Below are 52,305 nucleotides of genomic sequence, written 5' to 3'. Positions count from 1 at the left end.
ATCACTATTTTAAATGATAATAATAATTGCTATGCATAGATCTAAAAATGAGATCGGGAAAAAATTTTGTGATTACAAATATATGAAATCATAGAGTGGACTTATGGGCTGTTTCTTCCCAATTTTCTTTGATTTTTAAAAAATATGTTTTAAAAAAAAATGGGGACCTTTTGTATATAGGTCCATAGGAACCTTACAGTGAAAGCAAATTTTCCTTTGAGAAATAAGAAAGTTCCTCACCAACTTGTTTCCTCTTCTCTTTGGGCACCAGCGTCCTTCACAATTTGCTCTATGGGACTAATGGAACACCAGTCACTGCCACATCTGGGCCATAAAAACGTCCCACATGTGACTCTGTGTGTCTCTGTGGCCCCACGAGCTCGACAGAGACAGACAGGGACAGGCACCTGGGAAAGCCGTATGTGATACATGGAACAGTGAGCTAGGGGGAGCCCGGGTCCCCGAGTCACTGCTGGCTGCGAGTAGCACACCAATCCATTTTTGGCTTGACAGTAAACTGCGGACACTTTGAATATATTGGTTAGAGTAGCCGCCTTTACTACCTCCTGACTTTCAGTGTGAGGATTTCTCATTAGTTTTAGCAAAGAATTCGCCGGGAAGTTGGAGCTCGGTCAGGCCAAAATTCCAAGGTAGAACTTTGTAGGTCCCCTGCAGATAATCCTGATGCTAGTCTCTCTCCTTCAATGAAAACTGTTCCGTTTTCTCATCTGTCATCACTCTTCTTCCTGTTTAGGTTTTTTTCCCCCCCTCATCAAAAACTCATAATTTTGGTGTCAAATTAACATGTCAACATTTGAAAATATCCTACCCAATATCCTAAGGAAGAAGGAGCATCAGTGGTTGACCACTCTGTGGCTAATGAGAGCAGGTGGGTGCTCAGCAGACATAGGGGAGTTTTCTAGCACGAAGCTCAAGCCAAGGAAGGGGATGTCTGAGAGCTTAAGGCCATGGGATGCATTCACATGCCAAATTTAGAAACTGTACCTCTTATGGTTCAAAGAGTCAATGTGATTACCATCAATCAGTTAGTAGGTCAGATGAGAGATTACTGTCCCTGCTCCAAAGTTCGGGAATTTCTTTAGGGACCTTGTAATGGTAGTTCAAGGCTGCTTGCCCTCAGACAGTGGGAGGGCCTTACAGAGCAGGCAAGATGATTTAAGGGCCTTCATGGGGCTCCTGGGTGGCTCAGTCCATTAAGCGACTGACTCTTGATTTTGGCTCAGGTCATGGTCTCAGGGTCGGGAGATCAAGCCCCACATCTGGCTCTGTGCCGCATGGAGGGTCTTCTTGGGATGCTCCCTCTCCCTCCACCCCTCCCCTGACTCACACACACACTCTTTCTCTCTAAAATAAAAAAAAAAATTAAAAAGATGCCTTAAGTGTCTTTACACAGGAGTAAAAAATAAAAAATATAAACTCAAGCAGGAAAAAAATGTTTTTTAATTTTAAAATTCACAAATTGTACCATGATACTTTACCTGATACAAATAAAACAGAGGTTATAACTTCCCATCTATGATTAACTTTTCAATTCAATTAATCTAATCCCAGTTGGTGTGTGATTAGAGCCCAAATCTTGTTTATTCTTAAACTTAACCTACAATACTTGAGAGCTTTTTTGAAAAAAAAAATGTTATTAATCAGCACCGGAATTAAAAGTAAACTTCCATATGGCAACATATCAGCACTGACCAGCCCTCTCCTCCCTACAAATGCCCATTCTATCACGATGCGCCCCTATGGGAGTGACCAGCAAACATCTGTTCTCGGTCTCTTTCCTAACCCCGGCTCCCCTGTATCTCCATCCTCATCTTTCATCACCTCTCAGAAGATGGCTTGTGTAGGAGCCATGCAGAACTCCTCCAAGTCTCCTACCCCAAACTCCTCCAGAACTGCCTGCCTTTGCCACTGAAGTGAAGTCTATACCATCCTTCAAGACTCAGAGCCAACCTGGCCTCCTCTGTGGGTTCTCCCCTGGATTAGTTGTTACTCTTCTGTGCTCTGCTCACAAAGCACTCAGCACACGCATTTGTTTTTTTAAGATTTTATTTTTAAGTAATCTCTACAACCAACGTGGGGCTTGAACCCACAACCCCGAGATCAAGAGTCACTCGCACCACGGACTGAGCCAGCCAGGCGCCCCTTGGGACACCCATTTTTAATTGCAGTTTTACTTGTCTTTTTTTTTTTTTTTTTTTAACAGATGGTAAGCCCCTTAAGGGCAGAAACAACTTTTCATCTTTCCGTGCCTTGAGCACAGTGCTGGCATATAGATCGTTGTTTGATAAATTTGTCATATGATTGAGTGAATTCTGTAGCTTAGAACCGTTTTAAAAAAATAATGCCAAGGGGCGCCTGGGTGGCTCAGTCGGTTAAGCGTCTGCCTTCAGCTCAGGTCATGATCCTGGGGTCCTGGGATCCAGCTCCATGTCAGGCTCCCTGCTCAGTGGGGAGCCTGCTTCTCCTTCTCCCTCTGCCCCTCCCCCCTGCTCATGCTCTCTCTCTCTAATAAATAAATAAAATTTTTAAAAAATGATGCCAAGATCACTTGTTAACTTAACCCCCCACCACAAAGTTTTTTAGTTTGTTAGCCTGCTGTCCAGTGGCATGGTTACTAAGGTGTTGTAGTGATGAGGATTTTTTTGCCAGTTATAACTTAGAAACAGTTTACCAGGTCTTCCTAACAAGCTGCTCCTCTCTACACATCAGATGCTATGTTGTAGCTAAGTGCCGATAAAAGGAGCGCCAAGTATGCACTTATGGAATCCAGTCTTATGAACTGAACTCATTCATGCACTCCTTCAATAAATATTTCAGTGCCTACTCTGCCCCACGCTGTTCTAGGTGTTGGAAATGCAGCAATGAAAGAAAGCAAAAAGACTAATAAGTCTTCCCTCCTCGAGTTTGCATTCTATAGAGACACGAACTATCTAGATATGTATTTTGCTAAGTGTTATGAAAAATTAAGTTGGAGTATAGTGGATATAGAGTGCAGTGGAGGGAGGAGGGTTGCTATTTCACAGGGGAGTCGGGGAAGGCTTCTCTGATAAAGTGACATTATGAGCAAACCCTGAAGGGAATGGAAGGGTTCATGGCAAGCGCAAAGGCCCTGAGGCAGGAGCATGGATGGCATTCTCCATCATGGTGTCAAGTGTGGCTGGAGCCGAGTAGCAAAAAAATGAGGTAGAAGGTGATTGTGGCTGTTGGGGGAGAGGTAACAGATTATGCAGAGCTTCTAGGCTGGAGTTCGAACTTTGGCTTTTACTCTGAGCAAAGTGGGGAATTACTGGAAGGTTTTGAGAAGCAGAATGACAGGATTTTACTTTCGGTGTTTTTTTTTTTTTCTCAAATTTTTTATTTAAATTCTAGTTAGTTAACATATATAGTAATATTGGTTTCAGGTGTAGAATTTGATTTTACTTTTGTTTTAGAAAGAACTCTGCCTGCCATGTTAAGAACAGCCTGAAGAGAACCAGACACAATGATGCCGGCACAAAGAACATGGTGACAAGACCCAGAATGGTACCCTCAGCGGAGATACGAAATGTTTGTATTCTGGATCTATTTTGAAGGTCAAGCCAACAAATTGTGAATTATGAGAGGAAGCGATCCATCAGCGATGACTGCAAGGTGAGAGGAACAGTAGAATAGACTGGTGATATGTAGGATTCCATTAACATGTATCTTTGGTGGAAATCTAGACCGTGTCTTCTGTATTTTCTTTTTCTGTTTGATGATAAGGTCGTATTTATAACATATATGCTTCCCAATTCTGAGGATTATTTGAGATGCACCTTTTCCTCCTCCACTGTCCCCCCCAGTCAGCAACTCTAAAGCTTCCTTTTCAACAACATCTCAGATGTCTCGTCCGCCTTTACTCTTTCCCTCCTGTTCTTTCAGTTTTGGCTCTCAGGACTCATTGCTTGCTAGAAGGCAGCCACTTCCTAATTGGTTTCCAGCCTTCGATACTCCACTCTTGCAGTCTCTCCCATTATGAAGAAAGCACAGATGGAATCATCCCCACCACGTTAAAAAAAAATCTCTGATGGCCTCTGCCTGCTTAATACAGACAGGCCTGTCCTCTGAGCAAGAATCCACATGATATGCTTTTCCAGCCTGGCATCATCCTGCATGGCCCAGGATGTGCCCCTTGTTTCTGTTGTAAGGCTCCTGGTCTTAGTCACATCAGTTTGTGCTAACTTCTAACTGTGTGCGTTGGAATGTTTCCAACCCTTTTAATATCCATTATTCCAACAGCTTCAAGCTGCAACCAGTAAGAACTAATCTTTTCCTCTCCTACATATTCACACCCCTTTGGGCCCCTGCTTAGCACTCTGTATTGGTGATTTATGTGTGTTTCTCTATCTCCTTTTGGATAGTGGCCAACCATATGAGAATGCAGAGTTCATTTTATGAACCACATCGTTCCAGTTCTCTGCAAAGTACTGCTCAAAATAGATCCACCATAAATATTCGTAGTAGGTTTAAATAGCAAATTGCTACGGCAGTGAGAACAGTCCTAATATTAAAAAAATATTTGCAGAATTTTTGGTTGGTCCCCACCCACACATAAGCGCTACACACAATTATTCTACAAATGCATTTTCTTTTATAGTATATTATTTATTATCATAGTGTGTTTAGAACGAAACCCCCAACACAATATAAGTATTTAAAAGGTCATATTCAGGAGTCTCAATAAATATAATCCTCTCTGGAGTAATATTTAGAAAACACTGTAAAATAAATGAGATGTTCTGGTCCTCGGAGGCCAAGTAGGTTTTCATTTTTGTATGCCAATAAAAAAAATTGATTTTTATTTTTCTTTGCTGAAAAAAAAGTCTTTAAAACACACTAGGCGAACTGCTTATGTGTTGCAGAAAGCCAGATGTCTGAGGGCACTGCAATACAGAATTAGCACGGTGTGTCTCATAACTTAAGGATATCTTAAAGGAAAAGTGATGAACACTGTGATTCGGCAACTTGAGGCTAGAGGGTTCTGTTCTGCGCCCTATCCAGAGCACCTCTGGAGGCCGCCTCACCACTGCGCATTAACATTATTGCCATAAATGCTTTTTCTACGAGTTCGCCGCCCCAGAGCTGCACTTCACTCCCCGGTATTAAGCTATTAGTATAAACATATGTTTCTTCACTAGATTATAAATTCCTTGAAGGTTATTTTATCTAAAGTTATTGCTGTTTATGAATGTGTTTTCTCCACCAGACTTGAAGTTCCTGGAGGGCAGGAACTGTCCCTCTATTTAGATTCCACCTGCTCTCACCATAGAACTTTGCACCTAGCATTCACTCAACTGATGTTAAATTCACCTTATCCCTTGACTACCATTCTGTTTGACTTCTTCTCTTTGCTAAAGGACACTACAACCTATCCCTAATTGAGAAGCTTGTATTACTCATAATAAAGGTTCAGAGGCTGTAACAGAAAGGCAGACTGTTAAAACAGTCCAGGTGGAAGCTTCCCAAGACTTACCTACTCCTCCCATCTAGCGGACTCTGGGCTACTGGCTACTGTGTGTGGTTGCACAGGATATACACTGCACCACTCTGGGGGCCGATTTACACTGCCATCCCTGGGAATGGTGCCTGCTGGGCTAGTGCACCGTACGACTGCATGGCTGTATTCAGCAGCCCTGTGGCTGCTACATGGTGGTAGAGATCAATGTTCCTTTTTCGTATTGCTCCACTGTTCCTGGGAGTTCTAAGATCCATCACGTTCCCAGATCCACCACCACAGCTGCATTCCAGTAACAGCGTGCTTACTGGAAGATGCACCTGTCACTTCTTCTACTCACATTCCATGCTAGAACACAGTCATGCAGCCATGCTTAGCTGCAAGGGAGCCTGCAAACTACCTTTACACTCAGTGCAAAGTTGTAACTCAAGGGTTCAATTACTATAAATGTGGAGAGCAGATCTGGGGGGACAACCATAAGTCTCTACTACAAACCAAAATGCTACCTTTCATTTTGTCCCTCGCATTTCTATTTCTGTAATATTTGTTATGGCTATCGCTTCTCCTTTATTCCTGAGAACCAGGAATAGTTTCTATGTTGCCTAAATTTCTGCAATGTTATCTGTGACTAATGACATTTTTTTCTTTCTTCCTCACCCTTATACTCTCCTCACCTCCCCCTTATTCTGTTAATCAGGACTTCTAGAACAAGGCTGAACCGAAAATGGAATAATAAACACACTTGTCTTGTTATAAGAAGGGAAAAGAATGCACTAGATCATCCTTTAGGTATGATGTCTGGTGTAGGCTCTTTGTAGATACTAGTTACTGGATTAAGGAAATCCCTTTTATTCTCAGTTGGAAGGACAGGGCATCTACAAGCAAGAACTTTTGAGAGAATACCTTTGAGACCTCCAGCACTGCCTTCCTATCCCCCCTGAGGCTTCTTCAGATGCTTGGAGATTCACTATACCCCTGCTTGGACCCCTCTATTCAGCAAACTCTACTTTCCATCACCACAGTGTAACGATGTTCTATCTTCCCCAGCCATAACAATGCTCATGTTGTTTCATTCAGTCATATAGTCTGTTTTATTTTACAAAAAAAAAAAAAATTTTAGAAGATATATAAGCAGCAAACACTAAACTGACAAAGTAGAAATAGATGGCAATGAACTTCATGGAAAATACAGCAAGTGTAAAAAAATCCTCATGAAAGCATAGTTCACATGTAAATTTATGCAACTCATATCCTATAGTATTTCTAAATTTGACCTGCAAATTTTTCTGATATTCTTTATAAGTTTTGCACTGAGTATAAAAAACAATCATATCAATTCCTCACAGGAACTAAAGATTTCCTAACACTAGGATTTGAAAAAAAAATTTAATACTCTTCGCATATGTAGAGGATATTATGCACAAACACTGAAAGAAATGCAGGAGCAGACTGCCTGCAACTGTTGTAGTTTCCCTCAAGGTGAGCAGAGGGCATTATTCCAAAGCAAAACTCACTAAACACAATTTTTCAAGCACCCAAACATTCTGCTCTAAGTAACCTGTGACTACTGCTCTTTCCTGATCCTCGAGGGGTGGAGCATTCACATTTGTTTGGAGTTAGGATCTTCTGTCAAGTCATTCGGTAATTCTCCCAGCTAGGACTTTTTTTTTTTTTAATATGAGTTGTGCAGTGGGCTTTTTAGTTATAATTAATTTGGGGCAAAAGCTTATTCCTGTGACTGATGGAAGATGAACAGACATGGTTTATCCCTCTCCCCGTCGAAAGGTGACTTTATTCCCCCTCCCTGTGAGTCTTGGCTGGCTCTGGGTCTGCCTGAACAACAGAATGTGTTGTAAGTGGTGCTGGGCTGGTTTGGGGGTCTCACTTTATAGGGACAGCCTCCCTCCCCTTCCTTCCCCTGGGGACACAGGCTCTCAGAATCCCCCTACCCTGGAGAAGCCACACCATATAGAAAGTCGGTGCAGAGGAAAGCTAAGAAAGAGCCATAGCTCAGCTCCCAGGAGGCAACGTCAAAGCTCAGTCACATGTGGGAGCCCTTGGGGATGTTCTAGCCTAGTTGAGTCCCCAGCTGACTATAGCCTTAACTGGTATCACCTGGAGCAAAAAAAAAGGCTGCCCAGCTGAACCCAGGCAACCAAGAGGATGTGAGAGAGTCACAGGACTGTTGTATGAGCCATTACAATTTGGTGTGGTTTTTTAACTCAGTCATATGTATCATGAAAATACTTGTCACTCACATTTCACTTCACACACACAGCCCCACGTCCGCCACGGCCACTCTGAAGAATCTGTTCTGGTAAAGTTTCCTAATTTAACAAATCACTGGGAAACGTAACAGGCAGCTTCCCATTCTCACCTCTCTGAAATTCCTGCTGCATCTGAGTAAAAGAGGTTTCCTTAAAAGGATATGCGGTTAGAGGAGAAGATGGCAGAAGAGCAGGAGACGTGGAATTCGTCTGGTCCCAGGAATTCAGCTGGATAGGGATCAAACCATTCTGAACACCTACGAACTCAACAGGAGATCGAAGAAAAGAATAGCAGCAACTCTCCCAACAGAAAAGCGACAACTTTCTGGAAGGTAGGATGTGTGGAGAAGTGGCCCCTTCTGGCAAGTGCTAGAGCCGTGGAGCACAAAATCAGAACTTTTAGAAGCCGGCTCCGCTGAGGGACGTCGCTCCAGTGGCGAAGCGGGGGGTGGAACCCTCGCGGGACAGTGTGGTCTCAGGACCCTCGGGGTCACAGAAAGACCGGGGGTGCCTGAGGGCAGCAGAGCTCCCAGGTATTGGAGCGGGGAAGCCGGCTGCAGAGACGGAGCCGAGGAGTGGGCTCTCAGCTCGGGGTGGCCATAAACTGTGATCCGCAGCCCAGTCGGGCCACTGCTCCTCCAGCAGGGACCCAACAAGTGGCAGATCCGGGGACACTCCCCTTCCTCCCCCGGGAGGAGCGGCGCAGGAGCGCACCGTGGGGATCTGCTGGGTTTGGAGACTCCACACCGAGTCGGGTGCCAGAGAAAGAAATGTTCGGTCACAGGCCAGGTGAGCACGGAGTGCGGCCGGAGACCGGGGAGACGGGAGTGACTCACTGCTTTTCCCCGGGGGCTCACTGAGGAGCGGGGCCCCGAGTTCTCGGCTCCTCCGGGGTGGAGATTGGGAGGCCGCCATTTTCACTGTCATCCTCCAAACCTGCACAGAAAGCTTGCAGGGAACAAAAGCTCCCGAGAGCAAACCCAAGCAGATTACTTAGCCCGGACCGGCAAGGGCGGGGCAATTCTGCCTCCAGCAAAGACATCTGAGAACTACAGCAACAGGCCCCGCCCCCAGAAGATCAGCAAGAACAGCCAGCCAAGACCAAGTTTACCGATCAAGGAGAATGGGAGAACTCCAGCGCTAGGGGAATACTGCATATAGAATCCATGGCTTTTTTACCATGATTCTTATTCTTTCAAAGTTAATTTTCTGTTTAACTGTCTCTTTTTTTGTTGTTAATTTTTCTTTTTCCCTTTTTCAACCAACATCTTATCAATCCCTTTTTAAAAAAATCTTTTTTATTTTTCATTTTTAGACTCATATTCTATCCCTTCATAGTAGTTAACCATATTTTTGGTATATATAAGTATATGAGTTGTTCTCTCTTTAAAATTTTGGGATACAGTTTCTTCTAAAAGATCAAAATATACCCTAAACCTCTAGTGTATGGTTTTGTTCTAGTCTCCTGCCAGATCACATTCTCTCCCTTTTTTTTTTTTTTGTAATCCTCTTCTTTCTTTTTTCAACCAACTTCTTATCTTATCAATTCCTTTTATAAAATCTTTTATAATTTTCATCTTTACAGTCATATTCCATCCCTTCATCGTAGTAACCCTTATTTTTGTACATATATAAGTTTTTCTTTCTTTAAAATTTGGGAGGCACTTTCTTCTAACAGACCAAAATCCGCCCAAAATCTAGTGTGTGGCACTGATCTATGCACTAGCCTGATCATATTTGATCATATTCTGGTTTTTTTGTTTTGTTTTGGTTGTTTGTTTTTATCTTTTTCTTTTCCCTTTTCTTTTTTCTTTCCTTCCCTTTCTATTCCCTGGTTTCAGGTCTTTTCTGATTTGTTAAGTGTATATTTTCTGGGGACCTTTTTACCCTGTTAGCATTTTGTTCTCTCATTCATCTATTCTCCTCTGGACAAAATGACAAGATGGAAAAAATCACCTCAACAAAAAGAAAAAGAGGCAGTACTGACTACCAGGGACCTAATCAATACGGACATTAGTAAGATGTCAGAAGTAAAGTTCAGAATGATGATTTTAAAGATACTAGCTGGGCTTGAAAAAAGCATGGAAGTTATTAGGGAAACCCTTTCTGGAGAAATAAAAGAACTAAAATCTAACCAAGTTGAAATCAAAAAGGCTATTAATGAGGTGCAATCAAAAATGGAGCCTCTAACTGCTAGGATAAATGAGGCAGAAGGGGGAATTAGTGATGTAGAAGACCAGATGATGGAAAACAGAGAAACTGAGAAAAAGAGAGATAAACAACTACTGGATCATGAGGGCAGAATTCGAGAGATAAGTGATACCATAAGAAGAAACAACATTAGAATAATTGGGATCCCAGAAGAAGAAGAAAAAGAGAGAGGGGCAGAAGGTATATTGGAGCAAATTATAACAGAGAACTTCCCTAATGTGGGGAAGGAAACAGGCATCAAAATCCAGGAGGCACAGAGAACCCCTCTCAAAATCAATAAAAATAGGTCAACACCCTGACATCTAATAGTAAAACTTACGAGTCTCAGAGACAAAGAGAAAATCCTGAAAGCAGTACGGGAGAAGAGATCTGTAACCTATAATGGCAGAAATATTAGATTGACAACAGACTTATCCACAGAGACCTAGCAGGCCAGAAAGGACTGGCATGATATATTCAGACACTAAATGAGAAAAAAATGCAGCCAAGAACACTATATCCAGCTAGGCTGTCATTGAAAATGGAAGGAGAGATAAAAAGCTTCCAGGACAAACAAAAACTAAAGGAATTTGCAAACACGAAACCAGCCATACAAGAAATAATCAAAGGGGTCCTATAAGCAAAGAGAGAACCTAAAAATAACACAGACCAGAAAGGAACACAGACAATAGACAGTAACAGTCACCTTACAGGCAATACAAAGGCACTAAATTCATATCTTTCAATAGTTACCCTGAATATAAATGGGCTAAATGCCCCAATCAAAAGACACAGGCTATTAGATTGGATTAAAAAAACAAGACCCATAGATATGCTGTCTGCAAGAGACTCATTTTAGAACCAAAGACACCCCCAGATTGAAAGTGAGGGGGTGGAAAACCATTTACCATGCTGATGGACACCAAAAGAAAGCTGGGGTGGCAATCCTTATATCAGACAAATTAGATTTTAAACCAAAGACAATAATAAGAGATGAGGAAGGACACTATATCCTACTTAAAGGGTCTATCCAACAAGAAGATCTAACAATTGTAAATATCTATGCCCCTCACATGGGAGCAGCCAATTATATAAGCCAATTAATAACAAAAGCGAAGAAACACATTGACAACAATACAATAATAGTGGGGGACTTTAACACCCCCCTCACTGAAATGGACAGATCATCTAAACAAAACATCAACAAGGAAATAAAGACTTTAAATGACACACTGGACCAAATGGACTTCACAGATATATTCAGAACATTCCATCCCAAAGCAACAAAATACACATTCTTCTCTAGTGCCCATGGAACATTCTCCAGAACAGATCACATCCTCGGTCACAAATCAAGTCTCAACCGGTACCAAAAGATTGGGATCATTCCTTGCATATTTTCAGACCACAGGGCTTTGAAACTAGAACTCAATCACAAGAGGAAAGTCGGAAAGAACTCAAATACATGGAGGCTAAAGAGCATCCTACTAAAGAACGAATGGGTCAACCAGGAAATTAAAGAAGAATTTAAAAAATTCATGGAAACAAGTGAAAATGAAAACACAACTGTTCAAAATCTTTGGGATGCAGCAAAGGCAGTCCTAAGAGGAAAGTATATAGCAATACAAGCCTTTCTCAAGAAACAAGAAAGGTCTCAAATACACAACCTAAAGGAGCTAAAGAAAGAACAGCAAATAAAGCCTAAACCCAGCAGGAGAAGAGAAATAATAAAGATCAGAGCAGAAGTCAATGAAATAGAAACTAAAAGAACAGTAGAACAGATCAACGAAACTAGTAGCTCATTCTTTGAAAGAATTAACAAGATTGATAAACCCCTGGCCAGACTTATCAAAAAGAGATATGACCCAAATCAACAAAATCATGAATGAAAGCGGAGAGATCACAACCAACACCAAAGAAATACAAACAATTATAAGAACATATCATGAGCAACTCTATGCCAGCAAATTAGATAACCTGGAAGAAATGGATGCATTCCTAGAGAAGTATCAACTACCAAAACTGAATCAGGAAGAAATAGAAAACCTGAACAGACCTATAACCACTAAGGAAATTGAAGCAGTCATCAAAAATCTCCCAACAAACAAAAGCCCAGGGCCAGAGGGCTTCCCAGGGGAATTCTACCAAACATTTAAAGAAGAATTAATACCTATTCTCCTGAAACTGTTCCAAAATATAGAAATGGAAGGGAAACTTCCAAACTCGTTTTCTGAGGCCACCATTACCTTGATCCCAAAACCACACAAAGATCCCATCAAAAAGGAGAATTACAGACCAATATCCTTGATGAATATGGATGCAAAAATTCTCATCAAAATACTAGCCAATAGGATCCAACAAGACATTAAAAGGATTATTCACCACGACCAAGTGAGATTTATCCCTGGGCTGCAAAGTTGGTTCAACATCCACAAATCAGTCAATGTGATACAATACATTAATAAAAGAAAGAACAAGAACCATAGGATCCTCTCAATAGATGCAGAAAAAGCATTTGACAAAGTACAGCATCCTTTCTTGATCAAAATTCTTCAGAGTATAGGGAGAGAGGGTCCATACCTCAATATCATAAAAACCATCTATGAAAAACCTACAGCGAATATCATTCTCAATGGGGAAAAGCTGAGAGCTTTTCCCCTAAGGTCAGGAACGCGGCAGGGATGTCCACTATCACCACTGCTCTTCAACACAGTATTAGAAGTCCTAGCCACAGCAATCAGACAACAAAAAGAAATAAAAGGCATCCAAATCGGCAAAGAAGAGGTCAAACCCTCACTGTTTGCAGATGATATGATACTTTATGTGGAAAACCCAAAAGACTCCACCCCAAAACTGCTAGAACTCATACAGGAATTCAGTAAAGTGGCAGGATATAAAATCAATGCACAGAAATCAGTGGCATTCCTATACACCAACAACAAGACAGAGGAGAGAGAAATTCAGGAGTCAATCCCATTTACAATTGCACCCAAAACCATAAGATACCCAGGAATAAATCTAACCAAAGAGGCAAGGGATCTGTATTCAGAAAACTATAGAATACTCATGAAAGAAATTGAGGAAGACACAAAGAAATGGAAAAACGTTCCATGCTCATGGATTGGAAGAACAAACATTGTGAAGATGTCAATGCTACCTAGAGCAATCTACACATTCAAAGCAATCCCTATCAAAATACCATCCACTTTTTTCAAAGAAATGGAACAAATAATCCTAAAATTTGTATGGAACCAGAAGAGACCCCGCATAGCCAGAGGAATGTTGAAAAAGAAAAGCAAAGCTGGCGGCATCACCATTCCGGACTTCCAGCTCTATTACAAAGCTGTCATCATCAAGACAGTATGGTACTGGCCCAAAAACAGACACATAGATCAATGCAACAGAATCGAGAGCCCAGAAATGGACCCTCAACTCTATGGTCAACTAATCTTTGACAAAGCAGGAAAGAATGTCCAATGGAAAAAAGACAGTCTCTTCAACTAATGGTGTTGGGAAAATTGGACAGCCACATGCAGAAGAATGAAACTGGACCATTTCCTTATACCACACACAAAAATTGACTCCAAATGGTTGAAAGACCTCAATGTGAGACAGGAGTCCATCAACATCCTAAAGGAGGACACAGGCAGCAACCTCTTCGACCTCAGCCACAGCAACATCTTCTTAGAAACATGGCCAAAGGCTAAGGAAGCAAGGGCAAAACTGAACTATTGGGACTTCATCAAAATAAAAAGCTTTTGCACAGCAAAAGGAACAGTCCACAAAACCAAAAGACAACCGACAGAATGGGAGAAGATATTTGCAAATGACATATCAGATAAAGGGCTAGTATCCAAAATCTATGAAGAACTTCTTAAACTCAACACACAAAGAACAAATGATCCAATCAAGAAATGGGCAGAAGACATGGACACTTTTCCAAAGAAGACATCCAAACGGCCAACAGACACATGAAAAAGTGCTCAACATCGCTCGGCCTCAGGGAAACCCAAGACAAAACCTCAATGAGATACCACCTCACACCAGTCAGAATGGCTAAATTTAACAAGTCAGGAAATGACAGATGTTGGCGTGGATGTGGAGAAAGGGGAACCCTCTTACACTGTTGGTGGGAATGCAAGCTGGTGCAACCCCTCTGGAAAACAGTATGGAGGTTCCTCAAACAGTTGAAAATAGAGCTACCCTACGACCCAGCAACTGCACTACTGGGTATTTACCCCAAAGATACAAATGGAGTGATCCGAAGGGGTACATGCACCCTGATGTTTATAGCAGCAATGTCCACAATAGCGAAACTATGGAAAGAGCCAAGATGTGCATCGACAGATGAATGGATAAAGGAGATGTGGTATATATATACAATGGAATATTATGCAGCCATCACAAGGAATGAAATCTTGCCATTTGCAACGACGTGGATGGAACTGGAGGGTGTTATGCTGAGTGAAATAAGTCAATCAGAGAAAGACATGTATCATATGACCTCACTGATATGAGGAATTCTTAATCTCAGGAAACATACTGAGGGTTGCTGGAGTGGTGGGGGGTGGGAGGGATGGGGTGGCTGGGTGATAGACATTGGGGAGGATATGTGCTATGGTGAGCGCTGTGAATTGTGTAGGACTGTTGAATCACAGATCTGTACCTCTGAAACAAACAGTACATTATATTTTTTAAAAAAAGAAGAAGATAGCACGAAGGGAAGAATGAAGGGGGGGAAATAGGAGGGGGAGACGAACCATGAGAGACGATGGACTCTGAAAAACAAACTGAGGGTTCTAAAGGGGAAGGGGGTGGGGGGATGGGTTAGCCTGGTGATGGGTATTAAAGAGGGCACATTCTGCGTGGAGCACTGGGTGTTATGCACAATGAATCATGGAACACTACATCAAAAACTAATGATGTAATGTATGGTGATTAACATAACAATAATAATAATAATAAAGAATATGCGGATAATACTTGCACATGGTTCAAAGATGAGAAAGTTTAAAATTGTCACCACTAGGTGACAGTTCTATTGTCTTCTATTTGTTCCCACACCTGGCCACTTCCGCTGCGACCTCTGCCCCCAAGGGGTAAAAACTATCCTTATTTTCCATTTCCATATAGACACACAAATATATGTTTCTCCTCTTCCCACTTATTTTTTTTGAACTTTTTTTTTAATTTAAATTCAATTAGTTAACATATAGCATATTATTAGTTTCAGAGGTATAGTTCAGTGACTCCTCAGTTGTATGTAACACCCAGTGCTCATTCCACCACGTGCCCCCCTTAATGCCCATCACCCACCTTTTAAACATGCATCTTTTTTTTTAAACATGCATCTTATATACACTATTCCACTCCTTGTTTTTTCTCCCATTAACAATTTACCTTGGAGATTTTTATATGTAGAGAATTCAATTTTATTTTTTTTAAGATTTATTTATTTATTTGACAGAGAGAGACACAGCGAGAGAGGGAACACACGCAGGGGGAGTGGGAGAGGGAGAAGCAGGCTTCCCGCCGAGCAGGGAGCCCGATGTGGGGCTCAATCCCAGGACCCTGGGATCACGACCTGAGCCGAAGGCAGAAGCTTAACGACTCAGCCACCCAGGCGCCCCTGTAAGAGAATTCAATTTTAAAATCAGATTCCTTAAAAAAAAAACTTCAACCATATTGCTGGCTCTAGATTAAAGTGCTGTTTGTTCCACTGAAGGATTTCTACACAGCCTGCAGAAAGGTAAGACATTCTACATTAGCGGTTCTCCTTCCCTCTAGATTCATAAATGGCCAAACATACCATTTCTAATTGAGGCCTGCCCCTACAAGAAGAAAAAAGTAATCAACAAGTAGGTCATAAATGGATTTTTCCTATTTTGCCTTGTAATGTAAGTGCTTGGCAATTATTTTTTATTGTAATGTAAGTGCCTGATGTTCACCTTTTGATGGTGGAGGGCTCCATTTCAAAGATCCATCTTGAATAAACATATGGCCAGCCACAGCACTAGCCAAGGAACCGGGCTACCCAACCATGGAGATCCTCTGTTAGAAAGCCCTGGGTAGCCTAGATAACCGACCACTTGAGTAACACTGCTTCTCCCTTCCTGCCCTTTAAATCCCACACTTAAGTGTTTTCAGTTCACCAATAAAGAGTGAGTCCTCAAAACCCTAGGCCCCCCACCCTTGGACCCAATGAAGGCAGAACCCCATGGTCTCTCTCTCCCTGACCTCAGTGTGTGGCCCTTGGATGTGCCGTATACCCTCCAGGACCTGTGAGTAATGAACCCTGTTTTTTCAAAGTTCCCTGATGGTTGTTGCTGAAGTGATATCTGCATTTTGACAAGAACCACAAGGCCTGGGGCACCTGGGTGGCTCAGATGGTTAAGGTCATGATCTCCAGGTCCTGGGATGGAGCCCCACATCAGCCTCCCAGCTCAGTGGGGAGCTGCTTCTTCTCCCTCTCCCTCTGCCTCTCCCCCTGCTTGTACTCTCTCTCAAATGAATAAATAAAATCTTAAACACACACACACACACACACACACACACACACACACACACACACACACACACACACACCCCCAAAGGCCTGGGTCAGCCACAATATGGGCTCTGATTGGGGAAATGTATACGTGGGGGGGGGCACCACAAGCATTCAGGGCCCAGGTGAGTGTCCCAGGCATTTCCAGCCAAAGCCATCAGGATGAATAGGCTGAGACACAAAACACACCCCCACCAAATATTTCAATTTTAGAATGAAAGTAGATTCATGCTTGTATTTGAAGAGACACGGAGACAAAAGCAGAGTGAAGAATGGGAACTTAAATTTGCAACTCCCCTAAGTGTGTGACAGGTGCAAGACTCTTCCCTTGTCCCCTAATAGTACTGTATATTCAAGCAACCTTGAAATGAAAAGTCCTCCTGACATATGCCACCGGCAGCATTCCACTCTGGTGAGAGAAACACAGGTCTTACCCGGTGAATGCTGTTAGAATAATGTGAAATTTCAGGCAGGTAAGAATAAAATTAGATTCCTACCCTGCACCACAACACTCAACATTTCAAATGAATAACAAAGTTAACACAAGCCATGAAAGAATAAGGAAGATGTACTTAAGAGTTTGAGGGGTCTAGGTCTTTCCGAGCAAAATATAAAATCGGGGGAAAGTCTGGCAGGTTTTGTGCATAAAAATTTAAATCTCCTGTAAGCCAAAAGCCATCATAAACAAAGTTAAAATAGAAACAAAGGAAAGAAACATGTATGTTAAAGGATGCACATCAATGACGCACGCATCCCTGACACATCAGGAGAAATGACTAATGATTCAACAGAACGGGGGCAAACAATATGGAAGTGCAATTTACAGGAAAAATACAAATAACCACTAAACATACGAAAATATGCACAATTTTAATACTCAGGTGCACATAAATGGGCAAAAATTAAGATTCACACTATTTCATGGAAGGATATGAGGTTACAGGTGCTCTTATACCTTGCTGTTGGGACTGAATTGATTAACAGCTTTTTGGGAACACAATTTATCAGCATCTACCAGAATTTAAAATGTGTGTTCCCCCTAACCTAACAATTTTACACCTGAGAGTCTCTTACAGGTATGTAATGTGCACAAAGGTACAATGTTCTTGGCCCTGTTGCTTAATCTCTCTGAGACTAATCCTTTATTGGTAAAATGTTTATTATAATGGTGTGTACGCCATTTGGTTATTTTTAAATGAGGTAAATTAGCCCATGGCCTGGTACAAAATAAATTTCAACAAATGTTATATACTGATACTATTACCATCATTACCATTTAATTATCATAGTTATGTTTGTGTACTTATAAATTATAAACAAGATGTACATCAATGGAGAAATACAGGATGAAAGAGCATGCACATATATGTACATACAACTCTCTAAAAGGTGCAAGCAAAATTATATAAAATATGTACAGGTTATTTGCTTTTATTTAACAGTCTGTGTGTGTGCATGTGTGTGTGCAAAGGGGAAGAGTGAATGTGTTTTATAAAGGTCTAAAAAGACACCAAGCTGTTATTAATGCCTGAAGTATTGAAACAAAGGGAAAAAGTGAAGATAAACTTATACTTTACCCTGCGTCATTCTGTAGTGATTGAAATTTGACATTTCTGAACAGCCAATATAAACTGGCGTGGTCTCTCCAAGACTAGTGAACTCGACTCATCTAAAACCATAACAACCGGACTATAGGACTTCAATTGTAACCAATTTGATCATCTAGCTTCTCAGATTAGAAATGACAGAAGATAACCTATAATCTAGATTTTGCACACCATTTAGGATGGTGAAGATTTACATCTAATTTTTCTAAATGGGTTCTTAAGATGAGCTTAAGTTTTTTTGGAAAATCATCTTATTGCTAACAACGGCAGATTAATGAGGCATTTCAGAATAAAATTATTTCATCATATTCTGATTAAGGAATTCATTTGAGAAACCTATAAAACTCTTATATTCTTAAGTTAATACCATACATACAAATTATTAATAATATGCTGACATAATGGAATTCTCTAAAAGGATCTCCTGTTGTAAAGATAGTGGTCCCATGCCCTCACCCCGGGGACTCCTGTCAGTGGATCAAAGTCTCCCTGCTCCTTCCCAGGAGGCACTGTCAGGGTGATCACACCAGAGCTTCTGCCTTATTTTAAATACTCACCATCAAAAGACATGCCCATCAGGATACCACATATATCCTAAAAGAGATCAATTTTTAGGTAGCTCCTTTCCACCATTCTATTAAAAATGAAACTATGCCCTTCTGTTTCCAACTCAAGAAAATTCGTTAAACATAAGTCATCTTTCGAATCGGTAAAAAAAGAAAAATATATAGGAAAAGAAAAAAATTTTTAAGATTTTATTTATTTATTTGAGAGAGTGAGTGAGAAAGAGAGAGAGAGAGCACAAGCCAGGTAGGGGCAGAGGGAGAGAGAGAAGCAGACTCCCCACTGAGCAGGGAGCCCCACACAGGGCTCGGTCCCAGGACCCCAGGATCATGACCTGAGCCAAAGGCAGACGCTTAACCTACTGAGCCACCCAGGTGCCCCTGGAAAAGAAAATTTTACCAAAACAATTCTCTGTGATATTAAATTCTACCCAAGAAACAAGCGGGTTTGGTACGACTGCAACTTCACCTGACACAATACCATTGTCACAAAACCATTAAAAGGAAAACTGTCATTCGCACCAACATTATTTAAATTTGCCAGACTCTGCTACAGTTCAGATGCTCTCTCATTTGCAACTCAGAGTACCTCTTACCCTCTTTACAGGGGAGCACTCTGAAGCTTAAGAAAATGAGGTACTTTCCCCCAAATTTAGCAGAGGTCTTCCTCCCATCCCCCGTTCCTCGCCTTTCCACACGTCACCATTCCACCACTGACTGGGGCTGATGAGAGAGGAGGTTAAAATACCTGTCATCAGAATCTAATAACAATATCCTAAGGTACTGTCATAATTTTTTATTTTGTATGTGTCAAGAAATAAATCCATGTACTCTTTTTACCCCTGCAGACATATTTACAGCGTTAAGTTAATCCACTTCGTTCACTACCAGAGCGGTATTGCTGCTAAAACAACTCAGCCTTCATTCCACAAAACTTGAAAATAAATGTGGTAGTGATTTCTTTCCTTCTTTTAGTGTTTACTCAACAAAAAATCTATTTCAAAGGAAGGAAACACAATGAGTGTTTACAGTGCATATATGCCTCTAAGGTTAATTCACAGAAAATATTTTTAACATACTTTTTCAAAAACTACGTGAATGAATTTACATAAAACAGATAACTCCACAGCATAACAAATTAGGAATTTTCCAGAACCAAATATGCTTCATGACTATGAACACAGGCCACCTGTAAAATAACCAACATTCTCACAAAATAATTTTTAAGTCTTTTGCGATCTACGATCATACCTAACTTTTGATACCTATCACATTGTTAGTTCCTACTACTGACTACAGACAGTAGCACATCTTCTCCCAAAAAAAAATCCCGAAATTCTGAACTTTCTGAAATTTTAATTATCATTAAAAGATGTAATACACTTTTAATGCTACAAAGTCTGTTTCTATATAAATCATGTTGCTTTCGGAATTGAAACAAAAAAGTAACACCAGATTTTGGTGAAAATGTTTATGCACCCAAGTTACAAACAAAGTTATGTCTTTGAAAAAGAATATCTGATGCTCAAAAATCTACATTCTCCCAGCTGAAAACCATTCAAAAGTCATTTTTTTTCTTTTTGAGTACACTTACTGTAAATTAATCTTTCCACTTCCTCAGTTCTTAAGATTAATTTCTGTTGCAAGGGTTCTAATGAAGTTCAGTTAAAGTTTAACTCATTAAAAACCAGGTTCTGAACATTTTAATTTAGACACAAACCTATTTTAGTCAACTGATTGAATTACAAATCATTCAGGCAAATTATGATTACTTTCTGTCATGCATATTTCTCAAAAATAGGAAATATACATTTTCCACAATCTTGAATATATTCCCTTGTGTGTACGTGAGACTAGTTCTCTCCAATTAACAATACCACTAAACTGAAATCTTTTAACCTAGTTTCTAACTATAATGGTGTCCATATATCTCCTGTCATTAAATTCATCACAACAAAAACACCTGCTACTCTGGATGTTACCACCATTACCCGTCATGTTCTATACGTACTACGTCAGTGCATAGACAGGGCAATTGTATGGTGATAAAATAATATATGCTTAAAAAAACACGGAATAATATATGCTTATAAAAACACTTGTTCAGACTATGTGAGTTCAAGTTTTTCATTTGTATAAACTTCCAACTATGGTGTTCATTTTGATTAGAGACAATACAGAATGACACAGGAATGTTGTTTTCAGTGATATGAAGTACACTGATAGGGCATTTGTAAGAAGTCCTCTCCCTCCACCCGCTGATACCTACTGTACTGTTCCTCCAAGGTGATTCAATAACTAAATTGTCTGCACCAGACTTGCCTCACATCTTGCTAAAAATGCAGACTTCTCGGCCCCACGGCTGCTGATGTGCCCTCTTGGGGGCAGGGGGGAGTCTGGGATCTCAGCTGACTCTTCTAAAAGCTATGCTCTGAAAACCATTTTTCTGCTATCCCTATCCTCAAAGTAAAACCACAAAGCATTAAGTGGATTTAAGGATAATTTTTAATTTTCAAACTGTACAAACTGCATTTTAGAATATAGGGATAAGGCACTACCATAAATCAAGAAATAAAACTGAATTTTACAGCAATCTCAATCTTGTGTTATTTAGCATTTTAGTATAGCAGAATAACATGGTAAGAGTGTAGAACAGAATGCTGTGTTTAAGAAATTTTAAGCAAAACCAAAGTACATTAATTACAGAGATTTATAGTCTAGGGGCATAAAAGTCAATATAAAGGTGATTTAGTAATACACCTGGAAATTGCATGTGTAAAAAGAGTTTAGTACTTTTTAAGCACTTAAAAAGATACCAATCTTCATGTATCAGAGGACAAGCATATTAATCAGGTAAAAAAAAAATCCCAGTGCCTGATTTCAAAGACCAACTCCAAAGAACTAGACCAACAGGCCTTCTATTACTAAAATGCCTGCGTGTTACCCTGTCACCAAAATATTAAAAAAAAAACAGAAACCCTAACACATCCAAGTTAATATCACCAGTAAATGGAACAAATCAAAAATCCTGCTGGAGAGTGCCTAAATGAAATCTAATCATGAGGAAACATCAAACAAATCTACATTGAGAGACTTTCTATAAAGGAACTCCCCTATACTGTTGGAAATGTCGAAGTCATGAAGCATGAAGGAAAATCAGGGAGCCACTCTAGACTGGAACTGTAACATCTGAACCAGGACTGCGTCTGGTCTGGGAACATGGATGTGGTTTGTTCCCAACACCCTGCTGAGGAGGTTTGTGTGAGGTCCAGAGTCTAGAGAAAGGTACTGTATCAACATGAGTTTCCTGATTTGAGTCATTGTACTGTGGCTGTGTACGAGGATGTCCTTGTTCTTGTTCTTAGGAAATATATAGTGGAGCCATCACAAGTGAATGGTTTCAACTTACTCTCAAATGGTTCACAAAATACAGAGAGAGAGAGAGGGAGCGACAGAGAGGGAGCGACAGAGAAGGAATACTACATCAAATGGGGCAAAGTGTTAGGAATGGGGAATTCAAGGGAAGACTAGCATTCTTGCAACTTTCCTATTAAGTTCAAAATTATTTCAAAACAAAAAATGCTAAAAATATTTTTTAAAGCTGTCAATAGGAACACTAAAAAAAAATCTAAAAATTTTAGAGTATGTTTTTAAGCTTCATATCTAGAGGAACTACTTAAGTCTACTTAAGTTGTTTTGTAAATCTAGACTAAAAACATGAACAAACTGAATTTTCAATTCCATTCAATGCCTTCATACTAGAAATTACAAAACTGTTATTTTTTTCTTCTATCGGCTACATGCCTATTCCAGATCACTATATAAGTTAATGGAAAATACTTCTACGTTTTACACATTCATTTGAAAAACATTTCAAATGCTGGTTTCTATAGCTATTTTTTCTTACAGTTATTTCCTTCTTTCCTTGTGCCTTAATGATTTATTTTATCAGTTTCACATCTGTAATTGATTTTGAGTCTATCTGAAAAGTTTTAAACCAGAATGTTATTTAGTGGCACTGATACACTTGTATACACATGGGTAACAAAAAAAATCCTGCCACATCGGATTACCAGTCCATGACATTTTATAATTATTTTGCAATGTGAGTTCCTAGCCAATGCAACCTAACAATTGTGTCAGTGGTCTTGCTGTGTAGGGTGGAGAGAGGTATGATAAGAAAAAGATGCCAATTCCCTTCAACGGTCCTCGGCACACAGTTGGCACAAAATAAATACTTGGGGGGGGCAGGTTATTGTAAGATTCCATATCACTTGCCATTTCTCATCAGGAACCACAAGACAGGGGCATACCCAATAGATGCCTACAAATCCAAAGATGAGACAATAATGCTCCTGAGAATCTAGAGGTCAAGCAATAAAAGCTTTTGGTGAAAATGACTTTATTTTGGCATACTTCTAAAAAATTAAGTTATAAACCATTCCTTGCTGCTGTGGACTCTAGGCCGCCGGGGTCAGTGAATTGATCTCAAGATGGCTACACAAAATCTTGCTCTAAAAACCATTGACTGGGTAGCTTTTGGGGAGATCATACCCCGAAACCAGAAGACCATTGCTAACTCCCTGAAATCCTGGAATGAGACACTTACCTCCAGGTTGGCTACTCTCCCTGAGAAACCACCTGCTATCGACTGGGCTTACTACAAGGCCAATGTGGCGAAGTCTGGTTTGGTAGATGACTTTGAGAAATTTAATGCCCTGAAGGTTCCTGTGCCAGAGGATAAATGTACTGTTCAGGTGGATGCTGAAGAAAAAGAAGATGTGAAAAGTTGTGCTGAGTTTTTGTCTCTCTCAAAGGCCAGGATTGAGGAATATGAAAAAGAGCTGGAGAAGATGAGGAACATAATTCCATTTGATCAGATGACCATTGAGGACCTGAATGAAGTCTTCTCAGAAACCAGATTAGACAAGAAGAAGTATCCCTATTGGCCTCACAAGCCAATTGACAATTTATAAACTTGAGTTGGGGAGAAAGCTCTGGCCCTCGTATTGTAAATGCTGGACATTAAAAATAATGATACGGAAAAAAAATTAAGTTATAACAGGGTTGTTGTTGTATTAGTATCAAGTTAAGGCTATGAAAAATAAAAGAAAAAAAAAAGACTTGCACTCACTGTACTTATTGTATATCAATCTTTTTAAAGCTACAAAAAACAACCAGAATTTTGTGGAATGTCACCAAATATAATTGAAAGTTGCTAGTATCACAATTTCTTGATATATGTTTTTCAAATGCCAAGGTCTACAGGATTGAATGGAAGTTCTCTTTGATTCATGTCCTGGTTTGCCTACTGAAAAAGGAGAGTTAGGGTGACTTCAGGAGAATTCCAAAAGATGCAGGCACAGAAAACAAGTGCAAAGGAATTTCAAATACTTTCTCTTTCAAATCAAACTCTCATTTAAGCACTTTGTTTTTTACCCAAGGGACAGTTTAGAATTAGTTGAATATCAAAGATAACTGAAGATAAACTAAATCTAAAGTTTAGGGATACTATGCTAACAAAGGTCACTAAATAATAGTTTGATGCATTTTCATTTTTATTAAAGTTAATCACAATTCCTACTTCAGGATATTCCACAACTAAAGGAGAAAAAGAGTTATTACAGGTACTTGAAGGGAGTACAGGCTAAATGAACACAAGTTTTAGGAACAGCATTTAAAATATTTTTCATAAGACAGGCATCTGACAGGATCAAGATGTACGTGAACTTCTTATGCTATGGCACCAAAGGGAAAAACTCCCCGGAAATTTCTTCCATATAAAAATTCAAGATAAAAACGGATCAAGCAGTGTAAAAGCAGAATGAACATTTGCATTTTGAGAATTAGTAACCTCATACATAAGAGTACACAGTGCTCGTTAAAACATTCAGCTGCAGAGAAATATTAAAATGCAATAAAGGAAATAGCACCTTTTTAAAAATCATGTTATCTAAAATGAAAGTTTGCAAAACTATTCTGAACTGCAAATCTCCACATGGAGAAAACTGAGAAGGTGGTACCACAAAACAAAAGTTTGGAAAAGTGTAATGTTACATGTTGATTGCAAGCCCAAAGAGTACAGAACACTGAAAGCCAAAATTCCACCTCCATATCTGTAGTAGGCAAAAAAAAAAAAAAAAAAATCCTTTTCTTTTAAAGTCACACATCTAATATTCTCTCTAAACTGGGTCAGTACGCAGCATACCTTAATGTAAGGGGAAAAATAATTAGAGGGCCTACTTAAGAATTAAAGCAGTATTGAAGGATCGTCAGTCTATCTACTAAACACATGGACAGGAGGTTTATTGTAAGACTTCTTGCTTGAAATTCAATGGAATTCAGAATAAAATGAGTCTGTTAGGTCATACGCCAAAACTTTTCATTACCTAAGTCCCACAAGGGGATTATCAAAACATGATTTTTATTAGATGATTCCAGGTATAGAGAAGCCTTTCTCAGCCAGAGTTCTGACTATAACATTATGATCAGACCCAAAGTTATTCTTTTTTTCACAAGGGAGGCAAAGTATACACTTACATTCTTTCTAATCCCTTAAAATCCTTACAGTTGAAAAGGTTGTCCTTGAAGGTTAATTCAAAAAGAAACAAATTTGCTTAGTGGTACATGTAATTTTAACAGCCTAATCATATATGCAAAGAATATCTTCCAATTGTGATACCTACTTGAATATTTTTGTTACATAGCTACTTTATCAAAAGTCCTATCAAAGCAAATTATGTCTATGCTTTCCAAAATGATTATTAATCAAAAATGCTGCCTTATAACTTTTAAGAAATAGATCTTGGGTTCAGGAAATACCAATACATTATTAACATGTTATTATAATTCTGCATTTACTTTCATTTATAAATACCACATAAATACCACTGGCAAGTATCATAATGTTAAATCATTAAACTAATTTGTAAATATTGATTTAAAAAACCTGGAGCATACACTGCAAAAAAAAATTAGTAAATTTTTTTTAAAAAAAGGTTCCCCCCCCATTATTTTCTTAATGATCATCACCCACCCAGGAGTTGGTAATAAATACGTGCAGAGTTCTTATAGAAAATGTGAAGACAAATACTGGCAAATACCGCATGTCACTTTATATTCTAAGAAATCATACAATCTGTAGTATTTCATAAAGTTGTTTATTCTTGTTATTAAAACTTGGACTCAAGTAATCCTGGTTATTCTGGAAAAAGCACCTTGTTAGCGGGCATGATTTAATCATCCTTTTCCACAATCACCTCTCCGTGAAGCACCTTTCTTCTTTGGCGTAACATATGAAAATAGAGTTGTGGGAACACTAATGGAAAAAAGAAAACAAAGGAGGATGCTGTTGACATTATTTATACTTGAAACCTCTCACATGTAGAAACTCTGAGGGCAAGCACAGCATCCACCACCGCTGCCCACCCCCCCCCCACCACCCCTACTTCCCCCTCCTCCTCCAACAGAACTCAGGCCGAGGCCCACGCACCATAGGCCTCCACAGTTTCCAGGCTCGCCTCCTTTTATGGCAGTTTTCACAAATTGAAGGTTTGTGGTAACTCTGCCTTGAGCAAGTCTCCTGGCACCGTTTTTCCAACAGCAGGTGCTCACTTAGTGTCTCTGTGTCACATTTTGGGAATTCTCACAATATTACAACCTTTTTCATTATTATTATCGTACTTGTCATGGTGATCTGTGATCAGTGGTAATGACTCGCCGAAAACTCTGATGATGGTGAGCATTTATTAGCAATGAAGTATTTTTTAATTAAGGTGTGCACACACTGATGCTATTGCACACTTAACAGACTACAGTATAATGTAAACATAGCTTTTATATACACTGGGAGACCAAAAAAATTTGTTGGACTCACTTTATTGCAATTTTAGCTTTAGTGGTCCGAATTGAACCTGCAATATCTCCGAGGTATGCCTGTAATGTTGGGGATTCTTTAGCAAAGTTAAGTATCTTGATAAATATACCTTCATAATGCTCTGCCAGAATGTTCCAGCACAAGGAAGACTGCCCCGCCTGGCCCCCTTTTCTTGGGTACATCAGCTGTCCTGTACCATGAGGGGTCTCATGAACATATGTGGGTATCTAAGCCCACACAACCCAGCTTCATCCATACCCTTCACAAAGAGCTGCCCCTTGGCTACCCCTTGATCTCAGGGATGTGTATACTGGTGACACGGTTTACCCCTCAGGAGAACAGAACGGGGAAGATATCTATCTGTGCAGTCCCTAGAGGCACACTCCCTGCCTTGTGGGCAGCAAATTCCAGGGTTTCAGGTTTCTAGAATGTGGTCTAGAAGGGAAGGGAGGGCCTGTATGGAGAAGTGATCAGGATCAGTGGAGGGCCAGAATAGGGCCCTCTAAAACAGAGCCCAGAGCAGGAGCCCCTCTCAAATTTGCTCAAATTATAGTGCTTTATAGCGCCAGTGCTAGAGGATGAACAAATTAACATCAGCTATAAACAACACAAATGTAAAAATATTCCTGAGACTGATGGACAGAACGATTAAAACCAAGTCACCTAATGACAAAAAAAAAAAAAAAAAAAGAACTTAACCCAAATGGAGCAAAAATACACAACAGAGTTTATTTTTTTTTTTCAATTTAGGTACTGCCCATCCTGATAAATGTAATTATCATACCATATCCAGGGGTCTAAATATACTCAGGTAAAATACACTTAACGCTAACCAACTGATTATTGAAAAGACGTCTAGAACATTCTGAGTAGTGTAGCAGAAGTATGGGCTTGAGTTCAAATACTAGCCTTATTTACTAGCTGGGTGATTTTCAAGAGATGCCTATAACGTCCTCCTTGAAATGCCCTCCAATCTGTGATGTCATTATTGAAAACTACCAGCACTTCTTTTGAGTGCTAAAGTACTCAGAGTACTGTTAATACCTTTAATTAACACAAAATTTAATAAACAAAATACAATTAGTTGTCTGACTGCTAATATTAATAATCAAGTGGAAAACATCCCCCTGGTGGACTGCTCCAGCAAGTGGGACCCTGACGAAACAGTCAGCAGGGTGAACTGAAAAGCTGCCGCTGACACAGGCCAGAGTCTGCGTCTCCCAGGACACCTGAAAACACCCAGCCAACAGCTACTGGTTTGATGCTTTCAAGCCATGACATGCTGGGCCCTGGGTTTCCATGGAGATGCCACACTAGTCGTAAGGAAGAGGGGAAGCCGATCCCCAAACCTCTAACTGTGATATGAACAGAAGCGGGCTCTAGCTCTGCTTCAGACATGGCTGGGGAGGTGGACGGGGCTGCAGGTGACCAACCCCGGGCCCTCCTGACCGTGCCCCCTCCCAGGGACAATCTGATGAGAGTCAGGCTGAAATGGCAGCAGATGAGGGAAAGGGCAACAGGCTGACTCTCAGGTCAGTTTTGATTTTGAAAAAGTTTAAAAGTTGGAGGCCTCAAGGGACTAGGCAGGTTTTATGCTCATCCCCTTTACATAAAATATTTTTTTACGTTTTATTTAAATATCGCGTCAATGTAGATTTTAGATGCTATAAACTTTTCTTATTTCCTTTGTTCCCTCACTGACACCAGAGCCTCTAATTTTATCGAGAAGGGTAAAGAACAGCCTTGCTTTACTTTCACATTCCCTGCTAGTGACTATCAAAATTTGACCTAAAAACCTACCACTATTGCTATTTAAGTGAAATGAGTAAAGCTTCACCAATTCACGGCAACTATTGAAAGGTGATGAGAAATTAGTGAAGAGGCTGAGTTTTTGAAAATATTTTAAGAAAAGCAGCCTCATTATTTTCTAGTATAGTGAGCAATACACACAAGACTAAAAAGTACTCCTAAATAACTTTTCCAAGTGTATGCTCAAGGATTAGACAGAACTGACCTGACATTTTCTAGGGACAAAATGTTTATCTTCAGATAAATAACTCTAAATGCTGGCAAACAGTTCCCTGATGTGTGTTCTATCTTTTCTTTAAAAAAAAAAAAAGTCAGATTCAGCTTCTCTTTAAATGATTCTGAGAAAGCAATCATTTGTGTATTGATTTACTTACCTTTTTCCTTATAACTAGGAGTCTTTTTTGACTCACTCAACTCTTCCATTATTTAAAATTATGATACACATGGGGTTGAACAGAGGTTTTGATGTATTTGTAAGCGATCACATCTCATTGCTTATTACCCTAGCATATCATGATACTTTACAAAACGTTCGTAGCATATGCTTAATCAAAGTACCAATGACCGTATACTTACATGGTATATATGAGGCCATGGTTATAAGAAGAAAATAGTAGTAGTCAAAAGAGACATTGTATTTATTAGGAAGTCTTATCGAAAACATTCCCGTCTTCTTCACATATGGTAAGGCAGCATGTATTGTAAGAAGTTCACCAACAACTCCGACGGGATATAAGATGATAAAAAAATTATATCTGGAGAAAGAAAGACACCAGAGAATTATTTTTCTAGAATAATGACTGGATTTGACATCATCATTCTTTTGCTACTACTACTACTTTAAACTTAAAAATATACATATTTACAGTGCCCCTCACAGGAGAAGGTTAATTTTTTTCTACTTCAATCATTTGCTTATAAAGTTAATTATCCTCCTTTTTTCTCGTAGCAGTTTCCATTTTAGATGGAAAGATCTTAATAAAACAAGAAGTCAACTTACTTTACAGTACTGAAATAGTGTATATGCATTAACAATGTATATAGTTGTATGTAGTTTTGTACTGTAAAGGACATAAGTGTTGTAAATAGTATATTGTAAAGTACCTGTAAGTATTATAAGGTATTGTAAAGGTAACTTCTTTGACACTTGGAATCAAAACTGAGTGGGTTTTTTTTTTTCCCTTCAGCTAGTCATTTATTGATCAAGTGCTGTGCTTTAAAAGACTACCTATGATCTTAATTTTATATCTATATCTTGAAATTACCAAAGTGGTTCTTGGAGGCATTTGGAAACCCCTTTGTGGCTACTAATTAAAAGAGAATTAATTACTACCTCAGAGAACTGAAATACTACTACTCACCACATATTTATATATTTAGTGTATTTAATATATAAATAATACTAAAGCTTCAGTAACTACTAATGAATATATTGTCTAAAACTAAAGCTCTCATAATGAAACAGGTAAGACAAGTTGTTTCCAAAATTCCCACATTAAAGGAACAGTCAGTGTGCTTACAACAGCTAAGAAAGTTCTGTTCAAAATCCCAAATCACAGTTTGTTCATTTGGGCTGTGGCAAGGTCTTTAATGCCCGGTGGGCCAGCCATTACTCATGCCTATGGTGAGGGGAAGGTTCTACAGGTCTCCACGGGCCTCCAGCAGGAAGAACTTCAAGGACCCAAGGCAACCACCTTTCTCCATTAAAGAAAATCACTTTTCTCCAACGCAGTTACCACAGAAAATAAAGGTTACAATGTTGGTGGAAAGGGACAGAAATCAAATTAATCTGTATTTTAGTTCGTCATTTAGTTGGCATTAAGATATCTGTAAAGAAATGTTAAATTTATCAGTGTGGCAGAAACTTGGAGACAACTTAAAGATCACCTTATTATTGTATGCCAAGGACATATACAGGCAAGAGACGGTGCGGGGACAGAATTATTTGCCAAAATAGATTCAGTGGCAGAAAAAAGACCAATCATCCTTTTACTGTCCCTGTTTATCCCCTCCTTGCCGTGGGTCTATCACCTGCTTTCTTCCTAGTTTGTGCGAGAGGGAGAAGCAGGCTCCCCGCCGAGCAGGGAGCCCGATGTGGGGCTCGATCCCAGGACCCCGGGATCGTGACCTGAGCCGAAGGCAGACGCTCAACGACGGAGCCACCCAGGCGCCCCTTCATATATTATTTAAATTACTCTCTTCCAATCTTAATTTCCTCGCTCAATTTAAAAATCATATAACTGAATATTTTATAATCCCTTCTCAAGTAAAACATTCAAACTTATTTACATAGTTTTTAAACTTTATGTGACTCTCCAATGATTTTTCTGGAAGCACTGTTCTTCAACAGAAAACAGCATTATCATTCTTTGAGTAAACTAGTCTTTAAAGCCTTCAGCCACTGATTATTTTTAATGCAATGAGAACAAATTATATAATTTACTTTCTTTGCACTTGAAAAAGATTGCATGTCACCAACTCTGTAAGTTTTGATGGCAGCATGAGAAATTTAACTACCTATTCAGAAAAAGAATTCCTCGTTAAAGATTCCTAATTGTTACCTAAAAATTTTTTGAAGGGAATGCATTTTTGAAATTAAAATGGAAATTAACATGGAACATAATAACATACAAGTGCCTATTCAGTGGACTTTTCTAGGAACACTTCTAACACGTAAGAAGTATATTCAAACCATCACAGTAGGCCAGCTATTTATAAATAAGAAGCCATTCTTACTGTGAAGTTTTATTTGAGAATGACAGCTTCAACATTTGACGATAAATACAAATATTATTCAGGGTTTTTAATGAGGTTGGCAAATATATATAGATGGTTGGAATCTTAAGATTTTTAACATGCAATATAATTACTCATGATTATGATTAACTGACATGTATTATGCTAATATGTACATTTCAAAATTGAAAGATCTTGTAGTACTTGGTTTAACATAAATGCAATTGACAAAGGATTTCTAAACAGCAAATTTAAACATGTTTTGAACTTTTCCAGAAATTCAAGACATGCAAAATGCATTCCAAAAGGCAGACAGACAAAACATTAAAGACCATTATTTTTCACAAATAAATTTTACAAATACAGTAAATGAAGAGACTGTATCATGAATTAGTATTTTCAAAGGTGCTGGAGGTCCAGAAGACTGAGGTCATGCAAGACGCAAGATGCACTGAGATGGAATCTAGGATTAGTCCGGCAACACTCCAAACTGCCAACTGTGTGAAAGGCCCAATCGCTCAAAGTGAAAAAGTGCTCGGTTACAATAAGAATAAAACCAACCTAACATATAGAAATGGGAGTGCAGCCTTCTTATGAGAAACAATACGTTTCAGCTCAAATTATAATTTTAAAGCATTTCAATAAACAAAGTGGTAAGCCGCAAAAAATGTCTACAAAGGAGCGAGAACATATAAAAAAGTCTTAGAGTATAAATATAATTAACAGTGATTATCCTTACGGAGGAGGATTATAAGCAATTCAAAAGATCTTTTTTCCCTTCATTTTCGACTTTTTATATATTACATAGTTCATTATATTTGAACATGTATAATATATGAGTTATGAAAAAGGAGTAATAACTTAAGAAAAAGTGTTAGGCTTTTATTATACAGGGATCAAAAACAAATCTGACACTGGTTGTATGCTACCTTCAAACAAATTGGGAATGTGTTAATATAAATATCAGAGTTTTATTTATTTTTTTAAAGGTTTTATTTATTTATTTTGACAGAGAGAGACACAGCGAGAGAGGGAACACAAGCAGGGGGAGTGAGAGAGGGAGAAGCAGGCTTCCCGCTGAGCAGGGAGCCCGATGCGGGGCTCGATCCCAGGACCCTGGGATCATGACCCGAGCCGAAGGCAGACGCCTAACGACTGAGCCACCCAGGCGCCCTATCAGAGTTTTAAAAAATAGAAATATGGACATAGCATTGTTTATAATATCTCAAAACAGGATTTATAATATTGGCAAACTGGAAATGATCTAAATTCAGGCAACAGAGAACTGGTCAGTCATACTATGGAATATTGGGTAGCATTAAGAGTTACAACTAGATCTAAACGTTCCTGTTTTGATTTAAAAAAAAAAAGAGCTCCAAGATATAAACAAAAAGCAAACATAATGTCATTCTATTTATGTTTTTAGAAACTCATGTCTGTGTGTTCACATTTTCGTTAATATGAAAAAGTGTGGATAGGTAAACTCCAAGCTTTTTCCCTCCAGGGGAAAGTAGTGGTCAGGGAGGAGTATAAATAGGAACTTGCCATGTTGAGTCTATATACTTCTGTGCTTTTTTGAATTTCTTACAATGCAAACGTATTACTTCTGTAGTTGAACAAAAACTTTAAAGAATGAAAATACCGTCGAATGCTTTTACTTTACCTATGTGGAAGAGACATATAGGGGCCAGACATGTAGGGGATAGAGCTATCCTTTCCCCAGCTGCCTCCTTGCACTTCCCACTACCTGGCATCTCACATATCTGTTAGTTGTTTTATTTTTTTGGTCTCCTATGTCTCGAGAGGACAGAGTTTTTCTTGTTTTCAACCCTGCATCTCAGGCATGCATTCAGTATACAACACGTGTTGTATACTGTATACAACCCAGGAAACAAAAGGAACAAATCTACACTGGTTTGTGATCTGTTCTTCAAATTGCAGTCTTGTTTTTATAATAACTTTGTAAAATATTGGTTGCTCAAAGAATTCAAACTTAAAAAAAAAAACAGAACATCTTTCACTTTAAAAATATTATTTAGGGGCACCTGGGTGGTCGGTTAAGTGGCTGCCTTTGGCTCAGGTCATGATCCCAGGTCGTGGGATCGAGTCCCACATTGGGCTCCCCGCTCCGCTGGAAGCCTGCTTCTCCCTTTCCCTCTGCCTGCTCCCCCTACTTGTGCTCTCTCTCTGTGTTAAATAAATAAAATCATTAAAAAAAAAGGATATATTTAGAACCACTGAAATATAAATTTTGTCCACATTCCAAAATGCAGCTTAAGTGTGACTTTTAAAAATGTCTGTCTCTGCTACTTAAAACACCAAAGAAACTGACATTGTATATGTAAGATACTAAAAATTGTGGATACTAGATTATTAATTTAAATCATTCAGAAAAAAATGTCATATTTTTGGCACAGAATTTAATTAATATAATTCAAAAAAATTATATGTTTTGCTTCCAAAGGAAAATGAATGACCAATTCAGGTTAGGTAAGGATACTGATGTAACTTGTCTGGCATTGATTTTATTCAAAATATATATTAATGTGATTTTTTCCCTGGTCATTAAATTAAGCCTTCAGAATTCAAGTTATAGCACTGCTAATAGCCAAAAACACAGCATCCTGGCATCACAGGCTAAGACACAAATTTTCCTTCTCTGGTGTTAGCTCAGCACACACAACACACATGCACTAGTGAGAAACTAAACAGCAAGACATCGCCACCTGGCCCATTTAATGAAGTATGGCAAGTGGTCGAGAAGACTGAATGTGTAGAAGGAATAGCGAGTGATCTCTGTCACAGTCCACGCGACCAGAAAAAGAACCACGCTCTCCTCATTCTGGATCTGCAGAACCACAGAGAAACCCACAGGGTGGTTTAACCTTCAACATTTTTCTCCATGAAGAATCTTAGTTACTTGCTCTGTGTCTCTGACTACATTGGAACGTCAGGGACAGACAGAGGCAAGACAGAAAACTTAACGCTGCCACTATTACATAATTCATGACAACACACAAATATGTCCTAGACACAGGAATGGTCACATTTCTACTGGTTTCTCCTTCTCAGCCTTTGCTCCGGCCGCTAACTCAACCATCCCGGGACAACATCACCCCCTCAAAACCAGCGTGGGAACAATCTGACGCTCCAACTTTCTTGGGTCGTCTGAGGGTACCCATCCTACTAGAGCACTAGCTACTGCATATGCATATGTCCACTCGTCTTTTGTCCTGTGACCACCACTGAATTCAGAGCCTCACCGTCTCCATCCACACTACTATAACAGCCTGCTAAACAGCCTCTCCACTCTTTATTCTCTCCATGAATGGATGTCTTCTCTTAAGCACAAAACAAACAAAAACACATTTGGAAGCAGTGATTCTGTGACTTAAAAGCTTCTTTGGCTCCCTATTGCTTAACAGGAGAAAAGGGTTGTATTCAAGGTTCTCTGCGATCTGGAGCTCAGGAATCTCCCCAACTTCATCTGCAATCTCTCAACCTCCCACTACCAGCTCTTCTCTCTGGTGACACCACCAACTTAGTATTATTTCCAGAACATGCTCTGAACGTTTGCATCTTAACACATGCTATTCCCTCCAATTAGAATGCTACTTACTCCCTTGTTAGTTCCCACGGGAAACCCTTTCTCACCCTTTATGATCCAGCTAAAGCATCACGCCCTCTGGAAAACTTTTCCCAAACCCCTCCTTTCGCCCTGAGCAGTTATTTGCTCACTTTCCTTGTTCATATCGGTATTGTAACACTTGCCGATTTGTATGAAAGTCTGTCTGCCTGACTCTTGCGTATGCATCAGTGCTCTCCTTATACATTCCTTCCTCGAGTAAGCCTGCCCTCCTTCCCTAGGTCAGGCTAAGTCCCCAGGTACATGGTAATACATACTATCTCTTATTTCAAAGCACTAACACTAACATAATGAAACAATTACAGTTGACCCCTGAACAAAGTGGGGGTTAGGGGCAACACCCCATGCTGCGTAGTCAAAAAACCTGCATGTAAGTTTTGACTCCCCCAAAACCTAACAACTAATAGCCTACTGTTGACCAGAAGCCTTATCGATAACCTGTAAACAGTTGATTAACACATTTTGTATGTCCTACGTGTTACACATTGTATTCTTACAATAAAGCAAGCTACAGAAAAGAACATGTCATTAACAAAATCATAAAAGAAAATACACATAGTACTGTATTTATCAGAAAAAAATTTATTAAAAGAAAAAATTCTACGTATGAGTGAACATGCGCAGTTCAAACGCGTATTGTTCAAGGTCAGCTGTATTTGTGCACCCACTTGTTTACCGCCTCTCCCAGTTACAGGATCCACGAGGCAGGGACTGTATTTGTATTAACTGCCAGATCCCCAGCAAAGTCTCAGGTGTAGAACAGCTGTGCGATTAGTATTTGTTGAATGATTTGACATCTGTAAGACCGCCCCCCACTTCCCAACAACCAGTACGCATACAGCTGGAATGGCCCTATCCATTTTTGTAAATCCAGACATGAGCACAACGTCAAATGTACAGAAATAAATGTTGGCTGAATTAATTAAAGAGGGGTGGAAAGGTACCAGTAGGAGACTCTTGTTGGAGAAAATTAAATAGTAAGACTAAGACAGAGATCCTTTGGAGGATAAAAAAAGAGCGGATGGGTCTTTTTTCTCCTGGGGGCTAGCAACCCGTTAGATTCTCTCTCACTTCTTTTCCACAGCTGATGCTGCCTACACGGTCTGGTCTCTCTTCTTCCTTAGTCTTCAGACGCTCTGTAGTCCCGGCCCAGCTATTACATTCGCTCACTGTCTGTTCTGCTTATGGTGGACTCCTGCTTTTAAACTACACGGCAATCTGAGTACAAAGTCTGGCTCTCTGCGTGGGCTGCACTCACTGCTAAGTGCACAGCAGTCCCTGGTGAGGGGCCAGGCGGACCGAGGGAGTTGAGTGAAAGACAGTGGTCTGGAGAGGCTAATGTGCAGAGTGGTGAGAGAGCAGAAGGGCAGTGATCTGTCCCTGCGCAGACGGGGGCCAGGGAGTCTCACAGGCAAGGGAAGGGAGTGAAGGTATCATTTCAAGCAGATGAAGGACAAGAAAGGCATCTCAGGAATGGAAAGAAGGCCAGAGATCTGTCCTCAAGTAGCCAGGAGACGCCGGAGGCTGTCAGAAGGTCAGAAGGGCCCATCTGGGAAATGTTTCTGTCATGGGTTTAAAAGGCCCAGTGCCTTGACATAGTGAGTGTGGTGTGTGTTTGTCTAGAAGGGTTTAAGCCATTAATTAGATTCAGATCTGTCTCCTGTCATGCCTCAATAAATAATATGCTAATTTCCCCTAAGCTCCCCAGCCCTTCCAACTTCTCATTTAGTCTTTCCCATTTGCTCAGATCTACAGAACTATATTTGCTTTTTACGCCTGTTGCTACAACACTCCATGGTGAATGAGGAAAAACACACTGTTTATAGTGGCGACTTCAATACATAATCAAAGAGAATACACATCAATAGAAAATTTTCAGTTAACTATTTGACAGAATATGAATATTAATTTTAAAAACTGGGAAACATCAGAGGAGAATAGATTATGGATATAAATATTTAGTTTTGCTTGTGTTTTAAGGTCATTCTACTAATGCACTAAGTCAATGTACAATCACACTTAAATCCAAACCCAGCCCCTTTTTTGTCTAGTGGTTCTGCTTCCTGAAATATAGCAATGTTAGTATTTTAGATTCCTTTTAATAAAAAAGCTTTCCTGCAGGCTCATGAAGAGAACCTGTTAGTGTCACTTACTGGTTTTATACTGTGAGTAATGAGCCACACCATAAAGATTCTTGAACTCACTTGGACCCCAGCCACAATCACAGAAGTAGGTACAATTCCTTAAAGAGAAAAACAAGTCAACCATTGCCTTAAAGGCAATTTATACTGACAATAAAAATTAAATCAGAAACTCACCAATTAAACAGTGGACTATCTGTAAGCAAATAAAAAAAATCACAAGTCAATAGCATGCAACATAATATAAATCCCTGTGAACACTGGTTTTCTACAAATCCATAGGTGGTATGTCATCAGCAAAATGAGGCTGATTTTGCTCAACAAATAATTTTCAAATAAATATTACAACAATAGGAAAACAGCATCATTAAAAACTTACCTCAAGCAAGGCAAATGTCTGGAAAAATTTAAGTGTCTTCTGAATACTTCTATATAAGCCTTTGTGTGTTCCTTTTTCCATATAAAAACGTACCATGGCAATAGCTAAAACCAACCACCTAGAAAAAATACAAGTATTTTATAAAGTTCTATCAAAATGAATACCAAGGATCTTCCTGAAAATAAATGGCATAATTTATATAGTAACATGTTGTTTTATTATGTTCTCAGTTCATTATTCTATTTAACAAAACCCACAGGAAGAAATGGCATTGTTTTTATATTGACTCTTTAAGGGGATGAATAGAACATACTGGAGATCAACTAGATTCAAATGTCAAACAATGTCCCTTTCATGTTTGGTTTCAGCAGACAGACTGAAGAAGTGATGTACCCAAAATGAGGTTATTATAAAGCATTTCATAATTATATAAATATTTCTTAAGGAAAAAACCTGTGAGTGTGTATGTACTTATACAGATATATGGTATATATTTATATGTAAGTATAAGTAAAAATCTTTCATATAATTTTTTTTAGAATTTGCACTAAATAATAACAATTGTTGTGCCACAGAAGGCATACAGAAGGTCAGATATGGGCCTGCTTTCAAAGAGTTTGCTTTACAAAAAGGACAAAATACATATGCCTTGCCTTTTCAAGTTCTACTTCTATGCGACAGGTTGTGTGCTGTGAATGACCGGCACTTCACACACAAAAGCTGCACCTGCAAAGACCAGCTTTCTCACCATACACTCAATCTGCTAGAGACACTAATGAAAGTTCATCTTTTTCCAGTTTCCTTCACAATTACAAGAGCACTTTTAAGTTTTAAAAAGTTACACCATCTGTAACTTTTTAAAATCTTTAGTAACCCACCCACAGAAAGGAGTAGCTACTCCAGGCTTTTTTAATTCGATGGTCTCCAGAGTGTCTAGTTACATGGGTTTGTGAACGATAACATTATTATACAGTTTTAACTTTTTAATTAAAGAACACTCATAAAAAGGACAAATGGCTTTAAAGATTCCCCACAAAGGAACTACTGATTGAATACGATGAACATGGTAAACAAGGTCAACAGAAGATGGCGGCTGGTGCTTCTCCTCCGGGCACTTCCACTCCTCCTCAGCACACACTGAGGGGAAAGCAGGGATGTACGTTCCTATGAGGTGTGACAATTAGTCAGGTAAAATCTGAAATTATCAGCAAGATCTTCCAAAGAGGGAAATGTTAATGATACCAACAACGCTGATAATAACACATGTACTTTCAGAACGCTTTCAATGTTCTAAATGCACATTCAACACATTAGTATTTCATGCTCACAAATTCCCTGTGAGGTAGGGACTGCTATTATCCTATTTTACTGCTGAGGAAACAGGCAGAAATGGTCACAGAGCCAGGCAGCGGGGGATGTAAACCCACCGCTGAGCTCAGAGTCTATGCTTTTGAACCATGATGCTGTACTGGTCTGGCTCTAGGTATATATTGTGCCTTGGGATGTTAGTTAATCATGGTATTTGGTATATTTGAATTACAAGTAAAATTTAAAAGTTATAGAAAGAATTATGCTCTAATATTTTAACTGATAATAGTGTGCTATCAAAAAGGTTTGAGGGCCACTGTTATAGATGAGACAGTCACCATGCAGAGGTGTCAAGTGACTCACCCTAAGTCTTAAAGTCAATAGTCCAGGTAGAATTAGACCCCTTGAGGTCTCCCAATGCCCCATGCTATTCTCTCTCCATGATACCCTGCCTTTACTGGATTCAACTGATGGTTTCATCCCATATGTGGACCCACTGATGGCTTCATCCCATGTGAGGGTCAATGCTGAATTCTGTGCTGGGCTAATCTGGGTGATGTTTTATATGCCTTCTAGATTTAAAATATTATGATTTCACCATCTTCAATTCTAAGTCCCTAAACTAACAATAAGAAAACAAAAAGCATATTAAGATGTTTATATTCACATTTTTCATACACTTGTCTCTTTTTTTTAAGGAAAATCCAAATCAGGTTTTTACAAAAGATCATTTTAAGAGGTAATTATTAACCTAACAACGAATTCATCAAAGGATTCATTAGATGGCAACTTTTCTACATTTTTAAATAGCAAAATATAAAAATCCACGTATTATAACATGGTAACAAATTTTACTGTTGCTCCATAGGTGGCAGTATTGTACCACCTAATACAGTATTAGGATCTTACCAATTACTAACTTGTTCGGAAATAAAAGAAATTAACACCCTGGGTGGGGTTAGAAAGGACCATGGGGCCATCTATCCTAACTTCTCAACTGTTTTTCAGTCACTGTGGCCAGGAACTTATCTGAACTAATGAGTGCTCACTTTCTAAACCCACCATCACAATGGGATGACAAAGTCTCCCATAGGGGCCCTACAATTTAACTTTGCACTTCCTACGTTCATCGGTTTAGTAATTGTAATTTAAAAAAAAAAATGCAAAAGTAGAGCTTCTGCAACTGTGAATTATTTATTTATTTTTTTAAGATTTTATTTATTTATTTGACAGAGAGAGACAGCGAGAGAGGGAACACAAGCAGGGGGAGTGGGAGAGGGAGAAGCAGGCTTTCCCGCCGAGCAGGGAGTCCAATGCGGGGCTCGATCCCAGGACCCTGGGATCATGACCTGAGCTGAAGGCAGACGCTTAATGACTCAGCCACCTAGGCGCCCCTGGAATTATTTTCTAGAAGGTTCTGTTTTTTAAAAAATAGGCCAAAGTGGCTGATTACCTAAATTTGAACCCAGATGGATATGCTCAGTCCTTGAGAAAGTACTCTCTTTGGAAAATATATAAACATGTGCTTCCTATGTAAAAGATTGCTTGCTTTTTAGCTTAATTCATTTCTTTATTCATTCATCTTCACGTTCAACATTTATTGCTAAGCCGCTAAGCCAGGGAGTGTACTACATGTTGGGAAATTAGAAATAAATAAGACCTAGTCCTTGCCTCAAGGAACTATTAAATTAGTTAAGTGGAGAAAACAAAACAGTGCTGTAACAGGAGGTATGAATCATAACTCACTAAACACAGAGCCTTCTTGCCATGTCACTACGCTATGATGACCCTGAAAAATCTTATTGAAGGAGGAGTTCTTTCTTTGGTTGTCTCTGGTGCTTCTTTCTTTTCCTCCTGAGGTTTCTTGGGACAACCTGCTCCATAGGGAACTTAGCTTATCTACACCTGTATCTTCTTTTTTTATTTCAACACTTCTTTTTAGATTTTAATTATGAACAATTTCGCACATACCCAATGATACGGAGAAGGAAGGGTATAAGGAACCCCCATGAGCCCACTGCTCAGCTTCAAGCATTATCATCTTATGGACAATCCTGCATATCACCCAAACCTCTATTCGATTCTCTCCTCACCATCGTCTCCCCTCATTACTTTGAAGGAAATCTCATACCTTCTATAGTTTGATTCATAATAAGAGGATTGCTTTTAATAAACATTACCATAATACCACCATCCCATGTAAAAAAAATCTTCAGTCACAAAACACAGAGGCAGGATATAAATTTTCTCAATTGTCTCATAATTTTTAAAATTCATGATTGAAGTAAAGTTCATATGTTGTAATTAGTTGCTATGTCTTTCATGACTCTTAATCTATAGGTTTCCCCTCCCTCCCTCTATCCATCTCTCCTTCCCTCTCTTTCTCGTGAAATTTGTCTGTCGAGAACACTGAGTGGTTTGTCTTGCAAAACTACCCACATGTCATTTATTATGTTCTTCTGTTCCCTGTATTTCCTGTGAAGTTGACAGTTCCATGTGCTTGATCAGACAGATTCACATTTGAGGCTAATTCCTAAGTTATGTTGTGTACTTCCCTACAGAGCACATCATTTCTGGTCGTCCCTTTGGTTTGTGATGTTAGCACTCACTGCTGATCATTGCCCAGAGCCATTATTTCAGCATTACTGAAAAATGGTGATATTTTAATGTTATCATTTCTTCTTGACACCTCCGATAAAGTAACCCTGCGGAGGCTCGTCCCAGAGATGGTCTTTGACATTCATACCATCCATACTTTCATATATTGTTCATTGACACCTCTAAACTTCCTTTCCTAGACTAAACTGAAACTTTTATTTAGCAGCCAATATGTGTTTCAAGCTACTGCACATAGACACTCATGCCAATGGAGTTAAGCTGAAAGGTTCATGAAAGAAAAAAAAGATAAACTGGATTTCATTAAGAATAAGACCTTCTGCTCTTTGAGAGACACTGTGAAGAAAATAAAAAAACCAAGCCACAACTAGGAGAAAATATTTACAAATCACATATCTGATAAAGACCTATATCCATACTATATAAAAAACTCTCAGAACTCAGTAATAGAAAAATCAAACAACCTCATTTAAAAAAAGGGGGGACACAAAATGGGGCGCCTGGGTGGCTCAGTCGTTAAGCGTCTGCCTTCAGCTCAGGTCATGATCCCAGGGTCCTGGGATTGAGCCCTGCATCGGGCTCCCTGCTCCGCAGGAAGTCTGCTTTTCCCTCTCCCATTTCCCCTGCTTGTGTTCCCTCTCTTGCTGTGTCTCTCTCTGTCAAATAATAAAATCTTTAAAAAAATTATAAAAAATAAAAATTAAAAAATTAAAAAGGGCAAAAGATTTGAACAGACACTATACCAAAAAAGATACACAAATGGTAAGTAAATGCATGGAAAGATGTTCAGTGTCATTAGTCACCAGGGAAATGCAAAATAAAATCACAATGAGATAACACAACACACCTATTAGAATGTCTAAAATTACAATGACTGACCATACAAAGTGTTGGTGAGGATATACAGCAGCTCTCATTCATTGCCCATGGGGATGTAAAATGGTACAATTACTCTGGAAAAGTTTGGACAGTTTCTTAAGAAATCAAGAATGCGACTACCATATGACCCAGCCATTCCACTCAAAGATATTCATCCAAGAAAAATGAAAGCATATGTCCAAAGACTTGTACCTGAATATTCATAGCTTTGTCATGCCAAAACCTGGGAAGAACCAAAATGTCCATCAACAGATAAATGGATAAAAAAGTTGGATAAACAACATCCATACAATGGATCTACCCTCCTTGGGGATAAAGTATATGTCTGTTACTTAACATTTTGGGAAATGTATATGCCTGAACCTTGGGTTTGGTGCTCTAATAACTCACTCTATGTATACTCTGAAAATATCTTGAGTAGTTTCTCTCTCAGTATCATTCACCTTGCTGATCACTTCATATCCATGATCTTTTTATTCTTTGTAATAATCTAGTAAAGGAGCTGTATTGTTTCAATTTACAGGTAAGAAAACTCAGGGTCAGAGAGTTTAAGTAACTTATCTGAGGCTACCCAGCAAAACAGGAGTGAAGCATAGCCTCTAACCGACACCTTATTGTACTATTTACAGATTAAAATCCAAACATGTTAACAAGGCATTTAAGGCCCTGTACAGTGGTCCATGCTCCCCATCGAGCTTCATCTCCCCCCTACACTTCAGGCCCACTTGCTATTGCCTGAACATGTTTAGGAATGTCACATCTCTGTACCCTAACTCACGCTGTTTCCTCATCCATGCCTATCAAATCCTACTCATCCTTCAGAGCTCAGTTGAAATGCTATGATCTCTACCACAAAGCTTTCTTTGATTCCCCCTACCTGTCTCACCTGTCACCTCTGTCAAGCACTTAACTCATTCTGTCTTTTATTGCAATATATTAATGCCCCCCGGGTTACACTTCTTCAAGAACAGAGCCTAAAATATTTGTCTTACGTCTCTCATTTGACCAAGGACAATGCACTTGACACATATGGGCTCAAAAGTCCTGAAAAGAAAAAGAAAAAAAAAAAAAACAACACCAGAGAGAGAGAGGGAGAAATACTCACTTCTCTGGTCAAGCACCTATTATGAACAAGTACCATAAAAATCCTCACATCCTTTAAAGGTGTAATTCTACTCCGGGGAATTCATCCTAAGTAACTAATTCAACAGATACAAATAAAAGCAAAATGTCATTAGAGGAATGAGCTAATCCGTTATTGTACATTAAATCTATACACTCTTATGTAGCCATGAAAGAATATTTTTATGAAAACTATACAGAAATATTTGGTAGGACATTAGGTGAAAATAGAATATATAATAGGGCAGATACCCTAACTGCAATGCTCTGTAAGATGCATTTACCAGCTTACACTCTAATGGGGGCATGACAGACAATAAGCAACAATACAAAGAAGTAAAATACTCTGTACAGTTATATGGCAATAAGTGCAATGAGAAAAATAAAGCAGGCAAGAGGAATAATAGCATAATGGGGATATATGCTATCTGAATGAAGATATTCACATAAAAGATAAGAAAAAAGGTCATGCTAAGCTTATAAAATTAGGCAAGTTTTTTTATATTTATGTAAATACTTATCTTTTATTTTATTGTTTTCAAAACTATTACAAAAATTTAATATACTTCGGGTGCCTGGGTGGCTCAGTTGGTTAAGCGACTGCCTTCGGCTCAGGTCATGATCCTGGAGTCCCAGGATCGAGTCCCGCATCGGGCTCCCTGCTCAGCAGGGAGTCTGCTTCTCCCTCTGACCCTCTTCCCTCTCGTGCTCTCTCTCTCTATCTCATTCTCTCTCTCAAATAAATAAATAAAATCTTTAAAAAAAAATTTAATATACTTCAACGTTCTGCTAAAAGAAAAACAAAATAAGTGAACAAAAAGAACCTCAGCTAACCCTCTGCTATCTGTACTATTCAATGTGTACCTTGGTGTCCCACTTTCCACACAACTTTATTTACCTCTGTTCTCCAACACTACCCTCCAATTAGATCAAGAGAATATACCAGGCTTTCTTGCATCTCATGCCTATTTCTAGAATTTATCTCACTCGAAATATCTACTCTCCACATATGCCAATCCTATTCCTTCTTCAAATCTCAGTGCCTCTAAAAGCCTCCCAAGAGTTACATGGATTATTCCATTTTGGTTACCTTTGCTTTTAAACAGAGGTGAAAATGACAAGGGACCTTCCCAATATAGGCAGGGAGACAGATAAGTTTCAGATACTCAGTAATTCACTGGGCAGGTAGGAGAGATAGGAATGAAGTGTGAGAACACAAAGGAGGGAGCATTTAATTCTGCTCCAGATGGGGTAGAAGACCTGGAAACCTTCAAAGAGGATGGCTTGATTTAGAAATCATATGAGGAACAAGGAGGATATTATACAAAGAGTGAACGGTCTGAGCAAAAATGGAGGAAGCTGTGAAAATAAAAATGCATGGTGCTTTGCCGGCATTATGGGTTACAGTTGATTTCAAATACAATAAAACTGGAAAGGGGAATCAGGGAGCGTATTGCAAAGGCCCTTAAAAGACCAACAGCCTAAATCCCTTAGATTACAGTGGAGGTAATAGGGAGTCACTGAAGGCTTTAAACTAGACTTATGCATTAATTTTCACTTTTAAAAGGTTAACCTGGTTCTCAAAAGGGAGAGTGGACGGAAAAGGAAAGGGAGAGCATACCAGTTAACAAATGGCAGGTATTCCAAAAATGTTCCAAAAACTGGGTAAGACTATCACAGGGGAGAAAATTCTCTCAGCTCCCACTGTCGCTAATGATAGCAGCCCATGGTAGGTACTCAATTGTTCTCTAGTTGTTCTGAATATATTATTTTTCTTCTACGAGATTATAAAATTTAGTAAAGCAGAAAGGCAAAGAAGTAGCACGTCTCTGGAGTCAGACTGTCTAGGCTGAAATCCGAGTCTTGACACCTGCGGATTGTATAATCTTGAGCAAATTACTTAACCCCTTTGTGCCTCAGTTTCCTAATCTGTCAAATGTAGTATCAATGTATCCCTCACAGGATGGTAGAGAACTAAAAATGAGATTGTACATCTAAAGTATCAACACAGTACCTGCCACATAGTAAATCCTCAATAAATGTATTCTTTGTGAACTGTATTTGGTATTCAGGGTTACACTAAACACATGATAGGTACTCAGTACTGGGTCAAACCATTTATTCTTTTCTATAAGCCCCAGAGAAAGTTTAAGATAGTAAACGTTCCGCCACATTTGTATAGATTAATAATACTTCATGTGATAATGAGAAACTAACTTTTTAAAAAGACAATGCAATTTAGAAACAGAAGAGCATTTTCCCAACAGGTCTTGAAAAGCAGTCGACACACAAGTCATTTGGACAGCTCTTTGAAGAGCGATAGTCATTGTGTAACCTTAACTTATAAGTCACACTCAAAGTCAGAAATAAAAGTACAGGGTATCAGTCACGAAGCATGGGGCCATAAAGATGCTGGACACGAGGGCCAGGCTCCGATACGGAAGGGTTTTTAAAATATCGTCCCAAGTAAGAAGCTCTGGGGCTCAGAGGGAAAAAAAAAAAAATCAAAAATCAAAACGTGGTGACATTAACAGTTCCGAAAACTCTGCCCAGAGATCTGCAGCACGAGGAAATGCGCCGTGGGGCCCGCCGGCCGGACAGCTCCGGGGCCGCGGGACCCAGGCTTTTTTCAGCAGCAGCAACAGGCAGCGGCGCCCGAGGCGGCCGGGCCGAGGCCACCTCCCCCGCGGGTCGGCCCCGCATTCCTGCCCGGGTCTATACTTAACCTCCGGCCCGCGCCCCGGGCCGCCGCGCCACGCCGTGCACCGTATTAGGCAATGCCCGGCGAGCAGGGCCCCGGCCACCCCCCCGCCGCGGCCGGCCTTCTCCGCCCGCCTGCCCCTGCTCCGCTCCATTCAACGCCCGCGGCCGCGCCGGCGCCCGCGCCCCTCCCCCACGGCCGCCGCCCGCGCCCCCTCCCCGCGCCGCGCCGCGCCCACTCCGCCGCCCGGCGCTGCCGCCCCCAGCGCGCCCAGCCCGCTTGCCGCCCCCCCGCAGCCGCGAGCGCCCGCAGCCCCGCAGGCGCCCCGAGCGCTGAAGGTCCGGGGTGGGGGGTGCGGAGGGAGGAGAGGGCCCTTCTCGGCGCACGTACCCCGCGGTCATGGCGATGTTGTAGAAAGTGAGCCAGACAGTGGCCAACAAGCCGAGGCGCCTCCTCTTGCCGGTGGCCTCCTTCTCCTCGCCCGCTTCCGAGGCGCCGCCGTTGGTGCCGTCCTCCTCGCTGGACGCCATGGTGGCCGTGCACCCGAGGGAGGTGGAAGGCAGGGGAAGGGGAGTGGGAGGGGGCCCAGCCGAGCGCGCCGCTGAAGCGCCACCGCCCGCTGCCACCGCCTCTGTCAGACGCCCCATGTGCCGCGCGCAGGGGGCTCGGCGCCGCCAGCCGGGCCGCCCGCAGGAGGAGGAGCGGGCGCCCCCCGCCGCCGCCCCGGCCGCCCCGGCCGCCCCGCCCCCGGCCCTCGGGAGCGCGCGCGGCGCGGGGACCTGGCAGCCCGGCCTGGGCGCTGGGGCTCGGGATCCCGCGAGCCCCCCGGGTACGGTTTCGAGGCGGCTGAGTGGTTTCCGCTCCCACAGAAAGTTCCCGCGTCTCTAGCTGGGGGAACCTCCTCTTAGACGCCCCAGACGTCTCGGGCTCTGGTGACTTGCCCCCTCGCTAGTGCAAAGTCGGGGCGGACGGAACACACCTGGACTTGGCATGACCCTGCCCCACCCAGCCTTTGGGAAGGTATTTTCTGGACGTGAGGACAGGTAGTGGGATCTTCCCGCTAAGTACGCATTAAGACCTGGAGAAGGAAGAATCGCCCCCTTCAGTCTGTTTCATTTTTACGGGCCAGTGGGGCGTGTACAGGGGAATACAGTAGAATTGCCTCACTTGTGTGGATTCCCCTGGAGCCAGTGCTCTAAAGGCATTGACTTCAATGCAGAGTAGTGTTGGATGTTAGAGGGAAGCTGGAGGAAAGAGGACATGAAAAGATACCAAAGGAGAAAAGTTCGAGCAGATGCAGGCAAGCTACAGATATGGGGCTGACAAGAACCCTTTCCCGCGGGCAAGTACCCCACTGTCTGCTCTATCCCTTTCCTTTTGTATCTTCCTTCAAATACCTGTGCTTTCTCCCAATAGCTCTCTGCTCTTTCCCCTTAAAGCACACAGGTGGGAAGACAGGCTCCGGAGTCAGATTACTGAAATTCAAACCCCAAATTCCTGGCTCCATCAGTCTTACTAGCTTGTGAACTTGGGCATCTAAACTTTTCTGTGCCTCAGTTTCCTCAGTGGGAACAATTTATAAACCTGTCATGGGTTGTTGTGAATGCAAGTCTCACACTTATAAATCACCCACATAAATCCCTTAAAGGTCTGAAGCAGTTTGAGTCCCCCCCCCCCAAATTAGCGTATTAGCACCATTCTGGTGACTCAGACCTCCGTTGATACAGCGAAAGAAATTCTGCTTAGGCCTGTGGAAGCTATCTGCTTGTGCTGCTGGAAACTAAGCCTGGCCCTGGGCAGGTGATGACCACCAAAAGACCACATAGCTACGAGTCCAGTAGTTCCTCAGGTTATGGAGTCACTTGGGAGAGGTCACCAAACGAGAGAAAGGAGGTCTTATCCCTTTATTGTGATCTGGGCTCTGGGCTCCTGATCCAGGGGGCACTACCAACCTGCTTGGGAAACTTAGGTAATTTTGAGGAAGACATTCCAATGGGGTGTGGTGGGGGGGAGGCTGAGATGTGCCTGGGAAGAAATAATGGCTGAAAATGTTTAAATTTGATGTAAACTATGAACGACTATTTTTTAAGACGTTTAATTGGAATGGAAGAAATAGAACTACTTGCAAATGACAACATTGTATAATTAGAAAAGCCTAAGGAATCCATTAAAAAGCTACTGGAACTAGTTGCAGGCTACAAGGTCAGTGTTACAAAAATTGTTTTCTACAGAAAAGAAACTGGAAATTGCAATTTAAAATAAAACCATATAATGCTCATCAGCAACCAAAACCATGAAATATATAAGGATAAATTTAACAAAAAGTGTAAGACCTGTATACTGAAAGCTATAAATCACTGCCAAGAGAAATTAAGGACTTAAATAAATGGCTATCCATTGGAAGCCATTGGAATTGGAAGATGAATTGGAAGCCATTGGAATTGGAAGATGAATTAGAAGATGATATGGTTAAAATGTCAGTTCTCTCCAAATGCCAGCAGAATATATATTGTTTTAATTTGACATGGTATCTCTAAAATTTATACAGAAATGCTTAAGAACAAAGTTGAGGCACATACATACTTGTTTTCAAGACAGTATACAACTACAGTTTACAAGACAGTGTGGTAAGCATAAGGATAGACAAATCAATGACACAGAATAGAGTCCAGGCCCATACGTATGGTCAGTTGATTTTCAACAAAGATGCCTAGGTATGTCTTTTCAACAAATAGTGCTGAAATAACTGGATATCCACATGAAAAAATAAACCTTGACCCTTACCTCACACCATACACCAAGTATTAATTTGATATGGATCATAGACTAAACATAAAAGCTAAAACTATAAAACTTATAGAAGAAAACAGAATCACTGTGACCTTGGAGAAGGCAAAGCTTTCTTAGATCCAAAAACAAAAAAAGCATTAGTCATAAAGGAAAAGACAGAACTTCACTGAAACATAAAACTTCTGTAGTTCCAAAGACAACATTTAAAAGGTAATTTTCTCTATACGTGGGTCTGGCAAGGAACATGTATCCAGAATATATAAAGAATCTTTACAACTCAATGATACAACAACCTGATTTTTTTTTTAAATGAGCAAAAGATTTGAATAGACTCATTGCGAAGAAGATATATAAGTAACAATGGCACATGCAAAGACACCCAATCTTATTAGTCTTTAGGGAAATGCAAATCAAACCCACTGAGATATCACTACATCTAATACTTTAAATGTTGGCAAGATGTGGGGCAATTGGCATTCTCATATATGGCTAAAGAGAGTAACACTTTGGAAAACAGTTTTGTAATTTCTTTAAAAGATCAACATTCGCTTGCTTACCATATGACTCAACAATTTCATTGCTAGTTATTTAACCAAGAGAACAAAAACAGGTCCACACAGATTTGGACACAAACGTTCATGGCAGCTTTATTCATAGTAACTTCTAACTGAAAATAATCCATGTGTCCATCAACATGCGGAGTAAAATAAATTTGAAAAGTGGATCACAAAATGCTATGGGAGTTAAAGAGCTGTCAAAAAATGTAACTTGTTTGGGAGATCAGAAAAGGCTTTGTGCAAGAAATCACCATTGAATACTTGATTCCAACAGACAGATTGCAAGAGGCAGGCTGAGGGCTCACCATGAACATGGAGGCAGGACAAACCAACAAGCTTGAGGAAAAGTGAATTGTGCAGTTTGACTAAATCTTAAAATGACCAGGAGAAGGATAGAATAGAAATGTCGAGAACCACTCTATTGTAAAATGCAGCAGTGAACTTCTGAAGACTTGGTGGAGGAAAATCAAGTTAAAGAAACCTCTTTTCAAAGATGAATTAGGCAGCAGGAAACAGCATCAATTGTGTTATAGGAGAGAAGTAAGAAAGCCAGAATTAGGTTGATGCTCAGCATGAACAAGGGAATGAATGAGATCTTTTGAGACATAACAGAATCAAAGAGAGTGTTCTGTTATTTGCTGAAGTATAGGTGCCATAAAATAGGGAGAGATTGATTGTCTATGTGAAATAGGTTATTTATGAAGCAAAATCCCTCTGACTGCGGGAAGGTAAGAGATTAAGAAGACAGATGGAGGAATTAGTTTTCAACAAGAGAAAAGACACTTCTTTCTCAGATAAGAATGAAGGAAATGGAGGTAGAGATATTTTGAGGTAGGGAACTTAATTCAAAGTGAGGTGTCCTGACAGCAAAGGAAGTTTGGAATAGCATTTTACATATAACCTTGTTTGATTTCTTGAAATATCTTTTATTTTATCAATCCATGGAGAGTAGTCCTTGCATTTAGGATAAAAACTGATTACTTAGCCTGAATTCAGAATTTTCTACTATAACCTGAGCCCAAGGGAGCTGATCAAACATCATCTCTTAATAGTATCTGTCACCAAAATACTGTGATCCAACCAAGCAGGTCTGTTCATTGTCCATAAACTGATCTGGATAACCTTTAATCCAAATCCAGCATTCTTTTCATCCTACCAAACTGCTATTTTCCATTCTTTCTTGTTTGTATAAATCTCATTCACTCCAAGGTTGCATTTAATACCAGTTCTTTCAAGTGGCTTGCCCTGCCACTTCAACTTATAGTGGACCCTTATTGTTCCCCAGATAAAATAGTTTGTACTAATAATGTGTCATTCATTTTAGCGGTTAATTATACATTGTCTTCTTTTTTTTTTTAAGATTTTATTTATTTGACAGAGACACAGCGAGAGAGGGAACACAAGCAGGGGGAGTGGGAGACGGAGAAGCAGGCTTCCCGCGGAGCAGGGAGTCCGATGCAGGGCTCGATCTCAGGACCCTGGGATCATGACCTGAGCCAAAGGCAGACGCCTAACGACTGAGCCACCCAGGTTCCCCTATACATTGTCTTCTTTTTTCACTTATGCTTGTATATGTTTTGTCTTGGGGAAGAACTACATATCAAAGATCATTAACTATATTTTATTTTATTTTAAGATTTTATGTATTTATTTGACAGACAGAGAGATAGCAAGAGCAGGAACACAAGCAGGGGGAGTGGGAAAGGGAGAAGCAGGCTTCCCTCTGAGCAGGGAACCCGATGTGGGGCTTGATCCCAGGACCCCGGGATCATGACCTGAGCTGAAAGCAGACGCTTAACAACTGAGCCACCCAGGCGCCCCTCATTAACTATATTTTAAAAAATCCTTCTCAAAGGCCAATTAATGTTTTGCAATTTTTAGTAGCTTTATTGAGGTATAACTGACATACAGTATAGTGCATGTATGTAAAGTGTACAACTTAATAGGCTTTGACATATGTATCATCTGTGAAACCTTCATCACAATCAAGACAGTGAACATATTTCATCATCTCAAAAAGTTTCCCTGTGCTCCTTTTTCAATGCCCTCCTTCTCTACGTCACGTTAGGTAACCATTGAGCAGCTTTTCCTTCACTACAGATTAGTTTGCAATTTCACTGATTTTCTGTAAATGAAATCATACATTATATGCTCTTTTCTGACTGGCTTATTTCACTCAGGATAATTATTTTGAGCAGGTCCAGCTTCATGTCTATGTAGCTTCTAGAGTCCCACAGGATCCTGGGCTCAAAAGGGCCTGCCACTTGATTTAATGCTCTGTTTTAATTTGATGCTCTTCTGTCTGTTTTGAAATTTTTAATAATTTATGAATAAGGGGGCCCATATTTCCCTTTGCACTGTGTCCCACAAATTATGTAGCTGGGCCTGATTTTGAGATTCAGGTGGTAGGTATCAGTAATTCATGCTCTTTTATTTCTGGGCAGTATTCCGTATGAATATACCACAATTTGTTTATCCATTTACCACGTAATTTGTCTATCCATTCCTGTTTAGACATTTGGGTTTTTTTCCAGTTACAAATAAAGATTTATGAATATTTGTTGATAAGACTTTTATGGAGATATGCTTTCATCTTTCTTATGTAAATAATTAGTAGTGGAGTGACTAGGTCATATATAGTTCTAACTCTTTAAGAAACTGCTAAATGTTTTCAAAAGTGGTTGTACAATTTCACATTCCTAACAGCTATATACGAGAATTTCAGTTGCTCCATATCCTGGCCAATATTTGGTATGGTCCATCTTAGATTTTACGTATATTAATAGATGTGTTGTGCTATCTTATTATGGTTTTAATTTTTCATTTCCTTAATGACTAATGATGCTGAGCTTCTTTTCATGTGCTTTTTTGTCAACTGTATATTTTCTTTGCATTAGCGACTTTCTGATCTCTTCCTCATTTTCTTAGTGGTGCAACTGTGTTTTCAGTAAGTTTTGAGAGTACTTTATGGATTCTGGATCTAAGTCCTTTATCAAATATATGATTGCCAAATATTTCTTCCCAGTTTGTGGGTTACTTTTCATTCTCTTAACAGTGTCTTTCAAACAGCAGGTCTT

General features: G+C 39.9%; 1 protein-coding gene and 1 pseudogene across 1 annotated transcript; one reads left to right on the top strand and one right to left on the bottom strand.

The window, feature by feature from the left end:
- Positions 1-23,155: 23,155 nt before the first annotated feature.
- LOC114217350 (ATP synthase peripheral stalk subunit d, mitochondrial pseudogene) lies at positions 23,156-23,644 on the top strand (annotated as a pseudogene).
- A 2,165-nt stretch (positions 23,645-25,809) lies between these two features.
- HACD1 (3-hydroxyacyl-CoA dehydratase 1) lies at positions 25,810-46,598 on the bottom strand. The gene is made up of 7 exons (XM_028114148.2): positions 46,272-46,598; positions 37,256-37,373; positions 37,054-37,072; positions 36,889-36,977; positions 33,816-33,937; positions 28,930-29,108; positions 25,810-25,986 (listed from the first exon to the last, which is right to left on the bottom strand). The coding sequence occupies exons 1-7, from the start codon at positions 46,526-46,528 to the stop codon at positions 25,904-25,906; spliced, it is 867 nt and encodes a 288-aa protein (XP_027969949.1). The 5' UTR covers positions 46,529-46,598; the 3' UTR covers positions 25,810-25,903.
- Between the last annotated feature and the right edge of the window lie 5,707 nt (positions 46,599-52,305).

This window comes from Eumetopias jubatus, unplaced genomic scaffold, assembly GCF_037043125.1.
Source record: "Eumetopias jubatus isolate StellerSeaLion01/CBP00866 unplaced genomic scaffold, mEumJub1_p1.0 scaffold_8, whole genome shotgun sequence".
NCBI lineage: Eukaryota > Metazoa > Chordata > Mammalia > Carnivora > Otariidae > Eumetopias > Eumetopias jubatus.
This window is presented reverse-complemented; position numbering and strand designations above follow the sequence as displayed.

What these genes read in the sequence shown, in the direction of transcription:
- HACD1 (XM_028114148.2), bottom strand. Translation starts at nt 46,528, where the DNA reads ATGGGGCGTCTGACAGAGGCGGTGGCAGCGGGCGGTGGCGCTTCAGCG. An exon ending in TACTTCATTAAATGGGCCAG is followed by an intron (nt 29,109 to 33,815) that starts GTGGCGATGTCT and finishes TTCTTTCTCCAG; the next exon opens with ATATAATTTTTTTATCATCT. An exon ending in CATGGCCTCATATATACCAT is followed by an intron (nt 25,987 to 28,929) that starts GTAAGTATACGG and finishes TTTTTCCATTAG; the next exon opens with TGTTCCCACAACTCTATTTT.